Source organism: Tinamus guttatus, unplaced genomic scaffold (assembly GCF_059628265.1).
Source record: "Tinamus guttatus ecotype Peru unplaced genomic scaffold, ASM5962826v1 Tinamus_guttatus_pri_ptg000211l, whole genome shotgun sequence".
NCBI lineage: Eukaryota > Metazoa > Chordata > Aves > Tinamiformes > Tinamidae > Tinamus > Tinamus guttatus.
In genome coordinates, this window is record NW_028288745.1 from 773,054 (window position 1) to 845,142 (window position 72,089).

Consider the following 72,089-nt stretch of genomic DNA (forward strand, 5'->3'; position numbering starts at 1 on the left):
TGCTCAGCAGACTGTCGCAGAAGTAGTAGTTCTGCGTGGTGGTTTATAACAACTTCCAGAGATTTGCAGTTGTGCTATGAATGCATTCAATTATACTCAATATAACCTTCAAAATTACTTTTTACCATTACCTGGACAACTTTAGCGCAAAGGAAAGGGGCTTGCTCAGAGGTAGGATGCTAATGCCATGTAGCTGAGCACCTGATGCAGTCGAACAAGCCATTACATACAAAGTAAGAATTGCATCCAGAATTTATGGAATATCAAAGGCTTTTCTTTTCCAGGGAGGCCTAGGTGGTAGGTCCAGCCCTCAGGAGAAAAGCAGAAAGGTTTTGAAATGATGCCCTGAAAGTTAAATATTGAAACAACTGAAATTTTGAAATTTAAATTAAATACTCTATCCCCTCTGATCTGGGCTCTGAGACCACTCTGTCCCACGAGCTGACAAGCCCAAACATTTAAGCCAACCATAGATGTCATCACGGAGAGCACAGCAGTGCCCCACAGTGTGTATTTTAGGGTATGTATGTCCCTTATAGGGGCTTTTTAATGCACATTGAAACCAACCGTTAATTTATACTAAAACCCAGAACATTACAAATCTCAGTTTCTCATATCAAATACTCATTTGACAATCTGTTGTATTATTATATTGCATTTCATATTTATGTAGTGATAGAATTGTTCTGTGTTATTAAACACATGCTCCCAAATACAAGGGGAAGCCCAGCAATTTGTTTGCAGACTTTAGCATCACCTGGAGGAAAGTTTGTATTTTAATTTCTGTGTCATTGGCTTATATAGGTTTCTGAAGAGTCTCTCTTATGGTCACACAGAACAACTGGTTTCAGCAGTACACCTAATTTCATGCATTTCAGACAGAAATGAAATACTTTAATTGTCATTCTGCCTGCTACATCTCCAGCTGTTAAATTTTGATTCAATCTGTATGTAGCCGCATCAGGTCACTAATCATTGCTACAGATGGATCCCATTAAAATTTTGCTTGTTGTAAGTGAGAACAAGGTGCACGAGACGGGTGATCTTTTGATTTAGTTTTCAGAACAAGATCTTTGCTGATGATAGAGCAGATGGTCAACCTTGTTGAAACAGAGAACTGAAATAACTAGATAGATTTTGGCAGTTGTTTGCAATATTCATGCATAAGTAAACTTAAGCCTCATCCTTTATCGCCTCAATCTGGATTCTAGGTGTAAGGGATGTGCAATATGTCATTAAAATATGTCATGAAATATGCTATATACAAAGAAAGAAATTAAAAACAGAATGCATTAGTCAACTAAGTAATGCAAGTGTCATACACTTACACTTTGTAATGTAAGCGTCATGCATGGATCATAACCACTTCCAAGAGTGCTGCTGAGCTTAGCAAACAAAGTTGCTGTTTGTGGACATCAAAAGTGTCTCTAATATTTCCGCAGGGTTCAGTTCTGCAGCCTGCAGGAGGATAGTTCCCCATCCGCAAGGAGCACTGCCATGAAAACAGGATGGCTTTTGGTCTTTCTTTTTTGCAACAGATCCATAGGTAGATATAAGGATTGCTAAAACTGCATTTTTTTCATAACTCTGTTTTACAGCTTCATCATTACAGAGGAAGGTGTAAAAATGGTATTTTTCAAGATTGATTGCTCATCTGAGGAGCAAAAAAGGGGCTGGCAACACGCGTCCTCCAGCACCACTGCTCTGCACCACAAGTGGATGTTGGTAAGTATATTATACTACACATCCGTATATATATGTATGTAATATGCATATACATTATGTGCTACATTGTATAATAAAATGCACTTCAACCTTGTAGCTCATGTGGTTTGTATTTAGCTTAGTGTCATTAGATGACTACATCTCTAAAGCTTGGTATTTTTTAATAGAAAGGAGAAAAAAACATTCTGCCACATCTCCAAACCACCGGGAGAAATCATAGCCTCTGCCTTCCAGTGGGACAGTCAGTCATGGGTGATCTTCAAAATTATCTTGCATCTGTGGTTTAGGGGCACAAACCAGGTGCTTGTTAACGTTAAGTGGGCAATCATAGTAAGACAGCTCTCGTTGGTCAGTTATTTCATAGTTATCTTTCTAGAAAAAACCTTAACTACCTCCTCCCTTTCTTTCCACGGAATGGAGGGGGATAAAATCAACTTTCTGAAACACTGATGGAATGGTTTAGGACATTGAGCTATAGGCTTTATGTACGTATGTATTTGTTTATTTATTTTTTGACCATTTTGCCAGTGGGACAGGGCCAGCTCTGATGTAGGCACTATGGCAAAGATGCAGTATTTTGCATTTCTGGAACTGTTGCCAACACAGTAAGGAATAAATGTGCAATAAGGAACAAATGTTTGCAGAAAGAAGTGGGTGATAAAACTTGTTATAGCCACAAGGTGGCAATACTGCTTAAAATATAAAACTTGCTCAACTGAAGCAATAGTGTTATGACCATTCATAACAGCTAGAGTACATAACCCTTGTTTACAGCTACAATATAAAATGGATATTTTTCAAGGGAGATAATTACAAGTTGGTGGTATCCACAGGCTTTGTTTTAATTCTCCCTTTAACAAGAGCAGCAGAACAGGTTCTTGTTTAATCTCATGGCTCGAGCTCCTGCCAGGCTGGGCTGCTGCTGCCTTTCAGCAGAAAACCCCAAAGAGGCACGAATCATAGAATCATAGAATCATAGAATCATAGAATGCTTAGGGTTGGAAGGGACCTCTAGAGATCATCTAGTCCAACCCCCCTGCATACGCAGGGACACCTAAAGCACGTGGCACAGGACTGCATCCAAGCGGGTTTTGAAGATCTCCAGAGAAGGAGACTCCACAACCTCTCTGGGCAGCCTGTTCCAGTGCTCTGTCACCCTCACTGTTAAGAAATTTTTCCTTAAGTTCCTATGGAATTTTTGATGTTTCAGTTTCCGGCCATTTCCTCTAGTCCTATCAGTGGCCACCACTGAAAAGATACCATGACCGTCCTCTGCACTCCCTCCCTTGAGGTATTTATATACACTGATTAGATCCCCTCTCAGCCTTCTCTTCTCCAGGCTGAACAGGCCCAGCTCCCTCAGCCTCTCCTCATAGGGCAGATGTTCCAGGCCCCTGATCATCCTTGTGGCCCTGCGCTGGACTCTCTCCAGCAGCTCCACATCCCTCTTGTACTGTGGAGCCCAGAACTGGACACAGTACTCCAGATGCGGCCTCACCAGGGCTGAGTAGAGGGGCAGGATCACCTCCCTCGACCTGCTAGAGATGCTCTTCTTAATGCAGCCCAGGATCCCATTGGCCTTCTTGGCCACGAGGGCACACTGCTGCCTCATGGTCAACTTGTCGTCCACCATGACACCCAGGTCTTTCTCCGCAGAGCTGCTCTCCACAAGCTCAGTCCCCAGCCTGTACTGGTGTCTGGGGTTATTCCTGCCCAGGTGCAGGACCTTGCACTTGGCCTTGTTGAACTGCATGAGGTTTTTCACCGCCCAGTTGTCCAGTCTGTCCAGGTCCCTCTGGATGGCAGCACAGCCCTCTGGGGTATCGGCTACTCCTCCCAGTTTGGTATCATCAGCAAACTTGCTGAGGGAGCACTCTGTGCCTTCATCCAGGTCATTGATGAATAAATTGAACAGGACTGGACCAAGGACTGACCCCTGGGGGACCCCACTAGCCACAGGCCTCCAACTAGACTCTGCACCGCTGATCACCACTCTCTGGGCCCTGCCATCCAGCCAGTTCCTAATCCATCTCACTGTCCACTCATCTATCCCACACTTCCGGAGCTTGCCCAGGAGGATGTTGTGAGGGACGGTGTCAAAAGCCTTGGTGAAGTCGAGATAGACGACATCCACCGCTCTCCCCTCGTCTATCCAGCTGGTCATTCCATCATAGAAGGCTATCAGGTTAGTCAGGCAAGATTTTCCCTTGGTGAATCCATGCTGACTACTCTTGAGCACCTTCTTGTCCTCCATGTGCCTGGAGACAACGGCCAGTATGAGCCGTTCCATCACTTTTCCGGGGACGGAGGTGAGGCTGACTGGCCTGTAGTTGCCTGGGTCCTCCTTCTTGCCTTTTTTGAAGACTGGCGTGACATTGGCCTTCTTCCAGTCTTCCGGCACCTCCCCCGTTCTCCAGGATCTTTCAAAGATGATGGAGAGCGGCTTAGCTATGGCATCTGCCAGCTCCCGCAGCACTCTGGGGTGCATCCCATCAGGGCCCATGGATTTGTGGGTATCGAGGTTCCTTAGGTGCTCTCTGACCCAATCTTCCTCTACCCAGGGCAAGTCTTCCTCTCCACCCGCTTCTTCTCTTGCCTCTAGGGCCTGGGGCTCTAAAGGGCTGCCCTTGGTAAACACCGAAGCAAAGAAGGCATTGAGCAACTCTGCTTTTTCTGTGTTATTTGTAACCAAGGTGCCCATCCCGTCCTCCAGCGGACCCACGTTCTCCCTGATCTTCCTTTTGCTGTTAATGTATTTGAAGAATTTTTTTTTGTTATTTTTAACGTCCCTTGCCAGCTTGCCTTCCAGACGTGCCTTAGCTTTCCTTGTCGCATCTCTGCACTCCCTGACTACGTTCCTGTATTTCTCCCAGGGGGCCTGTCCTTTTTTCCACATTCTGTATACCGCTGCCTTCTGCTTGAGCATTGCCACAAGCTCCCGGCTCATCCACGCAGGTCGCCTGCCCCCTCTGCCTCCCTTCCTACACACAGGGATGCACTGCTGCTGGGCGTGGAGGAAGTGCCGCTTGAAAACTAACCAGCTCTCTTGGGCCCCCCTGCCTTCTAGAGCACTAGCCCATGGGATTCTACTGAGGAGGTCTCTGAAGAGGCTAAAGTTGGCCCTCCTGAAGTCCATCGTCGCAAGGCTACTTACAGCCCTGCCTCCTCCTCGTTGAATCCTGAACTCCACCAACTCATGGTCACTGCAGCCGAGGCTACCCCCCACCTTAACATCTCCTACTAGGCCCTCCCTATTTGATAGCACGAGGTCCAGTAGCCCACCTCTCCTCGTCGGCTCCTCCACAACCTGCGTCAAAAAGTTATCGTCGACGCTCTGCAGGAACCTCCAGGACTGCTTATGCCTGGCTGTGTTGTCCTCCCAGTTGATGTCGGGGTAGTTGAAGTCCCCCATGAGAACCAGGGCCTGTGACCGTGAGGCAACATCCAGCTGCCTATAGAAGGCCTCATCAACCTCCTCGTCTTGGTCAGGTGGCCTGTAGCAGACACCCACCACAGTGTCTCCCACATTAGCCTGCCCTCTAATCCTTACCCACAAGCTCTCAACTCGCTCATCCTCCACCCCCAGGTTGAGCTCCATGCATTCCAGTTGCTCTCTCACATAAAGAGCAACTCCACCACCTCGCCTTCCCAGCCTGTCCTTCCTAAAGAGCACATAGCCTTCCATGGCAGCGCTCCAGTCGTGCGAGCTATCCCACCACGTCTCTGTGATTCCGATGAGATCATGACGCTGGGACCGCACACAGATCTCCAGTTCATCCTGCTTATTCCCCATGCTTCGCGCATTGGTATACAGGCATTTCAGGGAAGCAACAGAGGCCACAGGTTTCCCAGGAGGGGTGAAAGAGGACCCTCCGTGATCATTTCCTATCCTCACTTCCCCACTACCATACTCCCGCTGGACGCCATCTGACCCGGGCTGTGCGGTACTGCTTGCCGTGTCAGTGTGCCACTCCCCTTCCCCCTTCTTGCCTAGTTTAAAGCCCTCCTAACCAGGTTGGCCAGCCTTTTTGCAAAGAGACGTGTGCCCCTCTTGCTAAGATGAGTACCATCGTTCCCCACTAGCTGTTGGTCATCAAACAGAGACCCATGGTCGTAGAAGCCGAAACCCTGTTGCCAGGTCCAGCGGCGCAGCCAGTTGTTTAGCTGCCATATTCGCCTTCTCCTCCTTGAGTCCATTCCCCTCGTTGGCAGAATGGAGGAGAACACCACCTGGGCACCCGTACCTTTGATGGCCATCCCTAGGGCTCTGAAGTCTTGCTTGACGTCCCTCATTTTCCCCATGGCATCATTAGCACCCACATGAATCAATAGTAGAGGATAATAGTCCGACTCCTGAACTATTCTTGGGAGTCTTTCTGTGATATCCTTTATTTTGGCCCCAGGCAAGCAGCACACCTCTCTGGATGAGGGGTCCGGTCTACATATCGGTGCCTCTGTGCCCTGCAGCGTGGAGTCACCCACGACGATCACCCGCCGCTTCTTCCGGGTGCTCCTTCTCACTTTAGGGGGAGCAGCCTTGCTGCTTGGATTAGACTGCCCCTCTGTAGAGATCCCCTTAGACAGGTCTTGGTTCAAGGCCTCCTCTATCTGATTCACATGTTCCAGGGCCTCGTACCTGTTGAACGTGGTCACCGGTGGAGGTGAGGTGGGCTGTGGAGGGGATCTTCTGCCACCTCGAGTGGGGACCCGTTTCCATTGTTGGTCGTCCCTGGAAACTGTTAAGTCCACCCCCTCTACCCTAGGGCAAGAGGGCACTGGACTTTCTGACTGAATTGGGGAGTTCTGAGGGTCGCTTTCCTGGGAAGACTGCAGGATGCAGCTCCACCAGTCGATTTCCCTTTCGCATTCCCTGATGGCCCTCAGCCTTTCTACCTCCTCCTTTAGCTCCGCCACCAGGCTGAGCAGGTCATCCACCTGCTCACACCTAAAATGAATGAACATACTGCAATCGGGGAACATATTGCACATGCATTTTCTCTTTCATGTCCTCCCTTTCTGGGCAGGAGGACTTTGAGGCCATTAAACATTGTCTGGCAGCTACCCTTGTTGATTAGCTATTGCATTAATAATTGCAGCCACTTTCAGGCAAGCAGAGAGGCAGAGCAGATGCAGGAAGCTGCTGCAGTGTTGCTTCATCTATATAAAATTTGCATTATGTGAAAAAGGTGTCATTCAGAGCGACCCAATCAAACGATGTTACATCCTCCAGGGCAAACATCATATTCTCAGTTCAGGGGCATGGCCTGGTGATGATATTAATTGGTTATTGGTATTGTCTTTCCTAGCAAAGTGAAGAATCCCCCCCAGTGCTTGTGCAGCAGCAGCTGGAGGGAGTTAGGTGGCAATCCCTGCCAGGGATGAGAGCAAGGGCCACCACACAGGGAGGCTGGCCGCAGGCACGGCGGCTCCTTGAGACGCATGCACAATGTATGCTTGCACAGCACTAAAAGGAAGGATGGAAAATTACCAGGAAATTCTGTTTCGGCAACATACCTGATGATTAAAAGAAAGAAAAATGTCTGCTGTCTCCACACTGCAAAACAGCAAGAGGAGCCCTCACTGCCTGCCTGAGGAAGGGGTTTGCCCTGCTGCGGGCTCAGCAAAACGTAGTTAACAGCGAGATCCTCAGCACAGCACACACGAGTTGTCTCAGAACAACCAGCAGCAAGTATCTCACTCTGTGAATTCCTGTTGGTCTCATCTGCCTCCAGTATTTTGGATTGCTCCAGCTCCTTCCTGCAATCAGACCACTTCTTGCGGAGCTGATGGCAAGTGGCACATGTGTCCACCTTGGGTGCCAGTCACACGCATAACTGTTCAAGGGTTGGGGACACACAGCTCAGCCATGATTTTTAGCCTAGATGATTACATATGTGTCAGCACTGTGTGTGTCATGAAAACAAAAACTCCTCATTGACCTCAATGTAGTTTAACTCAGGTTTCCCTGAGTAAGAGGTAACAGGTCTGGTGCACGCAAGTATCAGATTAGATTAGGGAATTCTGCCCTAAATGTCCATGGTTTAGGTTAGACATCCATTCTCATTTAAAGGAGCTTGTCCCATTTGGGAACTTTTGCCTTTACCAGTAATTTAGCAAAAAGTTGATCAGCGGGGCAAAAAGCCACGGACTCAATGGAGATCAGGAAGCTCAGACCACGGAAGGAATTACCAGAATTACCAGTGTTTTTCTCTGCAAATCCAGAAACACACAGTGGGCCAGATTTCACGTGTCTTCAGAATAGTAGGGAAAAAAGGAAAAGGAGGGAATGCACCAAAACCAAACAAAATCCTATTGGATGCTGTTGCTGTTAGTTTTTCTGCCCACACTACCATTTTACCCAGCTCTCCTAATATCAGATGCACTTTGCTGCAACTTCGGTGGCATGACAGGGTAGGAAGAAAGCATAAATAAATAATAAGGTGACCCGTAGCCTAATACGCTCCGTAGTTCAAAAATATTTTCAGGTCTATATTTTAAGATGACACGCCATTAAAATAAAAATTTAATAAAGCAGAAGCAACAAAAAAGGCAACACATTTCATGTGACGTGCCAGGCTGCCGCACCGTGCTGGGGATGGCAGAGGACAGAGGTGACACGGCCGGAGGGCGGCAGGAGCGCAGAGCTCTGCAGCGGAGCCGATACCTGTAACTTTGGCCTGTTTTAGAAATCAGTATCCAACGGGTACGTCTGGGCAAGCTGTGCATCAGGGAAGAGTTTCAGGATGCAGCCACTGCCTAATGCGGCTGTATCGTTTGGGGACACAGCCCAACACGTGTTTGCATGTGTGCACAGCATCTAATGTGGTCTGCAGAAATCCTGTAACTGTTACATTAAAATATATGCATAAAAATAACATACAGGGGAAGTGTTCTCAGTTTCCTGAGCTAAACACACAGTGTCAGAGCCTATAGAGACTTGGTTACAATTTTCCCTCTCATATGGCCTTTTGCCTGTATAATGTCCTCTGTTTTTTCCAATTTCTCCCTTTCAGAAAACTGGCAACACAGGAGATGGTGAATTTTCAAACCCTGCAGGGCATATGTAAAGGTAGGAGAAGGGGAATTGGGCCAGACCTTTAACCTCAGCACACTTGGCAAAGGCAGAAATTGTGTGATTTTGTCATTCCTATTAGAAATGTAATATGCCATTTTCTCATAATTTGATCATCTTTACATGATAAATGATTTAGTAAGCAGTTACATGTGTGGAAGCTCACATCTAACAGAAAGGCAAACCAAAGAGTGGGCACTTCTAAGCTCAGTCTTAATGATTCCTGGTAGGACCTTTATGGAAATAGAGGAATCTGCTATGACAGTTTTACTGCTCAATTTTAATAAAGCAAAAATTTCATTGCTTTGGGTTTATACTAAAGTCAAAAGCTTTAAACCTGTTTGGTATGCTTAAAGCATTCAGAGACCTTGACACTAGAGATTTTCCTTTCTCTCTTCTTCACCTCTCCCTCCACCTTTTGTAAGTGAAATCTGTTGCCTCCTTTCCTGAGAAAGTTCTTGTTCTAGAAATACACATTAATCATATAGTATTTTTTTTCCATGTTAGATGAGCTGACTAAACTCTTCCTAGCATTTGTTAAATGGGAGCAGAGGCATCCTTGCATCCTGCACTTATGAAATATTCTTTGGTCATATTTTAAGTGGAGAAAGGTGGTGATAAGAAAATCAGTCCAAATGAATAAGAAATAAAGAGTTTATATTTGTTTTTCTAAGCTCAGGCCTGTTGGTTCCTGAAGTGAAGAGTGGAGAGGGTACTCGAGAGGACATGGCAAGCCGGTGCAGTGTTGTTTCAAGCAGTGTAGAGATTATTTTAGAGTATTTCACTGACAGAATGGCAGTGTTATATCTATGTTATATATTCATATATAAAAGCATTTCAAATCACGTGAAAGAGTGTGCCCAACTGAAAATGAGATTGAAAGTTCTTCAGACTAACAAAAGCCTCCATTAATAATAGTCGCTGCCTCTAGTTTCCTCTGTAGTATAGTCCTGTTTCATAGGCAAGGCCAAACTACGATTCACTGAAGTCAGTTTATATTTTGAAAAGCATTTAGATGCATATGTAATCAAGGGACATTTGTTTTAATTTTTTTTTGGCTTTTCGTTTGGCTTTTTTTTCCTCTAAATTATTTTTTAACTTTATGTGCACTTCCATAGGTAAAAACGACAATTTGAAAAGCAAAACTCTTTGCAATTGAGACTTTTCTTGCACCTTAATTCTTCATATAGATTTAGACATGCAATTTATGCATTAAAATGCAAAACTGTTGGGTGGTGCTATCTTACCAGCAAGCAGCGTGTCGACGATAGGAGGGGAAAGGACATGGAGCCAGTTCATGGGCCAGACCTGATTCATTCCAAGCTAAGGATACCCCAAAACAACTGTGGGTGCCCAAAGTGCTGCTCCGAGTCTGGGATTTCGCCCCTGGATTTAGTCAGCAAGCTGCAAATCATTGTTTAAAACTACTCAGCAGCCTGAATTTAGAGAAAACCTGATGTTCTTGGTATGTGCACACATGCACACAGCATGCCCATGTATTTTTAACATTTCCATCTGTGCAGGCTGCCCTCGTGAGCTCGCATTGCCTGGTCTCTGAGATGCATCAGGCTTGAGCTATATGGAGGGACAGTATTACATGCTGTTCGGTTTTGCATACTTTACTGCAAAGTGTTAATCACAAAAACAGAGTTCAGTATCTGTATTTTTATTACGCTTTTGGAAAAGATGTAGTTTGCCTTCATCGACTTAGCTTAAAAAGCCATGCAGGTGTTAGGTACCCTGCTCATGCCTACATAAACTTTTTTTTTTTTTTTTCCCCTGAAAATAGAGTCAAAAAGAATATTTTGGAAGATATAAGAAATATGCACTCTGGTTGCCCAGAGAATAATTAAGTAACTGCCAGACCCAGCTCTGTTTTTTCCCTGTTTAAATTTGAAATGTTTTGACTAGGAAAGCTTGGATGTGAATTTTGATATGTGATCCTTCGCTCCCTTCCCAGGAAAACAGGGGTGTTATGTCTGACTGCTTTTAATCTCACTGCAAAAGAATTATTATGTGTCCAAATTCAAACAGACTCTGCAGACAATTCTCGCATTACTCTTGATTTACACCAATGACAATAAGATCAAAAATGTGCCCATTCCTGACATTCAAGAGTAATATTATCTTCATTTTCCAGTAACTACTAAGTCCCTATTACCATCAGAAATAATAAACAAATGAAGAGGTAAAAGTCCTTCAGTAGCTTACTGTATGACAGCAATGTTGTCCATAACACAATGAAAGACCATAAAAGTAATATAACCCAGTTCCTATTAAACTATTAAGGACATCCTACCTCCGTAATAATGCCAAAATTTAAGAGGGAGATATACAGGAAAATCAATAATGGGTTAAGTCGGTAGAGCCGTATTATTGGAGCTGAAAAAAATCCCATACTGTAAATCATGGCATATTATACAAGACCATCTGTTGGATCAGATTATTAGAAAGATCAGTAAATCAGTTTATTAAAAGCTTCCCATTATACTCCAGAGACAGCTGCTAAATAACCAGTTCGTATCGGCGAGGTGCAGGTCTGAGTTGGGGACACGTACGGGATAGGTAACGTTGTCTCAGTCTTGGACAAAGCTGCTCTTAGCAAAAACGGAAAGAATTTTTCCAGTTCTATGTCAGAGAATGGAAGACTTCTGCTTTTTATGCTTATATCCAGAAACATGTGTATTTTCCTGTGGACATTCTTCTGCTTTGGCAGGGCAGTTGCACAGCGGTCCCAGCCCTTCGGCCTCAGCTCGTCGTATCTTCAACAGCAAACGGCAACTCCTCCTCTCCCCCCAGAGCCCCCAAAGGCCAGCACAGAGCCAGTGCCCTAGGCTATGCACTAAGCAATTAATACGGTCCCCTGATAGCCAATTTGCTGTAGGCTTATTTATTTATTTATTTCCTAGAGGCAGTACACGGGGCTCTCCAGGAAGGATAGTCTGATGATAATATAAAACTCGGACCAACTCTCATGCATGGGAAGACTGAGCATCTCCTATTATTGCAGGTATTGGGAAACCTGACAATATGCAAAAGGCCGTGTTGCAAAAACAAACAAGGGTGCAGGAAAGATGACAACAGCCAATATTCCTCATCTGGATGGACTTAAATCTGCCGCCTCCAACTTGCTGAAAGCCTGAGGCCAATGGGACACAGGTGGGTCTGAGAAGGTTGGACACAGGCACGTCTTGCCTTCTCATCCACCTCGGGTGGCCTCTAGCAGGTAGTCCCACGTTCTTCTCTTTCCTTGGGATGGAAGATTGTTATGAATGTCAGCAAAAAAAAGCTCCCTACATGTTTACAGCAATTGCAGCATTACTGGCAATCCACACGTCTTGCTCCAGCCCACGTCCCCGAAACCTGCAGCGATGTCCCAACAGAGTCATCTTCTCTTTCCTGCTCCCTCCCCAGCAGGACAGGATACAGCATATTTTGGGATATCCCAGAATACCCATATTTGTGCTGCAGGATGCAAGTTTGTTTTCGCACACAATATTAAGTATGGAACACAGTCAGCAAATAGCTTAAGGCCTTATGCTCATGTAGGCTATGACTGGGCAACATTAGAACAAGGTGGCTAATGACATTATTGCTCAGAAATGCCTGTGGGTGAATTATCTTTAGCTGGAGCTTGAAGTCTTGTTGTCTTTGTCTCTACCTGACATGTGTTGACATCCTGAAGCCCTAATCTGAAATTTGGGAATGACTGTGTAATTGGCGAGCAGGGGGAAAAACTGCCCCAAGCATTCCTGGACAGCCCAAAACGGAGCAAAACATGAACTGGAGACCACACAAAGGCCAAGCAATTTTAAAACCTGTTGGAAGAGCATATTTGGATAATGAATAAAGCTGAGAGAAATCAGCATCTCCTAAAGAGGATTTCTCAAGCAGAAGAAAACTGTTGTTCACAAATTACCTGCTTATTAAAAAGTAAAGGATCTTCCCCATCCAGCTTTTCAGGGGCAACTTACTGCATATGTATATTAGCCCAAGTGTCTGTCTTTTGTGGGACATTCAACCCAGAATCAGATCAACATTAAAAAATACGTGAAGCTGTTCTCATGTTTAAATCACGTTCCTAGAAAATCTAAATGCAATCTAAAGCGAGGATGGAGACAGCAAAGCCAAAGGCAAATGTATCTTGGGACACTAACAGTTTCTAGCTTAGTACGGAGCAGTTCTTTTTGATGAGCAGCCGCAGAACTCCTGTGCTTTTGGGCCCTGACTTTCTGTGGAGTGCTCAAAATTAATGAAGTGGATCTGCTGACAAACATAAATAAAACACAGTCTGAAGAGCTTTTAAATAGGACGATACGTGGTATGAATATTTGCAAGGAATTAAAAATAATGTAAAAAAATCACATATTTTATTAATTCCCTGCAACTCTGACTGGTTGTCCCAAGCATAATTCTCCTTAATTATCACAGCTTCTGAGCAGGGCAGCCTGTCAATACAGTGATGATCACCTCTACTTAGCAAGGAGGTCACAAATTCATTTGCCATTCTGGGCAAGAATTTGCACAGCAGACATTTGCATTCATCTATTATTTCTGTTGTCTGCAAAGCCCACAAAAATCCTGCTTGCATCATCCAGTGCCACCTCTGAACTCGCACGTACTGCGACAGGCTGAGACAGAGCAGGAATTCACGAGGGATGCTGTAGACTATAGACTATATCTTAACTATAACAAACAAAGCAAATCAGAGGTTTGCTGCTTACCAAACAGCTTCCTTGTGGATTTGGGGGGTAGTCCAGGTTGTTGTTGCTTTACTTAGAAATTACATTATCACCTGGCACAAAAGATGAAATAGTTTTCATCTTGCTAATCTACCTAATTATTATCACCGTAGCAGAAGGGAAACTATCTGACAGAACAGCACTTCTCATGAAACAAACCCAGCTGTGCACGATGTTTGCTCAAAAATAAAATCCCCACCAAATATGGCATCAGGTCCAGCTATGTTTCCATTTGTCCCCTTGTAAGTTTATTTCATCTGGCTATGTGAGACATATGTGAATGTAGACTTTGGGGGCAAGTTGGTGATGCCTACAAGCTTAGCACATTCAAAAAATGCAATAATACGTTTGGACGGTTCAGTTTTTCTAAACCTGTACCAAATTTAGGACAATCTATTGCAAGAATAGGCATTTTTTCCAACAAGGTAAAATAGATTAGAAACGTGATTTTCTTTTGTATTTTTTATTCTAAACATACAATATTTAATTTTTAAACACACCTCAATCAATCTTCCCCATATCTTTGATTCAATCATTAAAAAAAATCTATATGATAGTTTATCTGCCAGGCTTTAAGTAAAGGCGCATAAAGAAAAGCATAAAAGTTACTGCTACCTTTTGCCCTCTATATGTCCACTAGTTTCCAGAATCCTGTGATATGTATATATATTCTTCATGAACTTAAGGTACATCTTCAGTCAGGTAAATCAAAGTTGGTTTTCTTCCCAACATGCCTTCTGTACACAGAAAACTTTGAAAACCACCCACTTATGACATGCAGGTTACCAAGACTCCCATTATTTCAGCTATGAATAAAAATCCACAGCTAAATTTGGAATGTAGCATAATAGGATATTAATTCAGCTTGAAACACCCATTGCACTGGCAAGAGATCTGCAAGAGTCTGGAATAATTACAATTATTGTAAGGCTGAAAACTTTCACTGTGCAAATCCCAGCTTGCAGGGACAGAAAACTCTGTTTCATCGCTTTCTGCTAATGGAAACTTGTCCTTTGTCTAAGCCTACCTATATATGAAAATGGAAAATAAGAAGGACCTTGTGACCTAAACGACTTCATCACCATTTCAGCTGGCAATCAGCTACCGAGTGAGCCTTCCTGGATGCTGCCATCAGCATCTTGATTTTTCCTCAGTGTTTTTTCCGCAACACTCAGGTGTTATAATAATGTACTAACGTCTTCGCTGTACCACATTCTGACCTAATGAAAGCCAATGGCTTTCTCTTTATCTGCGGTGTCCTCAGTAGGAGAGCATAAGAGATATTAACATCTCGACTGGGAGAACACCTGCTGATGTTACGTTCCATGTCAGCCTGAGAAAATATCACAAAACAGTCCCAAGCAATAGTCTTGATTTTTTCTTTATGGCTTTGTCCATGTTGAGGCTTCTCTATCTTCTGCAAATACTCTTAAAAAGACTTACTGTCAGGAACCACAACAGAAAGTGCAGAATTTAAATTAATTGCAGATTTGTAGTTCTGGGCACTTGTAAAGAAAGGAGCCTAAGGCATAGGGTCTAAGCAACAAGACACATTTGTCACATTTATCTGGCTACTCAGTCACTCAGCACAGTCACCATGAACCCACCATACGTATCATACATCTCCCAAATTATTTACATACTTTTCAGTAAATAATACCATATAATAGAAAAATGCGAACACTTCTGGATTTATTTCAGATAATTCCTAGCCCAGAAAGGCATTTGAATCTCACAACTGATTACAGAGTGTTGGTTCTACATTCAGCTGCAGTTATAAAGACGGCACTTCATGCTCTTTATATCAATTGTTCACATAATCGCTCTTCTCCCTTTTTATATCAAAATGTATTGGAGTTTATTTGAATAGGGGAAATCTTTATTATAGAGACATAGCTAATGCAAACATCAATTTTACTGCGTAAAGAGAGAGCAAATCGACACTGAACTTAAAAATGGAAATGTTGAAGGAAGAGGAGATTCTCACTGAATACTTTTATATGCACATTTGGAGCTTATTTCCTACTTCATCATCCTACAATATTATTTTAACTATTACATTTCTAAAGTGTCCAGAAGCCAAATATAATCATTTTGCAATGGCCACTCAGAGGTTACACACAAAAATACCCTTTCTATATATTCATATGCATCGCATAAACTATTGGAAAATACCTAGTCCCTTCAAGTCAAGATAAAGCTCTCAAGGCTTTCAGTAGATCCATGCTTCTGCTTCATGTATCTCTACCCACATCTTCTTAGGAAAATGACCATCTTGAGAAAAATCAGACAAGAAATAGGCTATACTGGAGGATATTCTTAAACTGAACCACCACTTAATTAGGTCTTTCCAGTTTACCAGCTATAAAACCTAAAGCGTCGAAAACACCAATGAAAAAAAAAGTCTTCAAAAAGTAAGCGAATTTCTTCTCATTACTGTAATAGCCTCTGTCAATCGGCTTCACCAGGAGGCACCTAACAACCCACACCACATCTTTAAGCCCGGTTAACGCAGAAAACAAAACTGTAGCTGCTGCTGCACAGCTGCTGAGCGGGTGAGACTGCGAGTGGAGCGAGGCACAAGGCCGGTCCCGGCGGCGTCTGAGGTGAACAACTGCAGAGAGGTAGAACACAAGGGAGGCAAGTCTATGGGCATAAACGACACGCAAGAAATAGGCCACAAAAGCAGGAAAATGCTTTCCACCCCCATTTTTTTTTTCCAAAGCTGAAGACACTGAACCTGAGCCAACACTTAAGTTTTAAGTATCATGGGCCACCTGTGGTCCAGTAGTCAAGAGTAGTGAAAGTGAAAAGCAGATACTTTTAGAGAAATATAAAATTATTCCTTCCTAGGAGGCAGGAATAGAAAGAGAAAAATATATATAAAAACTAATAGATAAACATAGCTTGAAAGCATTTCCAAACTTCAGAATTTCAGAGTGCTTTAAATTAACTTCAAAAGGTTGATCAAAATCTAGCAGCAATGAAGATAAGCACTTTTGCTTTAACTACAGCCAAGTTAAAAGAGACAGTGAGGACAAGAGACTGAAGATATACTAAATTTATTGTTTTGCATCTCTTTTTGTTGAGTTTGGAGTGAAGACAGAATGTGCCAGGAACCATATTTCTCCATGTGATAAAGCAGAAATTTGGAAAGGTTTCAGGTAAATCTGTGCATCTGTGCATTTGAGCTGAAAAGTGTATGAAGAAAATGATGATTCATTTTGCTTAGGAGCCTTTTCAAACTGCATTTGCTTTGCTACTTTCCAAAATACGTAATTTAAAAAAAAAGCATTCTGATGATGTTTAAATTGTATTTAATTTGCTTTTCCCAATTCTTTATTCTCAAGGTCATTTACACTCACAGACATAGACATACACATAAGTTCTGTTGCCTAAAGCTAATTTACTTTTGTTGATTATTCAGCAGTGGAAGTCATACACTCTCCCAGTGGTATCATTATCATGAATTAATAGCACTATTCTCTCTTATTTTTATTGGGAAAAATGACTTTCAACTATTATGTCTCAGCTGGAGCAATCATATGATATCTTAGGTTATCTCATTCATGCCACATCTCAAAAATAACTTGAATGCTAGCCTTAATTGGATGAATATTGCAGGATATAATAAGAGGACATAATGAAACACTTCATTTCTTTGGACGTCTCCCAATATGGGTTTAATTAAACTCCCTTTCTTGTTGTTTTTGTTAATTCCGACCAAGTTTTATGAATCAGTCTTGGAGCACAGCTGAAAAGGAGACGCTTCTCGGTCCCGGGCCTGTGTTTTTGGGGGTGGTACCAGAAATGCCAGTGCCTGGGGACAGACACGGATAGTTCCGTGTGACTTTTCCAGAGGCTGAGGGCTCCTTCCGAGCAGGATGCTGCAAGGGTGACCATGACCAAAGCTGCTCCGATACAACCGACAGCAGGGTAAAGGGAATGCCTGGCAGCTCATCGGCCAAATAAAATCCAGCATTTGCTTCTCACCTTCCTCTAGGGCTCTTCCTTTTATATGAACCCATCGCAAGTTTAAACACAGAGGAAAATTGCTCCCAAATCCAATAAAACTTGGAATCACAGTCACCAGCTACGCCAAGGGATTTCCACCCAATATATTTGCCAACAAATCAATAACAAGAGTAAATCCTTCTGCACTGTGGGCAATCAAATGCTCACTAACAGGTACTATCGCCTAAATTAATATAATCTCCCAAGAGCTCCGCATGTGTCAGAGTTAATACCAAAGGAAGCTTGCGCTTCACAGGTGATAAGCTGAAGGATATTTCTTAATAATGGTTTAAATAAAAGGAAATTATGTGGAGATCTTGAATTAAATGATGATGAATTGACTGGGCTCCTCCGAAGTCTCTTCCTTCTCCACATGTTGTGTTTTCTCATCCCGCAGAGCACGCTGGTCCCCCGAGATCCATCACAAAAAGCCTGAAATGAAGTCACTGTGCTCTTAGTCCAGAACTTGCCCAAACAAGTGGCAACTCCTTTCTTTTGATGCAATGGTTGCCTTATTACAAAATGTTTTCTTTTCTGCCTGTGGAAATAATTTGTTCCAGCATTTATTTCACAGCCAGTCAAATATGTGAACTTTCAGCTCTGCAGAGTGGACTAGCTATTGATATTTAGACCAAGAACTTGCTTATCATTAATCATTTCTTGGCTAGGTGGGTATTGCATAAGGAACAATGTGGCAATCCAGATCTCATCATCTGAAAGAGCCTGCTGGAACCCTGGCGTGATTTTGTTTTGCATTAAGGGGCACAGCTTTTGCTGATTTTTAAATCTGCATTTTTCACCAGCAAAACTTTCCACTGCAAGCCTTGCTACAGCACGCTGCCTAAAGCCCTTCTCAGGCTGAAATACCATGCGATTTGCCAGGAGAATCATAGAAGCACAGAATGGTTGGAAAGGGACCTCTAGAGATCATCTAGCCCAACCCCCCTGCTTCAGCAAGGACACCTAGAGCACGTGGCACAGGGTGGCATCCAGACGAGTTTGGAAGATCCACGGATCCATGATCCTTCTCCATGGAAGGAGACTTCACAACCTCTCTGGGCAGCCTATTCCAGGGCTCTGTCATCCTCACAGCGAAGTTCTTCCTCACATGGAGGTGGAACTTCCTGTGTTTCAATTTGTACCCACTAGCCCTTGTCCTGCCACTGGCCACCATCGAGAAGAGTTTGGCCCCATCCTCCCCTCAAGTATTTATACATGTTGATCAGATCCCCCCTCAATCTTCTCTTCTCCAGGCTAAACAGGCCCAGCTCGCTTAGTCTTTCTTCATACGACAAATGCTCCAGCCCCTCAATCATCTTTGTGGCTCTCTGCTGGACCCTCTATAGAAGTTCAATGTCCCTCTTGTCCTGGGGAGCCCAGAACTGCCCCCAATACTCCAGGTGCAGCCTCAGAGCTGAGCAGAGGGGCAGGATCCCCTCCCTTGCCCTGCTGGCAACGTTCCTCCTGGTCCAGCCAGGAGCCCATTGGCCTCCTTGGCCATGAGGGCACGCTGTTGCCTCGTGGGTAACCTGTTGTCAACCAGGACTCCCAAATCCCTCTCTGTGGAGCTGCTTTCCAGCAGGTCAACCCCTAACCTGGTGCCTAGGGTTATTCCTCTGGAGGTGCAGGACCCTGAACTTGTCCTTGTTGAACCTCATAAGGTTCCTCTCTGCCCATCTCTCCATCCTGTCCAGGTCCCTCTGGATGGCAGGGCAGCCCTCGGGAGTGTCGGCCACTCCTCCCAGTTTGGTGTCATCTGCAAATTTGCTGAGGGTGCTCTCTGTGCCCTCGTCCAAATAATTGATGAACAAGGTGAAGAGCACTGGGCCCAGTACTGACTGCTGGGGGACACCACTGGCCACAGGCCTCCAACTAAACTTGACAGCATTTATCACAACCACCTGAGCTCTGCCACCCAGCCAGTTCTCAATCCACTCCACTGTCCACTCATCTAACTCACACTTTCCGAGCTTCCCCATGAGGATGTTATGGGAAAGCCTTGCTGAAGTCAAGGCAGACTGACCCTTCTTCCACATTGTCTATACTGTCTTTCTCTCTCTAAGTTTTCCCAAAAGCTCCTTGCCCATCCATGCATCCCCCCCTTGCTTGACTTCTTTCTTGTAGGAATAACTGATGCTGGGCTTCAAGAAAGTGTTGCTTGAATATTAGACAACTTTCTCACGAGATCTGTCCCACCATATCTCAGTAACTGCAATGAGATCATGGCCCCGCAATCACACATGCATCTCCAATTACCTTTGTTTATTCCTCATGCTACGTGCACTTACGTAGCAGCATTTGAGTTGGGCTCTCGATGTGCCTCTATTTCTGGCTGGGGCAGCTGTAGCTTGACGGTGTGAGCCTTTGGTAGCTTTTCTGTTTTGCTGTTTTCCCTCTCTAGCCTTAGGGCATCCTTTGCTGCCTCTGGAGTTAGGCTGGTGTGAGTGGCATGGTGTGCCATCCCCTACCTTATCACCAGCTTCCCTGCTGATACCCCCGCCTTTCCTGCCGAATCTAGTTTAAAGCCTTATCAATGAGTCCTGCTAGCCCGTGACAAAGGACCCTCGTCCCTCTTTGGGAAAGATGAATCCCATCAGAAGTCAGTGTTCCTGGTGCTATGTAAAGCTTCCTATTGCCAAAAAACCCAAAGCTGTGGTGATGACACCAGCCACGGAGCCACATGTTACTGGACTGTGTTTGTCCCTTTCCATATTGCTGTCAGCACCAGGGAGAACAGAAGAGAAGCCGTAGTCCTCTCCCAACTAGATGTTGCTGTGCTGCAGTAATGAGTGAGGTCAGTATTTTGTAATTAGCAGAAGGAAACTCGAGATGCCAGACTGATGAGTCATGACTTCAGCGCGTGGGCGCTTGAAGGGTATTGGTGATATCCTGCAATAGCAAGTTGCTGCCTTTCACAAGGCGATTTGTGCTTTAACGCTGGCACTCTAAAATTGGTATGAGGTAGACGTGTTCCCCGAGCAGTGTGTTACCAGATTGAAAGGTGTTGCTGGGATTCAGACAGGGAAGGGGGTATGGAAAAGAGATGTTCCTTTGCAGTAACACCTTCCAAAGGCAGGAAAAAATCGAATTCTGGACGCAGGCTGCAAGAATAACAACATGAGGTTTTATACATATACATAGGCACATATACACAGAAATCAATACATACATATGTATGCATATAATATGCACGTGTATACACACACATACATGCACATGCATATCTCTATAGTATATACGTAATCTACATGTATATGTACTATATGTGTATATATATAAATGCATATATACATATACGCACATATATGTGTAAATACACACATACACACACACATATATATACTACACACACTAGCATATATATATATATGTTTATATACACACCTAGACATACCAGTGAGAACAAGTTGTTCCAGAGAGAAAAAGAAGTTGCTATTACAGTAGAAAGAGGAAAAATATCGGTCATGCTAACACCAAACAGACTGGGAGGAAGCAAAATGGCTAATACAGAAATGAGGAAGACTTGACATGCGATTCTGGTCCTATTTCAGGAATAGTCCATCGACAGTGACACACTTCAAGGCAACACACTGGTTTACCCACCCTGTTCAGACGGTCAAAATTCCAGCGCCTGGGTGCCTCACAAAAAGCCAGCCCAGAAATGCATGGAGAACCTCAATACATCCCTATGGGTACTTGTGAATGACGTGTGTTCTGGCGTTCATGCTAATTGCTTTATGGGACTAACCAAAGAAATCTTCTGAATATATTTTACAGCATAGTCCTGCAAGAGTTATCTATATGCCTAGCTTAAAAATATGAGCAGTCTCCTTTGCATCATTAGGATTCACATACTTAAAATTAGCCATATGAGTAACTTTTTTTTTTCTTTGTAGGCTAGGGCTTTTGGAGAAGTAATGAGACACCAGATGGCTGGATGACACTGAACTTTAAGATGAATAAAGAGTAATCGTGGAAATTATCATCTGGTAAATCACATTACAAACTCTAGGAAAATAATGGAAGTGAGATTAAATAGAAAGGAAAAAAAAGGAAAGCAAGCAGCTGACAGAAGAAACATGAGCAATAAACAGCAATGAGTGAAATTATGATCCTAGATATACGTGCTGGAGCACAGGGCAACTACAGGTCGCAAATTTGCAACAAAGAGCAATTTTGGATCTTGCACTCAGCATCCGACACAATACCTCAGAAACCATACTTGAAAAATTAATCTCAGCTGGTTTGGAAATGAGCACTAGCTCATGGATTTAAAATTGTCTGACAAGCTATAAACGAAGGGTAATGATAGATGGCGAGATATTGAGCTTGGGGGGAAAAAAGCAATGCAAATGTTTAAGCACCAGAGCAATTTGACTGATGAGGCACATTTATGAGAATTATGTAATGTAGCTGAATATTGACAGAGGGTGGTGTGATAACTATCACCGTGCTGAGAGAGGAGCCGAACAGACAGGGCCGAAAGATACAACTAGAAATAATGGAATATTACAAAAGCAAATTGAGCATGAAGGAAAATGTCCTAACTAGGAATCATTTTTAATTAGGAATAGTCTCCTAAAAGAAAAGTCTCATGGCCTGTACAGCACATTTAAGATTTTTAAATGCCAACAAACCTTGCAGATGAACTCGCTCCCTCTTACAGGTGGGGAAAATGGAACTCCATCCTTGTTGTGTCATGGCATTCCTGCTGTTTTCCTCTGTTATTAGATAGCTTGGTGGCTAGAATAAAAACACACAGTCAATTTTGGTATCTGCAGCATTAAATCGATTTCTATTCTAGAGACAGAAATTCTTCATCTGCCTATGTCCATGTTAGTGCTGGCCGTTACTGCTGTGCGAATGCGTGCAGGAACTCGGCTTTGCACTGGGGATTCAGGGTTTAATTCAGGAAAGCAGGACAAGCAGGGAAGGAGCGTGCATTGATCAGGTATGTCAGGATGCAACTAGCTCATTCACCCTTTCACACCTTCCTTAATCCACATTGATAAATAATTGCCCTGTGCACCCTCTGCCTTCCTGTTCTTTATCCATGCTTCATATTCCTGCGCAGCTGGCATAAAAACGCTCATGCTGGAGTAAAAACTACTGTTATTAAAGTGTCCACAGAGCTGTTGACCCAACCGTTGTGTTGCAAATGAGCTCAGCAAGACAGCTCTGACTTGTGGTGTCCCCGGCCTAGAAACCTCAGGGCTTCTCCGAACATTGCCCTGATTCGAGCCTACAAGTGCTGTCAAGGTGATGGGATCTGGTCAAAGCAGGAATCACAACTACTATTACTGTTTTAAAAACAGGGTGAAAACAAATCAATAAACTGACTGAAGCTATTTCAGAGAAAGAGGAAAAAATAGAAAGGAAGAAAGAAAAAAGAGGGGTGAAGATTTCACAAGATGGGTAGGCAACAACTACAATGCTGCCTCCAGCTATTTTTTTTTCATGAACCATGTTAAGTAATATTGGAGCACGGTTTATTGATTCATCCATTTTTCTATTTTGCCATTATAAGGAAGGTTCATACAGATTTAAAGTAAGACCAATAAGATCACAGATTCTCTTCCTGCTGCCACTCTAACTGAACCTGTTTTCTTATCATGCTCCAAAATCTGAGCAATTCCCAGCATCCAGTCAGTCCCGTTATCCGTGTATCCCTAACAACTTCCCTAGTTTCTGACTCTACTGCTGCTTTGCTGCTTGACAGGCAGCGTCGGACGCTGCTTAGATCTAAGGGGCTACACAGGGATGGAGCAGGCGAGCGGCCACGCGCGGCCTCCCGGCGGGATGTGTGACAACAACCTGTGCACCGGCGCTGCCAAACACCCCCGGGACTCGCCTGGTGAATTCAGCTTTCCTCCAGGCCACAGCAAAGCCCTATGCCATTTAAATATTGTTTTATGTTTCCCTTTTAGGGTGCCTTTCTTTGGTCTCTTCTCATCTGTGTTTCTAAAAAAATCGGGAGAATAAAAAGCAAGTCCTGAAAGGACCATCCCAACCTGCCAATGAAAGACTCAGTCTTGGAGGTGGACACACACATACCTTTTATCTCCGTAGGGGCTTGAAGAGGCAGCTGGAAAAAAAGATTTTTCTAGTTATTATTTGATCATTTAGGACAGGCAGTGATTGCTTTGTTTCCTTATCTTCCTAATTTGGCAGCCATTTCCAAGTAAAAGAGGTGCATGGGGGCTCACGAGTAGCTTGCAAACAGTCCTGCAGAAGAAAGGAAATTTAATTACATACCCATGCTGGGAAAGGTGGGTGTTCATTTTTACGGTGCCGATAACGCCAGGTACGATACAAACTGGGGGGGACGTCACCAAAAAAAGGGCAAAAAACTCCCCTCTCTACAAAGAAAGTGCTACAAATGACTCACAGAGACATGAGTCATACAGGAGGAGCGATATACAGCTTAGATCAGACCATCCAGGCCTGCGTGCAGGGTTTAAACCCGTCTCAGTTTCCACGACACACACAGCACAAGTGCGGGCACGCGCCCCGCTTGCCCAGCAAGGCACCGGCGAGCGCGGCGCCTTCGGCCCTCCGAGGCGCTCCGCGCAACGCGGCGCCACAGGATAGCGCCACCTCCACCGGGAACCATCCCGCTCCTCTCCCCCGCCGCCCAAGGGGCACCTCGTTAGGACGCTGAATCCGTGCCCTTCTGCCGGGAACTGCAAGGTCACGGTTACGCGGGGAATCGGCACCTCAGGGAGGAAAAATCTGGTCGCTTTGATCCCCAAATCCTGTGTCTCCGTTTCTTTAAATATGCTGATGGAGCAGGAATATAAGGCTTGTCAAAATAAATGCATTTATTTTATTGAGTAGTACAGCATAAAATCTGCATATCTTTTTGTGCAGTTATTCAGGAGGTGGTTCCTCCTGTGACGGCACTATTATCTATCTCATCCTAAGCACAACGGCAGAGGGAAGTTTTCCATGTGATAGGAGCTGTAACAGCCTCCTCTGGGTAACATATGTCCTCCCCTGTATCCAGATCTCCTCTCCGGAGCACATATGAAGACGTAGTTACTGCTGAGGGTGTGGGTGAATCACAGGGAACCCCGTCAGCCCGTGGATCAAGCACCAGCGTGCCTAAATACAGGGCTGCAAAGAAAACTGCCTGATTTGGGAAAGAAAGAAACTGGTGGAGGAATGCTCATTTTTGGGAAATAGCTTCTTAATTGGTGGATTCATTCTCTAATTTAGCTTTTGCTGAGCGTTACTCATTATCCCTATCTGGTCGCTTAAGCAAGCAGCAGCGTGGCTGCAAAGGAACGATACACCGCCCTGCTCATGGATTTACAATCACATACCCAAATAATAGCAATAGGTTTAATTAAAGGCCTCACATGGCTACACAACCATGGGGCCAGCTAAACGGCCACGGTTCTCATGCAGCTGCAGGGAGAACGTGTCTCTGAACCCTTGGGTGAAAGAGCTCTGTCTCCTAAACATGCAAACTGTGCTAATATTGCAAGCCGTGGCCTCTTGGGTTACTAGAAATAAGGTACCATCGCCTATCTGCAATGACAGGTGAGATATTTAATGTTCATTTGAAGAGCAGCAATCTCCCGGATTCACAGCCTTACCCCGTGCAGCTGATGTGTCCCATAAATAAATGCCTTCCAAGTTCCTCATGGCCCGTGCACAGGCTTTCCTTCCCCTCAGAACAGAAACGTGAATGCAGCAGAGGGCAGCAGAAAGGAGCTGGACCTCTGGGGCTGGTGGTGGCCGGGGGTCACGGGTCTCCTCTGCCTCCTGGGCTGTCGCTACCAATGATCACGCCAGTGATCTCAGGCCTCACAAGGTCAAGGCTAGAAACTGAACAAACACACCACGACACCAACATGTTCTTCAGCACCTCAACTCAAGCAGCTGCATCCTTGCACCTTGTATACATTTTTAATCAGATAGTATTAAAAGCTTCTAATGGCACAAGTAAATGCAAAAACTAAATTCTGCTTACATTTGTTGTAAACATGAGTAATAAACCAGTCCTTAAGGCAAGTTCAGTCCCATTTTTGTTTCAGACAAATGCTATAGCACATTATAAAAACAACAAAATGTGTGGTCAGCTTTTTTGTTTCTGTCAAGAAAATGACTACTGCTAATTACCAGTGTTCTTGGCAGGCTCAGCAAAGTCCAGGAAGGTATTTTCAAGAGCCATCCAATTTTCACACAGGGCAAATATTAGATCGCAAACAGCACCCATAGCTTGCCCAAAGAATCGACTTTAATTTTGAGGCACATACTGTTAGAGCATTCAATCTGAATTCCATCTGTTTTGAAATCCATGTGTTGTCTTTTGCTTTCTACCTAGATTGCAAGTTTTCTAAGGCATTAACTAAATGCAACCCAGCCAATACCACATCTCTTCTTATTGATGCAGTGCATGAATTATAATTACACTAATAGCACCTGTTCAAGAGAAAAAGTGAGACCAGTACCCAGCAACCAGTGTAGTAAAAGAACAAATATTACACTGATACTTTAAATTAACAATGATGTTCTGCTAGGGCAATATCAGAAAATCAGAGGCCTTGGGGAATTTAAAGCAACTCTAATGAATATGAAAGAAGGAAAACAGAGAATAAGACCTCAAACTGCAAACCAGGAAATGTTCATTCCAGTTGTGCCACTGAGATAGGTCATTTTAAATTCTCATGGTGTTAGTGACATCATCCTGGGATGCATCGTTTAATATTGTACCCTAAAATACCAGCTATTTCCACCGAGGGGAGACTGGAACTTTCAGGAGAAGCCTTTTCTCTTAAAGGCGAGCTCCAAAGGCCGCGCGTGACGCAAGGCGAAGGCTGCGCGTGCCCGAGGAGGCCGCGACGGGGCCTCTGCCCGCGCGCCGCGTCCACCGCGCGCAGGGACGCGGCACGGCGGCAAAGGTGGAACCCGGCAAGAGGTCCTGCTCCATTGCCATGGCAACCCCGCCCCGGCGAGGAGGAGAACAACAATAAAACATTGTTAGGAAAGAAAAAAGGGGGGAAAAATCTCAGCGCCGCCTGCCAGGGGGATTGCGGAAGACGCGCTTCGAGGAAGAGCTGGACATGTCCCCCACTTGGTGACTCTTTGCACCAGAGGCCTGGCCGCAGCTGTCCCGAGCGCCCGCGCTGGAGCATATTGTACTTGATCAATTATTTAGCTTGTTTAGCAGCTGAATCCTGAATTATAAGTGAAAGCTGTAGCTACAGATTAGGATCTTTAATGCCACCGCAGCCAGACGCAGTATTATTGTTGCGGTTCTCCTTGATGTCTTTTGACACCTGCCATCCTTTCGTACCAGAATCACCTTTCCTGCACTAGCCCCTCCAGGACGGGCAAGGAGGAGGAAGGGAGTAAGTGTGTGGTATGTGTAACACATACCCCCACAGCCCCGGAGCATCCAACCTAGCAGGGCTGTGTTTGCCAAACACAAGCCTTTAATTTCCAGCCAGGAGTTGCACACACTCTGTTTTGGAGCTGATTTGCATGGGCAACGGGTACTGTAATTCTATGCCATAGTGAGAAAAGCAATAAGACTGTCTTACCAAAGGGCACTTCTTAAACTAAGTATTACTTACTGTTTTAAACAGCATGTATTTGATAAGGCTCTTCCTGTTAAGTGAGAGGATACGGTGGCATCTACAGATCCTACTCCAGGTCTGAATTCCGGTGCACAGGGTGGCAGGCATCCCTGAAATGAGAAAACTAGGAGTTTAACTCATGAATAGACAAAGAACAGGGAAAAGTCCTCCAGATTTTTAAATGCAGAGGTACAGAGAGAGCAAGCAGCTTGTCCTGCGGACACCACTAGCGGAGTCCATCTGACCAAACCTGTCAGCTCCCAGGGGAGAGCAGGAGAGGTCTGTGCAACAGTTCATCTCACCCATCCTTCAGCAGGTAACTGCAATAACACTCGAGGTCCTTGCCAAAAAAAAAAAAAGAAGCCTTTTTATTTCCCTAATGATTTTATAAGAAGCACAGAGGGTCACATCAGTGATGAATGTCCAAGCAGGAGAAGCCTCGTGGTGAGCGAACAGAAGCTTCCTCCAGGATGGGACGTGAAGGTGAGAACAACGCTCTTCCCGGGCCGGAGCCGTGCACAACACTCCTCTCCACATCCACGACTCCATGGGGACATTATCCCATTCCCTGAGCCCAGGCTGTTCATCCCACGGACATGTGAGCTCCCAGCTTCCAGCTGCAGCTTCTCCCGGCTCTTCTGCACCAGCCCAGCGGCTGCTGTGCTTGAAGGGGCACTGAAATCTAACCCCTTCCTAACAGGATAGAAGTCTTGGTGCTGTCATAAATTCACACCTTTTTGACTCCAAAGGGAAGCTCCGGCCTCTGGTCTCTCCCACATTCATCAGGAGCCACGTCGGAGTTTAACACAATGCTGCATTAGCGCATGATGTAAAACGGAGCTACGGGCCCAGGCACCGGCAGTAAATTTTGTGCGCCCACAAGCAATAACTCAGCAGCTGGTGTGTGCCACCGCTATGCTGCAAAGAGCAGACACGGAGTTTCCTTTGAAACAGCAGCCGTTCAGAGGTAGGTTGGCTTTAAAAAAACATCCCGGAGACAACACGCTGTCTGGCACCAAAGAGAAGCACGTTTGGACGTTTCTGGAACAGCCCATCCGCGCGGAAGGGACATCTGTGCTCCGCGGCCAAGGTCACGCAGCCCTTGCGTAACGCGCTGGGGAGGACAGCGCCAGCCGGAGTGCCTGGAGCAGAATTAACAACGGAGCCGACTCTCCGCACGGAGGACACGCCAGCAACAGCTCTCCTCGTGCAACGTGGGCATCGCTCCTACCAACAGTAACGAGGGATAAGGCTCCTGCATTTGCCATCAATATTAATGAGTGGAGCACGTGCCACTAATGTTAATGGGGAACACACACGCGTGTAACTCCCATTAATGATCATTAGATATCCGCAGGAGAACCCTCATTAATGCTAATGAGCATTGCACATAGATGCAATTCCCCCCCCGAATTAGGCAGAGATCTATGTGCATGCATTGCCCATTAGTGTTAATGAGGGACACACGCGTGTGGCTGAGCCTGGCCGGGGTGTTAATGTGGTGTGTGCAGGAGCTAACACAAGAAGATGCTTTATCTTGGTAACTGTAGCTTGCCCTTTGTGTTTGGGTTCTAAGGCATCTTCAGGAAACGAGTTGCCTTCTATTAGCAATCTAGCTGGGGTGATGCTGTGGCCTCGTATCGGAGTGCTCAGCAAAACGAAGACAAACTGCTGAGATGCCTTTTCCAAGTGCTGCTCGGCCTCCCTCTGTCACGGATGAGCGTGTGGCAATTGGGTGCACGCGCCAGGGCGGTCAGGAGGATGAAGCCGGAGTGGGCTTCTCCCCCTGAGCATCAGCAGACGTGTTGGCATCAGCCTTGCCATTGCAGAGCGACATTACCACCGTTAAGCCTGCCTCTTTAGGGTTAAATCATCTGAATTTTGCGATATTTCCTTCATATTATGCAAAAGCCCATGGATATTCAGGCAGTGAGAAGGCTATGAGTAGAGGTGTTAAAATTAAAATCGATGTTGAAAGATAAATCTTTGCTAAACCCTTATTTAAAATTTTAAGCAGGACACATTGCACACACACACACACGGCCTGTGAAAATCTCCAAGCTTCTTTAGAGAACACAAATCTTACTCTTCCCTGACCTACTGTCACTTACGCCTTGCAAAGTAAGTGCAACAAAACTGCAGGGAGAATATCACACTGAGTTAGCCCTGTATATGCTGGTCCATCCAGAAATGTGTCTGGAAACTTTGGGGAAAGGTGCCAGATACCTCCATGGCCTGTGGTGGGGAGAGTCGGGCTGCACACTAAGCTCCCTGCATCCCAAATCTGAAGAATAAGGAGCTGAATTTGGTGCTTTGCATTAACAGCAGCCAAAGAACTAACAAAAGTCTGTCACAGAAGCACAACTTGGGGCTCAATTCTCCTTTCTGAGCATGTAACCTTTGCTTACACATCAGGGGTTAATCAAGTGCTCCTGAGTTTAATTAAGGGAGTCAAATATGAACCTCATCCTCCTCTTCCCGGTGTTAATAGAAATAAGGGAAAAAAGGCAGAAATAAAAAAGCAACATCTAATACATTTTGCATCATTAAAGTAAGGGAAGGAACAGAGATGGCAGTATAATATTACCAATAATATAGTCAACATACCTGAAGTAAGATCCAGGTCCAGCTTTTAACTGAAAATACAGAGCTGGTCTACTGAATAAGCACTGCAGGAAGCTGCAGAGTTCTTACCATTGCTAAGTTAACAAGAAGTTTTAAAATGGACCAGGTATGTATTTTCACTACAGGACAGAATTGCTTCAGAGGAAGCTATTGTGTCAATGCCTGTGAGCGATTTCCTTCTTTTCCCTTCTTGTTTCACTATTTAGCCTTGCTCTGACATATGCTGCTTGCATAATGGTACACAGTTCTTGCTGGACGCTGGTCACAAATTACAAGAATCTGCCTGGAAATTGACCCAGAACTCAAGAGGAGGCATCTCAGTGGCTGGGATTTTAGGCAACAGCCTCAGCAACTGCTTTAAGAGAAGCTGGGGCTAAGGGGAATAAAAGGTGGTGATAAGGGGGGCAAAATATAGAAAATAGAGCAAGGTGGGGAGAGCTGTAATGGCCTCATATGCCCCCATGGCTGACTGCAGCCTTCCCTTTATTTTCTGTTGCATTTTTCAACTCGGCTCCTCTTTCCTAAACTAGTAATAGACGGAGATCTTTTCATAATGCTCCATTTCATGACAGAGATTAAAAAAAAAAAAACTTCATCTGTGGCCACAATTAGGTTCAGTCACCATCTCATTTCATCCTGCGACTTCAAAGGGTGTGCAGAGAATAAAACTAATCACAAGTCTGATTCACCTGCTCTGGGAAATGCAATAAATTAAGACCATCCAAAGTATTGATTCCTACTAGCGGTTAACAGCGAGTTTGTTGTCTAATTATCCAGTGCCAAACTATTCCAAATTGACATTCACTAAAGCCTTGGGACAGCTAAATTAACAGGGGTTCTCACACCTCTCACTCAGGAGGTGCTGCCCTGGATTTTGCAGCTGTGAGGAGCACATCTGCACGTGAAACACCCTTTGCATCACCCCAGGAGCTCTGCCAAAAGCTTCTGTTAGGAGGAACCACAAAATTGTTGACGGTTAAAAAGAAAACCATGGAAACACTGAACTTTCCAGGACGCTCCGCGAACGCGGAGAGAGAATACGCGTTGAATGATTTTAATTTTACAGTGTGTATTTCAAACCGCTCTAATGAGACACAGCTTCCAGCAATCACCAGATCCATTGCACACAGTATGTAAAAGGATTTCTCATATGGAGAACCGCACTTCTGCTATCAAAAGGAAAACTAATTTTGAAAAGAATGCTCAAATAGTTTCTGAGATCACCTACCGCTTTCGCGGGGGCCGGTGCGAGTTTTCACTCAGAAATGATTTGTCAGTATCTCTAGGGTTTCTCTGTACAGGAGGAATGCTAAATTCTCTTTGTTCCCCCAGTAAAATAAAAAACTATCCAGGGTGTTTGATCAGCTATATAGCAAGGATGTAAATCATTAATGAGAATCTGTGTGCTTTTCATTTTAATACCCTGTTACGGAAAATAAAATGCTTCCCAACATTACTAATGCGATTATCTTTCTAGAAGAGAAATCAAAGACTTTGTGTTTTTCTTCCTGTGAAGTAAATATACAATTTGTCTAGTGCTAGAAAATCAACATTTTTATGGAAAAGGCATGCATTTGCGTACAATTATTTTACTGTTAAGTGAATTGTGAGAAAGAGAAAGCAGTAATGCTTCCATCCATGTGTTGGGTCCATTAGGCCTAGCGTTAAGCTTGCAAGGAAGCAGTAGATGCAAGACAGTTTGCTGGGGGTCTGGCATGGCATCGGTGCGCATCCATATGGTGACTGAGGAAAAGGTACCCCCTGCTCTTCATTTAGCAACTTAGATATTTAAAAAGCAGCTCAGGCTTCCAGACCTATTATTCACCTGGCTCAGCACCGCTTTATCTGGCTGTAACATTAAAAAAAAAAAAAAAAAAAAAAAAAGGCAAAAACCTCTTGAGCAGAGTGTATGCCAATGCTGTCATGGTCAGCCAGCAGCTCTTACCATCCACCGCCATCAGCTTCCAGGGAGAGGGACCCCGGAGAGCAGCGAGCCCTATTCAGCACCCCCAGTTAAGCAGAACATGATAATGTTCTACATTTCTATCAGGCTTTCATCCTCAAGCACCTCCTGGCAGCGCTGGGATCCCACTGAGAGGGGATTGTGTCACCTCCATGGAGCCACACGGAGCGTTCCGAGGGGAAGGAGCAGCCAGCTGGCACCCTGTGCTGCCCTGGCTGCGAGGACGACGTGGCAGCGCCCTCGGGACAAACCCATGCTATTTCAAATAAATTACATGAAAAAACCTCCTGGAGTTGCTGAATCTCCCTTGGGCAGAGGATATGCAGCTTTAGATCTAATCAGAGTAAAGCCATGTAATATAATGCACAGAACTCAATCAATTTAATTGAGAAAACAGCCAAGCCATCTTTTCCTATATACAAATCCACAGATCCTCAAGATTAAATATTTCAAAATCTGATGTTTGGACTGCTAAGCTCCCTTTTCCAGGGACTGAATGCTGAATTATTGCTGATGGGCTTTGCTACCTTCAGTGTCTAATTTCATTTTTATTTCATTCTTCCATTTCTTCCACCCTTCGTTTTTGCTTCTAACTCTCCATCCTACAAACCAGAAAGTGCTTTTTGCATAAAGGTCCTTTCAAAGTGATTTGGGTTCGGATGTGCAGGAAATGGGATCACGGCATCAGCTAATCAACAGCTCACTGCCCTGGACCATCTACCTGCTCAGCACTGCAGAGCAACAAGCAGGGATGGCAAAGTGGGCAAAGTGGATGCTGGCTGATGTGAGCGTCTGCACAGAAGGGTGTTTTTATTCATTAATCCTAGAGAAATTTCAAAAAGAGACTCAAGTATTTGGTACAATTAAATAGCTTTAGCATTTCTGCTAGTCTGGGGAAACTTCTGCAAGAGATGAGGCAACAGCAGAAGTGACCTGCAGGAGACCATCGAGCACAATTCTAATGCTCTGAGACGAGTCGTTTAAGGAAACCACCCTTGAAATAGGTTAAATGTGTTTTTATCCCCTCTGCTTTCTCTCTGTAAGCCTAAGGAACTGAAATCTCCCAGATTCACAAGTTCCACCCTCACTGCTCAAGCACTAGAGTGGTTTTAAAGATGGTAAAAATGCAAGATCACAAAATCCCATGTTGATCAAATCTTCCTAAATACTTATCTACACTTTTACCTGAAGGTGGCAACATTGAATAACATTCTGAGGAAAGACCTTTCACATACAGATGCCTTTAATTAAAGTTTTATATTTTTAAATGAATATTTTTCTCTCCCCCTTAGTTATTCACAATGCATTGAAATACGATGGGGTATCACACATTTGTTCCAAACAACCTTGAGTGCACATTACGCAAAAGCATTGGTAAATTAAAATGAAAGCAAAAGCACATGCAACGCACACATAAGCCAAGCCCTCCAGCTCCTCGATTTAAAGCAATTTAAAAATATTATAGATGCGATGTCCCTTTTTGCAATGTTACTAGCAACAGATGCTCTTATCTCTAAATCAAAATGAGCACTGTATCTTTCAAATTGGAGCTCACCTTATTTCGCCTGTGCCCGGTCAACGCGGGGCCATGGAGGTGATGTGCTGAAATCCAGTCACCGGTGCTGGCCGAGCCCGGTGCACTGCGAAGCCCTGGGATGGGCTCTGCATGGGCCGTGAGTCAGCAAACAGCCTGGCCTGAACGGCTTGGAGAAAAATACAGAAACAAAATAATTCTGAACATCCTATTTTTTTTTAAAAACCAAAGTTTTAAACTCTGTTCCCAGAATGGAAATCTCTTCACTATCAAAATTGAATCTACAAGTAGGCAGCTAACACGGGATTAAGAAGAGGATACTTCATCTTTCTTTAAATTTCTTCATTTTTTTTCATATTTAATTTTTCACCCATTTCCGCTGATTTTTCTCTTGACCTCTGGAAAATTCAGTGTTTTCTGCTATGTCCCCAATTACTGTCCTTGAGGCTGCTCGACAGGGTGACCGATTTCAAGGCAGCCGCTCACCCAGGAGGAGCCCGTCAACCTGCACCATCGGCAGAGGTGGAGTAGGTGGCCCCAGAGGGACTTCCAACGCCAACCCAAGCACATGGGTCAGATGGCTCCTCTTTATGGTGATGGGACCACACGGAGCATCCTGCTGGCTCCTGTGCTGCTCTACTGGCCTTGAGCTCTGCACGGCCTCATCCGGCCAGCGACGCTAGAAGATCCCTTGCAAGCAGTTGCCCTCCCTGGCTCTGGAGGGAACCTGACATAAATAAAACACAAACAAGAGCTCCGGTTGGAGCAGTTAGACAGACACCATTAGTTCAGCCAGAAAAAGTGCTGCTGATGAGTCACTGACAAAAAAACCTCTAGGTTTCATCACCACTGATGGAGGCTGGGACAGAGCAGGGTTCCTGCTGCCCGACACCACAGCCACACTCCTGCTCCCGAAGGGCAGCAACATTTCTGCCAGGGTTTCACAGGCTTTTGGGGGCAAGCTCTGAACTACTTTTTAATGGCCAATTCCCCTCAGTGATTTTGAATGCACTTAGTCATTAAAGCAACCTCGCTACCTTTGGCATTTCTATTATTGGAGAAGGAGCAGCAGCTCAGTGAATCACTGACTAGCACAGCTATCAAAGTGGGGGAAAACATGATTACTTCCTAGCACGTTCCCTGGGAAATTGGACAGGCTGGATAGAGAATTAACAAAGTTGTAAGGCAAACCACACCATCACAAGGTAACAGCAGAAAAACTAGATGAACACCCTCCCAGCTCGGACCTCCAGCTCTGGCTCCACGCTCTGAAGGTAATCATAAAGGAAAGGAAGGGCAGCGTGACACCAGAGCATTCACAAAAGCCTGCTCTGGTGGGGCTTCATTTGCACGCCTGGATCTCAAGGACAGAGAAGGCAGAAGTTGTCCCCAGCTCGGCACACCAAGGAGCAGAGCAAACGGTGCCGGGCCCCCAGTTCCCAGCGCTAGTGCAGGGATGGATCTGTCGCAGCCTCATCTAGTTCTCCATGTGGCTCTGGCTTCCCCAAAGACGGTCTTCAAGGGCATCCTGTTGGCCACCAAGGGCCAATGCAGAGGTAAAGTCAATTGGGATGGACTTGTGTGGACCACCCTTTTTCTGACTGCTGGGGAGATCGCCCCCACGATCACCCCACGGGACCTCCTAGACCACAACGTGGCTTTATGGGCCAGTCTCCTGGCATATCCCCCTTCCTTCCAGGACAGCCCATGGAGCTAAAGCCTCCCAGAGGTAACTACAGATTTCACACACAACAGTTGGGCAGCCCCGTGGTCCAATTATTTGTGCTCTAATTAAGATGCTGTTGTCACTCTCCTGGACTGTGTCTATTTTGTTCTCAATAAAGGCACTTTTGATGAACATGAATTAAAGCTGGTGATACTTACTTGGTGAGAACAAAAGTCTTCACACCTAGCAAAATGAAGACTGGGTAAATCAGCAAGAATCTGTCAGGCTCAACGCTGGCGGGAACAACTTGCCCTTTTGGCAAGGTCTCTTTTAATAAGGGGAACCTTAGTAAACCTTGGGTTTCTTGGTGAAATCGCATCTTAACCTGCCTTTGGGACAACGCCTTCATCTGCTTAATGAGACACATATTTCACACATGTAGCGATGGCTAATAATTTTTTTTTTTTTAAAAAGAAGATTTTACACAGAGAAAATGATTTGCTGTGTGGGTTTTCTCAACTGTTCTTTTGGGCCTTGGGAATGGTTTTATTTTCTTAGCCAGTAGGTCATCTCTATTATCGCGGATAAAATATACGGGACCATTTATAGGGCTATCTCTGAAAATATTTCCTGCATTTTCTAATTTCTCTTTCCCAAACAACCCACTCCAGGAAAGCAGGAAAAAAAATCAACTTCAGGTTGAAGACACCTCTAATAATATGAAGAAATCCTATGACAGGTTGCTCTATAAGATTCATTTGCTAAATTTTAATGCATGCCACAGCAGGATGGCATGAGTCTAATTGGATTTGAAAGCTGTGTGAATCTCCTGTAATAAAAGGCATATTTGCCAGGGCAGCTACAGGAAAACATTATTCCTATTAGATATTTAGGGGAAAGCAGAATGAACAAATGAAAAAAATATTAATATCCTTCCATATGACTGTGGAATACAGCACAACTTCAAATCACAGCTCCAAAAGCCAGGATTTACATTAAGTTTATTTAAGTTGTCTCCTACCAACAACCTCATATTGATATGATACCTGGGGAGAAGCTTTAAGGGAGATTAGTAAAATAATCCTTTCATGCCAGGAGTTGCATTTCTCCACTTAAACAGCTATTGCCAGCAAGGAAAATGCAGGCAAAACTGACAGCAAAGTGGATATCAATAGGGGTCGGAATCTTGAGCGTTTGCTGGAGTCAGCCTAAATTATCTGCTAATAGAGAGCAGTCACACACTCTTGTCTTTCAGTGGAAATGCATGATGTATATCACATCAGTACCACCTGCTAATGAAGTTCTGCTAACGCAGACGCCCATCACATGATTCGAACCACTTTTTTTTTTTTTTTTCCTGAGGAAAAGTCATCTGAAAGTTAGCATTCAAATTTTCCTTTTATTTCCAGCTTAATGCATTTGGAGACACACAAAAGACTTCCACGAGCACTGTCTGAATCTTGTGAGGGGCATAAAAGCTTTCTCATAGTGCTTAATAAAGCCAAGCTTTCCTCAGCTCCATGGGCAATGACAGATCAAGGAGATTTTTGTTGTTAAAAAGACTGCCTCCAGTTATCTTTCTTTCTTTAAAGGACAAGATATGGATAAGAGGTGAGCACAACTGTTACAGTCAAATATGTAAATACCACTATTTGACCTGGACACCCTGTAGAATAGAAATATGCATTCTCCTTAAAAGATAACATAAACAAGTAGATTTAAACAGAAATCACAGTCTTGATGGGGTTTTTGTTTCTTCATTTTTCCTTATTCCCTGGAGAGTAAAACCAGAATAACTCCATTTTCCTAAACAGTATTTCTCCATTTTATTTTTTGTGTATGATCGTACTTCAGGCACAGTCTCATGAATAATGCAGCTGATCTCTCAAGATAACCACAGGTAATGTTCTTATTACCCAGTCATATTTTATATTACCCTTACTGTAAAATAAGCGACCAAGCAAAGAAAGCAAAATATTACACCGCTTAGGATCTGCCCACTCAGAATGGATCTACAGCCTTGCTGGGAAGAAATGGGAGAAGACCTTGTGGATAAAACTACTTGTTTCAGCCTAAGGGAAGGTTTCTCTTTAGCCAAGCCTAACCCAACCACTGGGAGATTTATGGGCCGAAACATCAGTTACGTTTTTTCTGTGCGAGTTTCCCCATAACTACCATTTTGGCAGAGATTCCTCTTCCACAGCATAGATTTGCTGCTCTTCCCAATTTAAACCCTTCCAGATACTACTGCCAGATCATCTTCAGGTCTGCATCACAGACCTGCAGCCCCTTTTCCTGGAGGGCAGCAACAGCCAGCAGGGATAGGAACGTTTATTCCATTATTGTTCTTTGGCATCTTCCTCTACAGCTGTGAATGCAATGACTTCTCCTATGTCTTTGTACCAAAACCAACAATCAATCTTTGTTGCATTCAAAACACCAATGAAGAGTTCTTCCATGGGACCTTCTCTCTCAATAGGTCTCTCAGGTTTTGAGTTCTTGCAAAACGAAAGGAGTGCAGAGACTCCTTTGGGGTGAAGTTGCATGCCACAACTTCCAGTAGCAGCCACGTACCCTGAGAGCAGCACTTACCTTGCCCACCTGGGTGAAGCTGGGGTGACTTGGAGGCAAACGACAGCTGTAATTCTTTCACGTGTTGTGACAAAATATCTTCTTTTCTCTTTTAGCGTGGACTCCACATTGCCCAGCGCCTTTAGCTACATGGTGCTTTAGCTACAGTGGTGGCCACACCGAGAGAAGAGCAGCTTCTATCTGCATCAGCCCCAGACTGAAGGGCTAAATTCCTGCTGCAGCTCAGAAAAAAAATCACCCTTTTTTCTCCAGTTAATGTCAATCCTGAGATGCCCATAGCAATGCACTTTCCAAGTGGAAAAACGATCATTTGTTGGAAGCATGTGCAATAGCTTCACACAGCTTCATTTGACTCTATAAGACACAACACAGTGAGAAAGCAGGTCAGTTAACTCTCCTTTTTACACATCCACAAATCCAAGGGGGGAAAGAATAAGAGTAATAGCAAACTAGAGACCTGACTATGATCTAACTCTACTACTTTTATCCTGAGGTAAGTTACTCCACTGCAGTGCACTTTCATTTGGGTCAATATGAGAATGGAATCGGGCCAAATGGATTTACATCACTGTGAGCTTTTGGAGTTACTATGAAAAACACTCCCTGTCTCCTGTGCCCCTGTGTAATACAAGCTAAGGCTAAGCCTGTGAAGTTATTTCCTTTTTTTTTTTTTTTTTTTTTTTTTTTTAAAGTCTGCTAGTGCAATGCTAGGGAGACTTAAGTACCTGGAAAAGAGACACTGAGATTGATGGTTGCATCCATCACTGTGTTCCCCATCAAATATAATCTCTACCATTACTGTAACATTAACCTCAGCTGCCTTTCAGAAGTTGCTGTAATTTTCAACTAGTGCCAGATGCTAAAATACTGGGTGCGAGTACAGATGGAACCACATCCTTGAATGCCCTCTGCTAACCACAAAATCACCCTATCTACCTGAAAATGTATTATTCCTCGGCTAGTAGCTCAACTCTCCAGCAGTTCAGCTGGTTCAATACAGGTTCAAGGGCATGGATGTATATCAGTAAGGCAAAACCTCTCCAAAATTCCCCCATCCTCCCGAGTTACTAGGATCTCACAGCAAGCAGCTCAAATGTTCGGTGCTTCCTTTTCTGGCCCAGATAGTATCCGTTGTTATCACTGTGCTTGGAGGTGGCTCAGCACCTCAGAAGACTAATTGTTAATCAACATTTCATCTCTCACTCTGAAATCAACAACCTGATGCATCTTTCTGTTAAATAAAACTATATTCCACAGAGATCTTTGAGAATATTGTGCTGATACATCTAAATAACAAAACAGTTTAAGGCAAGATAGCCATTTTTCCAGCTGGCTAACCCCAACTAATAAAAAACATAATTGTATTTTCTCTACTTCATTTTTGTTCACCACTCAGACTCCTTTAGTTTGCATATATAAAAAGAGACCTCCCATAGCAGCCACCATCTCTAGGTGATCAAATGGAAAACACTGGCAAAAAAATAAAATTCCTGTGCATTGTACCTTAAACTCTTAATAGTAGACAAGGTGAAATAGATGGAAAAAACAAAATGTATTGCAATTGTAAAGATGACTTGGATTCACAAAAGATCTGAGAATTTTTGTTATAACTGCTCAGAAGCCATGTCAGCCCGAGGAAATAGCCAGTGACAGATGGCATCCAGTCTGATTTCTTGGTGTTTTTAGTTCATCTGAATTAGACTAATTATCTCAAAGCTGCAATTAACTGACAGGCTCATGCTTTACTCCTCCTTCCTGTCTTTCCATCTTTCTTGTATTCTTTACACTTAAAAAAAAATCTTTCTTGATCTTATTCTCCTCATAAAGGAGGGAGAAAACATATTTTTCTTCCACTTATGCCCAAAATAACTTATTTTTCCCATATTTATGATGATTTTGATATAATTCTGGAAAGACAATTTTCTGTCTGTGCTGAAATATCAACAGGGTAATTAAAATAGCATTGCATGTGAAGAACAAAGGGGAATATAACAGCCAAATACAATCAAATAGTCTCTAGTTAAAATTAAAGACTGTATAGAAGATATGTTATATTGCCTTTCAGATGCTTATATTTTGTGGCTCTGCTTGGGTGAGGTTTAGTTTTACGTCTTTGAGTGGCAAGACTTGGGCCACCACCAGTGTAGAAATAAGAAAATGTGAAAATCAGGTTTTGACATGCAGATTCCAGAGACTTCCATACATCCTTACCTCGGCCCACGTTCAGGATCACCCAGGAATGCTGGTGACAGCCCTGGGGACTGCAGCCAGATCCATGAGCCCTGCCTGCCAAGAGCCACAGCACCAGTTTTCCTCCCTTTATGGTGACAAATAATGAGACAATATCCCATATATCATGTGATTCTTCAATAATCTGGCAAATAAAAAAGTTTAATGGCAACTTTCAAATAAATTTTCATAGAGAAAGTTGAATCTCTTATGTATATTAATTCAATGATGTCCATTTGATTTTTTAATGAACATCTTATAATGAACGAATCTGTGCTGAGCCCTTTTTAGTTTTTGAGACTTTTCAAATTAAACAAAGAACCCTGATTTGTACAATTCATAGTTAGCTATATTACTTGCTCTTGTTATCATTTTTCTCTTTATTTTACTTGGTGATAACACATTTTATTATCTCATTTTAGCCTTCTACTGATGAGCTTTATTGTTATGGCACTCGAAAGCCATGGATTTCAGAGTCAGTTTGAAGATAAGACAAATAGTTTGGGACTAAGTGGAATTCGCCCAATACTGAGCGTCAGTGGCTTTCATCAGACATTTAATTAGCATTATAACAAGCAGGAATACAACATTAAACAAATTATGAGGATACTTGATGACTTTTCTGACAAAAAAGATTTAAAATAATGTTCAAAGGAACAGGATACAGAAAGCAACTCACAGTGGCAGTTGCTAGTCTCAAAACCAAAACGGGGCTTTAACTTCTATTATAATTATTTGGAAATTACAATTCATCAAAGAAACAAACATTCCCTAATTGGTACAGCTTGCTTTATTTTTGAATTAACAAAGCCTGGAAGGTCTCATTTTATGTCAACTTTGAAGCAGACGGTGTAGAGAAACTTGGACTCAGAAGTCCTAGACCTGTGGCAAACCCTTTCAGTGTGGTGGACCAACAGACTCGCTGGGAAAAGGGCCCAAACGGGTCTGGAGGGTCTGTGAAACAGGATTCAAATATAAACCCGTGCAGAGCTTCCACCGCGTGAGCATAGTCAAGGGATTACAATCTGCATGGATCTAAATGGAGGCAGTACAGAATTAAGCACCAAATATAGATTATGATGCAATTATTCACAGTTAAAAATTATTCCAAATTGTGATTTTGCAGAGGTGACATAAACCTGCCCCTTACTCATACCTTGGCATTATCATCACAGAGTTAGTATGCAGTGTTGTAGCTCTCACGTCATTGGTACTGGGCTAGAAATTGCATAGCTTTTTGAACAAAAAAAAATGCATCAGGTTCTCCCTAGTCAAACACACTGACAAATGCAGGGGGTCTCCACCGCTACCTACCATTCTGTGGTGGGAGATGAGTAGTCCTAATACTGAGAAAGAAGAATAAATGTAAATAAAAATAGATAATTTGACAGAGGCTAATACATAAATCATGTTGAATGCCATTAAATCCAGATGCTTGAATAAAAAAAAAAAAGAAAAAAAAAGAAAAGAAAGCTCCTATTGTATTGTATTCGGGCAACGTCCACTCTACAATACAGTCCCATTTGCTGTAACATCCTATGTTTTCTTTCACTGATCCATTCTGTCATTCAACTAACAGAGTTCAAAATCTTTTTCTCACCATTAGTAGTGAACCCTTGCATATCTGGGAGATCACCATCTTTATATATCAAAATACTCTACTGTCTGCCTTTGCTGTCATTAAGATTGAAGGGACACTGCTACCACCTAATAAACGCAGAATAGATTTAGAAAGGAGATTCAGAAGAGCAAGAAGGAGGAAGTAAAAATGTTCTACATCATTAGAAGAGAGTTTTGAGACTCAACACAGAGGATTAAAGGGTTACTTCCATCCTGGAAGACTTTGAGAATGAAGGACCCGGCTAACTTAGTGCTATTTAATTTTCTGAAACAGTCTTATTTCTCTGTTTTTCTTTATAAAATTACATGGCTATCTGAATAATGCATTTTAAATAATGAATCCATTATCAATAAGGTTGGAATAAACTCAAGGGTGAGGAGTATACTCCAGTATAGCTTAATGAAATCTCATTTTGCTGTAATCTAGTTCATATATTTATCATTTGTCTAGGAGATGCAGCACTTACGAATTTTCTTTTTGTCTAGAAAATGCTATTTATATTATACATACTCTTCTCTGGGAAGCAAAGTGTATTTTATGGAAATGATCAGAATAGTTTTGATTAAAATATAATTATTATGCTCCAGTGTGGCAGCAAAGTATTCAACAGCTGCAGACAGCATCTGAATTTTCTGATCGAAGGCGGCGAAGATTTTTATTTACTTCAAATATCAGCAAAAATGACAAAGAATAGTATAACATAATGTAATGTAATACAATATCAAAATAAATTAGGTTCACTTTCCCATCTTATTTGGTACTGATACATGCAGATTGTTATGCATTCAAACTGCTAAGGGATTCTTTTGATAAAAAATCTTATTGTAGCCAGTGCAGTGCCTGCTTTGACATCTTCTTTGCATACCTTATCAATGTCACCCTTCTCATCAACACATCTTCCTGCTCACGCTTTCATTAGCCTGATGTACCTGGAACTTAACAGCTCATAGCTAGGAAATGGGGGGAGAACTGACCCACTTGAAAGCAAATTTCACATTTTGAAGGTTTCAGAGACAGTCCACGGCTCTTAAAAAGAAGAGAAGCGCGAGGTCCCCGCGCTCATTACGCACCACGGGGGAAGGAGCATCACCCAGCGTGGCACAGGGCGCCTCCGGCTGCACAAGGACGCGGGAACCTGCAATAGGAGCGAGTGACAATTAACAACTTGCTGGATTTGGGCTTTGGAAATTGACTCCTAGGTTTGGCTTGTCAAAGTAGATGATCTAGTTGTTTTGATCTAGTTGTTTTTATTAAAGAAGAAAGTAGCTGTACAGAAGGCTTGAGGGTCAGGGAGATAACTTGCTTCTGTAAATTACATAAAGGTGGGACGTGGCCCTGAGAGCGCATGTAATTCAATTTCTGAGTAGTTTTGCTAACAAGTATTACAACATCTTCTCCATCTTTCCATTTTTCAAGGACTAGTAAAGCTCAACCATCTGCTTTGAACTTCCAGGTCATCTAATTCAGTTCTCATAAAGAAGCATAAAGTGCACCTAGGTATCATACCAATGCCAATCACTAAAGCAGATTTGAATGCAATTTTTTTTTTCAGCATAATGTAATAGAATTTTGTTATGATAATGAGATTTACAAGGAATTGTCCCTGTCATAACTCTGGGTAGCAAAGATTATAAGTCTATTTAACCTACGTTATCATCATGCAAATTCATATAAAGCAATAGTCAAAATTAATTTTCTTGCCAAATGAAAGAGCAAAAAGACTCACTTTGCTTGGTTATATCTTACACATCAAGGTACCAAGACATTCTAGAAATAGCTAGCATATTATTTCTTCCTACATCACCATGAGCAATGAATAGACTGAATCAATGGCACTGGATACGCGCGTATGCAGCTGTTTTCCAGTGAACAATGTCTACTGGTTAACATTAAACAACGCAAAGATACACAGTCAGAAAACTTCCCTTTCTGCAGTGGTGAAGATCCAGCGAGTTCAGGGAAGTTGCCTTATATTCATTTCTCTATGAGAGGAGAACCAGAGCCAAAATTAATCAAGAATGAAAATCACATTAGTGTGCTGGGACAAAACCGATCCTTGCGCAAGCTGTCTTAATTGCGAAGTTCATGCAGCAGGGTGAAACTTAATGCTAGTGATTTTCCCTGATTTAAATTTCACTTAATTGGGCTGCGAGCAAAATTATACTGCTGCTCTCAGCCTCACTCTCTCTTCAAACGCGTCTTGAAAGCAGCTCCAAAACACACTAATGGCCTGAGCTATGCGCTCTGCAGGTCAATAATCTTCAAGAATCAAAAGCGAAGGAAAATGCTGAATTAGATATCCTTCCCCCAAGACCGTCTTGCTTCCAAGTGCCCAAAGTACCTACCAAGGGTTATCTCAAATGCCTCAGCTCATCTTGCTTACAAGGACAGAGCATGAAGAGAGGAGCAGATTCAAAAGATGCAAAAAGAGGGAGAGCAGGAACGTGATCTGATTACGGAAGCAGCACACAAAATCCATCTAGCCCAGGATAATATGCTCTACTGCCTCCAATGCTGCTAAACTGAAATTTGAAAACTAACTTCACAGCACGCTCAGTGTAATTTAATTTTGGAAACAAAAAAAGCATGGAAAGGTCCAAGGGAGGGACTTGGACAGCAAAGGGCACAAGCTCTTTGCCAGGCAAAGATGGAAAAAATGCTTTTGGCTGCTGCCTGGATGTCCACAACCAGGTGAATATCTAGTAAGACGTTATGACTGTGAGCTTTATTAAGAAAACAGTGTGCTTTTAGTTCAGATTTCTTTCCATTGAAGGCACAAATAACTTATTATCTGCACAAGCTCTTTCAATTCATAGCTGCAGTCTTTCTCCTTCTTAGCAGCAATCTGAAGAAAGTCAGAATTTTAACACCGGGGTTTGATGCCTGTATCATTACAAACTTAAATCATGAGAATCCTTGACATCCTCAAAATGTCACTCCCTATTAGCCTCAGGGAATATCGGCTCTGTAGCAGATCTGCTGCAAAGCTACTTTTCAACAAGTAAAAAAATAAGCAACAGAACGCTTTCTTGTATACAGTTTCATTAATGCTTCCTTTCATATGGATGCCCTCCTAAAATGTACTGCTTACCCAGCAAAGCGACAGCTCAGCCCATCGGTATTCACCATCGGCAATATTGCTATTGTACACAAAAAAAAACAAGGAAAAAGAAAAAAAAACAGGAAAAAAGGGGAGAGAGAGACTGTTGTGAACTCTGAGAGATCAATTATGTGCTCTTATCAACTGCGGGGCTACAGCAATCCATCCTTCCAGCCTCCTAATTTATGAAGGTCATAACTTACTACTAGATATAAATCACCTCCATATTTTCTAAATCTGCCCCCTGTTTTTTCTCTGTCTCTGCTCACACATACCTAAATATTTCCATATTGCTAACAAGACAAAGACATCACTATTGCTACTCTTTCCTTAGTGTCTCTTTTTGTACACTAGGAAATATTCAACACTTAGATAACATAAACACTTACGGCTTTTGTATGCCATGCTTGTAAGTACATCTGCTGAAGCAATTTCAGAACAAGAGATGACACTACTATGTTTTAAAACAGTCTCGGATGAGGTTTTGAAATCTAAAATAACAAAAAAAAACCCACATAATATATTGCTTTAGTGCACCAGGAGCAATTTCCCTACTAATGGAGGAATATTTAGAAACAAAAAGAACTTTTCCATATACAACACTTGGTTTATTTGAGAAAGCCATATTTGCTTTGTGAATAGTGTAGAATTGCAGAGCAGGGGAGAATAAAGAGCAAACTTACATTTTTGGAAGTCATAAAAACTTCAATAAAATCATCTCATAATTGCCCACGTATACATCTTGATGCTACTCTAACTACTGGAGAAATGAGAGGTCTTGAGCTGAGTTTTAATCTAAAACGGCTTCCTAAGACAACCCAACTAATTTGGTCCAGGTCAGATCCTGAGTCAATCACGTGTTCCCAAAAAACCACTGGGGATGTGAGCCCACCAGCAGGACATGGTGCCCTTTCTCCTCCCTCTTCCCCAAGCTACCAGAGGCAGAACCTTCTCATTTAGTGACTGCTGGAAAACACAAAGGTATATATATATATATATTTTTTTCTCTCTTTTGCTCGTTAGCCCTGCCCAGGAGCAGGAGGTAGCACTGAGAGTAAGCAGTAAGTAAGCAGTAAGTCTGTCCTTACCTTCTCTCCACCTTTACTTTCTGCTGCACCACTTCTTGGGGTCCATCTTTGTGGGACAAAAAGCATCAGAAACTTCGATAACATTAGAATGTGACATGTAAGTTAAACAAAATGAAAAAAAAAAGAAAAAAAAAACAGAAAAAAAAATCCCAAACCTGCCCTACTTTTAGCTATAGCCATCTCAAGGGCTTCTCGTAACAAGAGGATACACAAAATTTTCAGATGGAAATGTGATTTTCAAGTTGACAATTTACCTTTAATTAAATGGGAGTCCAAGGAAAGAATATATCACTGAGAAATAAATAGGTTATAAAGGAAGGAAACCACTAGTGTGGGTAACCAAGGAAATTAAGGGAGAGAACAGGAAACAGCAAAGCCTATACAAGACATCTATTACAAAACATCAAGGTCAATGCCAGAAGTGGTGACATGGACAGGGAAAGTAATAGAGTTTACAGAGATGATGAAGGGAGAAAAGCTCAATCACACAAGCAAAACCGCACATTCTTTCTGTTGTGCATTCTGGCCTGTCCAGGATTGAGAAAGGAGATGCGTGTGTGTTAAAATATTAGATCAGACAAAAAACATTAAATGTGGCATAGCATTTAGTAAGGATCAGATATCAAGTGCAAAGTATCAGCAGCTACAGAAATTACTTATTTTCAAAATTCACAATAAAGTTACAGGCCTTTTGCCTCTTTTGTTAGGCTTTGTGCTAGATTGCCACTCAAGAAAAGCAGAGGGCAGTTCCTGAAGCACCAAGTGTGGAAATCTGGGAGTAAGGAAGAACTCAGATGGGCACCCTGGATCAGCAGAGGTGAGAGCAGCATCCTCTGGGATTTGTTGCTGTTACTCGCTCAGCTCGGCCCAATGAAATCAGCCACCAGAAGACCCCGAGCAGACAGGAATGAAGGACACTTGCTGTTCCCAAGGGCTCACCCTTCACGTCTCGGGAAGATACGCACGTTGTGCACCATATTTAATAACAGCTAGTGTGGATTAATGCAGTCGCTGGAGACGTGTCACCGGTGCTGTCATTAAGAACACCGGCTGTACAGACAACAGGCACACACACAGCTACACACATGCTCACTGGAATGAGGATTTTCTTTCTGACTCACTGCTAGAATGACCACACCAATTTTTAACAACTATATTGCCTCAATTTAAGGACTCTTTCAGTCTGCCTTTCATCTTTTCTCCCTCTTCCAACTTTCAGCTTCTACTTTTAGCTATCAAATTGCAGTCTCAGCTTCCAGCTCCTGCATTTGACCCTACAATTTAACGAGAACTCCCCTTTGAGATAAAAATGAAACACTAAAACCGACAAGTTCTGAGTCAGCCCATTTTTTTTTCTTTCCTCTATCCTAAGGAAAAAATTTCAAAAGAACAGCCATATCCTTATTCCTGTGATTATAACAATCATTTTCTAAGAAGGATAACATTATCATATCCACAATTCACCATTTGTAGCAAATTTAAACCAAAGAAAAGCAAGAAAAAAAAAATAAAAGAGTTTCTATTTTTTACTTCAAGAGAATTAAAGAAAGCTCTTCATACAAGGTCTATATACTCATGCTCTAGTTGCATTTGTCTCCAAGTGCCAGATTCCCTAAGGATTTGGGAACAGGGCTGGGCGATGCTGCAGCAAAAAAGGGAACTGACATGTTTGACTTTTGAGGAGAGTTTAGAAGAATAATATGTATTTGCAGGAGCTTAACTAAGCAGAAACTAAGTGGATATATGACCCCAGTCTACAAATATTTGAAGGGTAGAGGATGAACTAGGAAAGGAATTGTCATAGACATTAAAGAAACTGTGAAAAATGGATGACTACCTGGACACGGCGAGTTCTTCTAGCTTGTGAAGGATAAACTTGTATAAACGCTAAAACATTTATAATAAGGCATAACTTTAGGAAGGTAGCCTGAGAGACTATTTGATTATCATAGAAAAACACTGAAACATTAAATAGCTTTTTTTTTTTTTTTCAAATGTATTCTTCAAGTTCAAAGTTGTACAGGAACTTCTCCATCAATTATCTTTTTCTATTTTTTTTTCCTGTTCAAATGAGAACTACCACGTGACCATTTTAAACTCTGCTGGTCACTACTTCCTCATGCAAAAAAAAATTACTGTTTAACTAGAACAAATAATACACTAATTTTGGATCCTCTGAACCTGTCTCACTTCGCTGGGATATATTTTGACAATACAAGGAGCAAGAAGCGCAAATACAGCGAGTTCTGCATGGAGGGGTCAGTGAGCAGTGGTGATAGAGTGAGTCTTTCAAATTTATAGGAAAAAATATTTATTTCTTACTATCCCTTGAGCAAAACAGGGCCTTCTTTTTTCCACTGCAGGCCCAGACATTCATAGCTGCTCTGCTGGGTATTAACATTTATTATGTCATTAACATTTGTTATTACATATATAAAAAGCAAATGTATGTAAGGATGAACTCCTTGTAGAAAAGCATCATACTCTGCACTCCCTTATTATTTCTTGTTTGGGATGCGCTATTTTAAATATAACACATGCTGCTGGTGGCATTGTGAAATGCTGGTATGTCCCTACCACGCACGGCGCACGCGCGCCATTCTAAGCAAGTGTTCATGAAATAACTTGCACTAAATTACCCAGATGTAATATTTTGCAAACTGCCAATGAAAATTATGATGAGTATTCCTAATTAGTCGATCGTCAAGCTATAATCATCTCAGGATAAATTGAGCTACGGATGTTACAGAAAAGCAATGAGGTGCCAGTGCCAGGGATGTTCTGGTGCTCTTTTTCCTACACGGTGCAGCCGGATGAGAAGGGCAGAGGACGGTTGGTTGCCCCTAACCTCTGCTTGCTTGCAGTATGCAAATATGAGTTTCCTAAGGCCCAGAGCAAAAACCATTTCATGACCATATGGGGTTCTCAGCAGTGAAGAATCACACATCGCTGTCAATTTTGACCCCACTTGTCTTCATCAAGCTATTTTTTGGACGAAGACTTTTATGACTGCCTTCAATAACAACAAAAAAATGATGTACTGATTTAATGATTGCTCTGGGAACTTACACTGGCCTGGTCTCCTGAAAAGAACTAATTAAGCAAGATCATCTCCCTGCTCATGACACTTCAGTCACTGACAACACTGTGCTAAAAATCTTATAAAATAAATGGACTTAAATTAGACTAATAGCCCTAAAAGAAAAAAAAAAAAGAAAAAAAGAAAAAAAAACAGATTCATAATTAGCTAACCAAATACTGCAAGTCTGCATGCATAATAATGCAAAGGATCCAGTGATACTCTGTGGCGACATCCAGTAGCCAATTTAGAAGAAATTAAAAATGCATACCCTAAGACATATGGAAATCACTGCATTGGTGTCTTTAAATCTGTTTTAAAAAGGAGCCGTGTTCAGAACCTACATAAAATGTGGACATTCTAATAACGCTTTTTAAGTTTTGATATCTGGAGCAACTTAAGGCCTTGTTTATATGGGTTCTACTTAATCAAGTTCTCTGTTTATACACGAATCATGACAATTTCTGTTTGCATTTCACAGGCATGGCCCTCAAAGCCTTGCTTAAGATTTTAGCTCTAAAGTAATTATGCTTTATAATACATCAGGGCCCTCAAGTTTGAATGAGGTCAGCATGGCAGATTAGCACATACCAGATTCACTTCACAAATGCTTTGGACTTCCTCCACTCTGGCATAAAGTGAAGAAAATTTCCAGTGATGATGAATCTGGAATTTTAATAGAGTGCAATTAATCTTTTGTCGCTCTTTTTCCTAAATGTGGATCTAACATATCTGCCTTCCATCCTAATTATAAGACTGGCTCTAACAGTGTAATTTGTCATGCAAAACAGCTGTTTCTGGATCTTCTGCTATACTGAAATCAAGGAACTGAAGTGGATACATTAGGATGTTGAAGTATAATAAATTATGATCTAAACCTTTTTTTTTTTTTTTTTTTTTTTTTTTTTTTTTTTAAATATGGGCCCCAGAGAGATGAAGGCATAGTAGAAGAGACATTGCAAAAGTTCTTTTAAATACTGCCATTACTGCCTGCTCTCTTTGGTTTTCTGAATATTGATGGCTCTACAGGGCAAGCATATAGTAAGCATAAGCATATAATAAGTTTTGCTATGAGAATGCTGGTAGCTCACCTCATCCCACCTGAGCTCCAACCAGGGAGAGTAGAATCGGGTCTATGTCTCACCTGAAGCTCTAATCCCCCCAGATATAACAGTCTTCTTATCTTCTTCCTTGAAGCCTGCTGCCCCTGTTAAGAGAAAAAAGAAAAAGAGCCAAGAGATGCAGAGTCTGGAACATGAGTGTATCCAAAACTCGAACGTATCCAGAACTGCAATACAATTCTGTGGTGGCACCATGTGGTGTGCCCTTTTTTTTTTTTTGGCTCCTATTGAGTTTTAATTAAAATGAAATATTTAATATGAAAGTAAGCTCCTTCCACCTATGGATAAGGGCTTTAAATAAAATATGAAACGCTGAAATGAAATGTAGACACATGAACTGGTTTGTCATCTCAAAATGTTTTATTCATTTCACCATCAGCAGTCTCACAGAGTAGAAATCAACTTTTTCAGCTGATACACATCATTTGGCACACTTCATTTGAGTAGTGGAAAAAAAAAATCAAACTAAGAATTAGCGATGGTCCAACATCTATCAACTCAGTGCTCATAGCTATCCAAAAAAATAATTCCTTATCCAGATTGACTGAATATACAGGAAGCCTTAACTTGGTCAAGCCCACTCTTCTACAGGGTGGGTTTTTTTTTTTTTTTGAATCTACTATCTTTAATGGTAGAAAAAATATTTTAAACATACAATTAACTCAGATATTCTTGCTATTACTAATATAACAATCTGGTATACAGATACAGTTTCTGTTATGTTTTTGTCTCCACCAAAAACATGATCTCAGACTGGACCTCAGCTTTGGGGAGGAAAAGTAGATGGTTAAGAGGAGAAAATATAAAAACAGAATAAGAGTAAAACTCAGCTCTTCCTAACAAGCAGTGCTGCCACAGCACAGCAGGAGTAAAGGAAGCAATTATGCTGGACTACAAATAAAGGAACAATCTGAAAAGCTACCAAAGAGGAAGCAGTGAAAGCCAATGCAGGTTGGTGGCTACGTCCCAAAGTGAGTTGCTGGTTGAGCTGGAGCAACTGGGCCAAAAAGTTATCTTAGGTTTGGAGGTCAGAGTATTGCTATCTGGTTTTAAAAAAAAAATCCCTTCAACATCAACATTGGGAGAGAAGGCTGAGCAGCTATCTGCAGGATTGCTCGTGTTGGAAAGCTGCAAAACTGCCAGTGTTCAACACCAAATGGGAAAAGAAGACACATGGACACACTACATAAACATCCACAGATCTGACTCCATCTGTCAGGAGCAGGACACCACTGAAAACAAAACCTTCCCTCCTCTTCCACAGCAGCCAAGCAAGTGGAAGTTAAGGTTTTTTAAGCAGAATTAACAAGCACCCAAGAGCTTCCCAAAGACTTACAGCTGATTCTGCAAGAAGAATTGTGGAGCATCACTCAGTCACTACCAGTAAAAGACTCGCCTTCGCAATCACATCAAACTCCCTCTTCTCTTTGGACGTTTTTATGGTTGGATTTCTATTTATCTGGTTATTTAATTATCCCCCTATTTGAGATTTACCTTGTTTCTAAAACAACCAGCCTCCCAGGCGGAGGCTCCCATACACTGCGGATCACCATTTCGGAGCCTCGCGCTCCACCTCACGCCAAGAACCTGAGGAGTCAGCAAAATCAATAGGCCTGAGTTAATCACTGTCACACTGGGAAAGACCCCATCTTTCCACGCTCCTGGTTTTATTTATTGGATATTTTTCTTGGCTAAATATTTATATCCACCACAGCTGGCAGAGCTCAAACCTGTCAGGACACTGACTGCACTTCACACCTCTCCATGCAGGAAATCAATATTACTGATTCATCAAAAGCATCGTTCCTCAAATCTAGCTCTTGCGTACAGCTCTGTCATTGACTAAATAAATTTGTTGTCCCATCCTTTAGACAGCTGTCTCTTGTGTTTGGCACAGTAGATGACTATTTCCCAGTTCCCACCATTTTCATAGTTTTTACCTGGTAAAACAAGAAAATCTGAGGACATCTATTTGAATGCTTCTGTTATAAAAATATGTCTTACTATAAAAATATGGCTTAATCCTGGCAAAGAACAAGACTATAAACAATAGCTTCAACCATTTTTAGTGAAAAATATATTAAATAAAATTTACTCGTAGCTGGTGAGAAGAAACAGTAGTGTGCATTGCATGAAGGTAATAAAAACGAAAATAATTTCACATTCACTGAGTTATACCAGTGGCTGACCATTAAAATGTTAACATGATGATAATCAATCTTAAATCAATTACTGTGTAATTGCTGAGTCAATAGAAGCGTAGTTAAATATTGATAAGGGTCTAAAAGCTGTATCAGGACTTATTGACAACCAGAGAGATGAATGGAGGCCGTGCAAGAGGAGAGCCTGCCTTGCACGGGTTTGATGGAAACCAGCACGAGGTTGAGTTTATGTTCTTATTACTACTGTTAGACGTGTCGATCGATACCGGCTGCCTCTGCTCTGTCAGCATGGAGCACTGGAGATGTCGAGGTGTTATTTCCAGTCTTTTCATCTTTATAAGGATGTGGAAATGACCAAGTAACATTCAGCGCAGCAGAGGGCAAAAGACTTCATGATTCAAAGATTAAAATACATTTATATAGTTATAAAATGATATGAATGAAAACCATATTTATATCCAGCCAGGACACTGCAGTTTCTGTTTTCATTCCCAGGTGGTAGCAAAGGTAGCCACAGTAGCCTGCAGCGGCCACGGTTATAAATTATGAATTAAGACTTCTTTTATTTTGATAGATACGAGCGAAGTGGCTCCAAAGATTTACAGCATCTCCACAATTAGATAAAGGAAAAACATGTTTTAATTATACGTGGCTTTAGTTTTGTTACGATGCTTATCAGAGTGGAGCAGTCACCCCTATGCTGTTCTTGAACTTGGGAAATCTCTCTTTGTCTCCACAATATTAAGTTGTTTCTGTTCCAGTTTGCCTAATAAAGTCATTACGTTGAAGCAAATACTCTTTACCATTCCTTTCGTACCTACAAGTGGGTGAATAATTGGTGTCTAGGTACCAACATGCTTTGAATGCAACATGCTCTATTTTATCTGTAGCCAGCAGCAAAACATACAGGAATGGAGAACAGAACTATTTGTTGTTGGATTTGGGTCAGATAAGATACATTATTATAGTAAGCTCCAGGTAGCATGAGCTGTTCAGGTTATGGAAGGAATGTCATTATAACTTTGTTTCCTTCATGCTGATAACTTTTTGAAACATTCTCCTTTTCCTGCTGAAATTTTCCTACTTTGTGGCAGCCCGGGGGCAAATTGTTTTCAGCAAGTTCCAGCTAAAACCATCCAGCCATTTCTTTTTACAGAAAGATGAAATGCAACCTCCCTTCTAATCCCCCTAATAAATATGAGGGCAGAGTTTTGCTCTTGTAGCAACGGTCGGATGAATCTTGCAGGTCTGTGGGCTAGTCTGTACCTGCCCCACATGGTTGGCACTTGGACACACACACTTTGAGGCTGGACACTTACTGCAGAGCCTTGACAAACCCTGTGGATCCTGCCCACCCAAAGCTCCTCTCAGGTCACCACGTCTACTCAACACCAACTCAACCATCAGGGGTCCCGCATTGCCTCAGGAGCCTCCAGGGCTTTGGTTGTCACCACGCTGCTCAGCAAGCAAAGGGGTGAGTGGTTCTCAATAGCAGTGGATGTTCAGCTCCCCATTGCTTAAATGAACTTTGACAAGAAGCGTGAGGAAGGAAAAAATTTGCCTGCAAACAGATCAGTGGTTTGGTGTGGAAAATTAAATTCAACCATGCTGGTCACTGCTTAGCAAATGTGTCTTGATTTACAGCCTGCTAATCTTGTTGAATGTGCTTCTGATGAGAGAAAAAAGATACCCCTTTACAGCTTCTGTATTAGTTGCATCATTTCACGGGGAAGTCAAAATTTGTTGGGAATATAGGTTATTTCAGGACTGACGTATCTGGCATGCCTCCTAGGACAGAGGCCAACACTCAACAGACCCTTTTGAAGAAAAGAGATTTTTTTCCTTTGCTGTTTAATTTATATAGCTACATGGTTGCAAGATAACCACAAAGTGGCAACCTAAGTTCAAGAATATAAATCACAGGTGGATGCAGACAGGATCCTCCAACCCTGATGGCCTTGGTGAACAAGCATCCATGACCCTGCAATAGCATCGTGCTCTCTCTGCTCCTTGGTGAGAGATGCACCCCTGCACATCTAGGACTCCTGCGTCTTATTTGAGTTTGGGATACAGATATGATCATTTTCTGTTGCAGTGAAATCACTGTGTACCATCACTGATGAAAAAGCAACTTTAATAGAGAGGAGATGCTATTATTCCTAAAATACATATTTCTTACGTATTCTTACGTAAAAGAGTCAAAGACTGTTTTTTTTAGGACTTTTCTGTCAAATACTTCTGATATAAGAGAGCTGAAACTGCATCAGGCTACCGGCTGCTTTTATCAACTGTGTTTGGACATCAACATGTTATGTGATACATTACTATATTTTAGGAACCATTACAAAAATCTCAAACAATAAATTCATGTCCCTGCTAATGACATCCTCATTTAATTATCAAAAAAAGTTCTATAATATCTACAACAGAGGAAGCAGAAAGGAATTTAACAGACCTCAATTTTTCCACTTTTCCTTCTATAACAGTGAGTGATGCACTTTGAAAGGCTAAAACCTAAACGGTACTGTCCTTACTCAGGCAATCTAACAAATAGCAGTAAAGACATAAAATGTCTTCAGGTATTTTTAAAAATAGGTTGAATTCAGCCTCCCAAAGAAACAGTAGTTGTATTTTATAGATTAAAAAGGACGGTTTAAGCTGCTTACCAAGGCTAACAAAGCAGAGTGTGCCAGGCTCAGAGGTGGGACGGTGACGTCCTGATCTCCGTTATGCTCTTGGTGTGTTGTGGACTTGCATGAAGTCCCAGACAGCCTGGCATGGTGGTGGGTGCCTGGTACGAGGGGAGGGGAGGAGGTGTGGGAACTTGGTCAGCTCTCCCGTCTACCTGTCTTTCCCATCCTGAGTTGGACAGAGTCAACGTGGGGAGGACAAGCTTTGGCTCAAGGCTCCAGGCAGGAGGAGATGCCCAAAATCTGGCTGCCAAGGTTGGGCACCATTGCGTGTTGCTTCTTTTGAAGATCATGGGAAGATCTGGAGATACAGGTCTTCAAAATGGGCTTGCAGGGTTAAATCCAAAACCTATGCGGTGGACATTGTTTATTTCATCATTCTTTATGTATATTTAAGTGAACTGACTGAGAGCATTAAAGCACATGAGCATAAAAGCACTGAACAGATCACCTTCAAATCTGACTTCTTCTCTCACTCTTCATTAACATAAGCGTCACATATTGTACAAAAAACTTCTTTTCCAAATAGAACTTTTAATACATTCTTACTATTAAAATATGCCATATGTAATGTGGTACATACAACTTAAGCCATATCACGCACAGAACAACCAACCTCCTAAAATATTCTGATTTTTGAATGCCTGATGTTACAGGGTTAGCGCTGCATTAATGTAGCATTTTGGAGCTCATACTGTTTGTATTTATTATTAAATTTCTAAAAGAGAGCCTGTACTCCCTTCAGAAGTGTGAAGTATTCTATATATATCCTGATACTCTCGCTAGGCCTTTGCTTTTCAAAGGCTGACTGCAAAGCCAGAGGAGGCGTGACGCTCCTTTGCAAGCCCAACAGGGAGCCTGTTCAATATTTATGACCTTCAGATGTAAAAATGCTCTTTACCAGCTCCTGCTTTGCATTCTGCTCAGCTGAAGTCACATCATAGGTCAACTAAAAAGACTATCACCAGCGCAAGATAAATGAGCAGCTATCGGTATACAGGAAAGGCTGTAAGTAACACAGCTGTCTGACTGTCTAAGGTATGGGATCTGCTTTTACAGAAAAAGACAGAGTCTTTTGGAAATGACTAACATGAGGTGATTTAAGTTTTTATTTATCTTGCTTGTGGCCACAGTGTTTTGCACAAAATCTCTCTGACAGTAACAAAGTGACAGAGGAGATGCTTCAATTGTGTTATTTTTAACGGCAATAAGTGACGATGAGTCTAATGTTGCATTGAGGAATAGGGCTCAGACCATCTGCCAGACACCTCTGTCTTCTTGTGTTGGTGTCCCTGTTTCACTAGGCCTCTGCCCGTACACTGTCCAAATTTAGCTAATGCAAACCACTGTTTTGATTTAAAAAAAATTAAAAAAGGCAAGGTCTGCAGTGAAATTGCCCTTTCTATCAGTCTTGGAAATAACCATACCACAGGTTTTGAATCACTAGGTCAAGTTTTTCCATGATGTGAACACTGCCTAGCACCCTTCCAGCAGCAAAGAGGCACCATAACGCGCAGGGACGGAGGCACAACACTGGCACCGCTACAGCATCAGGCCCAACTTCCTGCTGAAACATGCCTAACTGGGGGAATGCCTGTACAAAACCACCAAGGACTACCACAAAAACAAACAAAATCCAAAAAACATTCAAATACCTTCCAGTCTCCAGCTGAAACAATTAGCAAGTACCAGACTCCAAAAGGAGGCTGGAGACATGGGTCTCTCTCAGTTCTGCCCAGCAAGTGCATTAAGAAAGCAATCAGCATGTTTGTTTAGGCAGAAATTTTTCTATTTTCAGTTGAAAGAATTATTTCCCACAGTTAGGGCATAAATTCCTGCTTGCATTAATCAGAGTGCATATTGGGGCATCTCAAAGAAAGACAAGTTTAAAACAATGCTGGGTTCAACTGGACACTACTTCTTTTTGCCATATATACTACCTAATAACATTTGTAAAGATTTTAGATCCATCCCTTAGCCTTCTTTTCAAGTCACAGGTTAAGTAAGCTCAAAGATTTTACAGTGTAAGCGCTGGCCATGGGGAAATCAATGCACCCCCTCCTGGGCAGAAAACATTTGTCACAAGTGTTGGCTATTGGAGAAGAGCTCTGGCATATACATCCAACTCGATACAAGTAACAACAGGAGAGGCTGCGAGAGCTCAAAACATGACAATATGACAGGAAAGATTTTAAACATCCCAGCAATGTCCCATTCTAGACAATCTCTGTTAACTGAAAATGAAAATTCAGATTATTACCTCATCATTGCTCTAGTAATTCTTTTTAACAGGATAAATCTGCTTCAGGTCTCTGCAGAAAACGAAATCTGTCATCTTTTTATTCATCACACATTCTCTCACAGGCGTATTCAATCATTTATTTCAAGCCTTAATCATTTAAGGCTATAAAACTGATTCAAAATAGAGGTCAGCATGCAGGTATATTCTGACTTCACCTGGGGAATGCTAATGCACTCTGCTGCTCCCTGCTTTCCACAGTGGAGTCAGACTTAAACAAATGCATCCACAGGAAAAGCTAAGTGACAAAATATAGCTGCAGTTTAAACAGGAAAGCTTAAAGAAAAGTTCATGTCAGGAGGTGTTTTAGTACCAGCATCAACAGTAGCTGCTGTTTAAAACCCGGCACGGCAGTATCAGCTACGTATACTGGAAGGACCCTAGGTGGTCTAAGGCTTTTAAAGGCTCTTCTGGTTATTTTCTCTAATAGTATGCTAGCTATGCCAAAAGCACGAAGAGAACTGGCACACCGCATGCCCCGGTGCTCTGTATTTTCTCTCTAAAAAGCACTGTATTTATTTCATTGAGCTGTTTTCAGTATTGATAGCAGGAAATTTTTCAGGTAGCAATTGCAGGCAAGCCTTCCCCTGGGTGCTCTGGGCACTGACTAAGGGCATGAAAATGGAGGTGGACTTTATTCCACAGCGACCACTTTCCCCATGCATTGCCATGCTCATGACATGAAGATCGTGGTAGAGAAGATCACAGATGTGTACAGAGAAGAGCACAGACACCGCCTGCCTCTGCTGCAACCCCCTGGAGATTAGAACTTGACTTTGTTGGCCCTTTCAAGACTTAACATCCACATGGGGCACTTCTCTGGGAATTTGCAAGGCATATATGTATATACATTAATTAGCCTGTGAGGCAGCATTGCTACTCTGAAGAACTGAAGCCGTAAGAGAGGCAAGGTGTGATGGAGGTGGCACTATCTGTTAAAACACTAGCAGTGACACAGAAACAACCTTCAACGCACTTAACTCCTCCATTTTAAATATATATATTTAAATATACAGCACACACAAATTCTCAAAACACACAGATTTTCTTTTCATATCAACCACTGCAGGACATGAAAGCTACAGTATTAGGATGAACAGAAAAACAAGCATTATTGTTAAATCTTTGCTTGAGAATGACAGCTGCCCAAACCTTCCAATTTCGTTGTGCCTTCCAACAGAAAACTTGACTTACTCTGGAAACATGGGGAAAGTTTCTGCTCATTGAGGGTGACTGACAACCTCAGCCTTTATATTTACCCCATACATGTGTGTATATATCTATATCTATGTATATATGAAATACTTAAACACTTGCAATGTTTCATGCAGATCTACTACAGTGCCTATACTAGCTCTTTTATAGCAAGGTAATTGCATGCAACCTTTGCCATATAGAATAAGATATCTTTATATGCATGGCATATTATGGAATTTGCTAAGATCTTCCTGTAGGTCATTTGGTAATGATCTACATTTTTGATCCGGAAGACCGAAGTGCTATTGCTCAATAACACATTTGAAGATTTTTTTTTAAATAAAATAAACCATTTGCACACTAGTGCCCTACTGATGTGTTTGAAGTCTCATGATTTTCATTTGCTCTTGATGAACCTTACTAAACTGTGGAAAGTATCAAAGTGCATGCGGAGGACCTTGACTCCAGCTCAGATACATAAGGTACACCTTATAAAAAGAGGCTGTTCTTTATACAAGCTATTTGTGAAAAAATCCTGGAGATGAAGAGTTCGAAGGGACCTGAAGAAACCATCTAGTCTCTCCTCTTACTCAGAGACAGAATCAAACACTTATCAAGCCTGCTACCTCTTGTATGCCTACAGTGACAGAAATACCTGCTTCTTACAAATTGAATTGCTTTCTCTTGGACTATCATTCATTGATGGGGGGAACATCTGAACATCATTGTCTGCAGTAGTTGTTATAAAAAAGAAGTGTAGTCGGTCCTTTATTTCCCATATTAAATGAACATTTTTCTTTTAAAATTTGTTCATGTTTTCTAAATCTCTTGTCTTTCCTGTCTCTGCATCTTGAGGTGTAGATACTCGACTCAAACTGGATGCTCTGCTCCAGCCAGTCTCATCTGTGCTGAACCAAGCAGAATAACTACTCCTCACACAGACTCCTTTTGCTTGAGGGTCTCAGTCCTCTCCTGGTATTTTGTAGGATCGTCTCAAAACTAACTCTCATTTTGTTTAAGCATGTTGCTCTGGTATCTTTTTATGGTATGTAAGTCTGAAGACTAGTTTATATTTAAAAGGAAGGAACTAATGCTCTGTAGATAATAGATGTTAGACAAAACACAGAAAAATACAACTCTCTTGTCCCTTGAGACAGGAAAGGCTGACCCAGTCACTCGGGAATTCTGTGCTAAGTTTTCTTTATTTTCTTGACCTTAACACCTTTGATTTCCCTGAGCTGTTCTTTCCTTACCTTTGAAATATCTTTCTAATCCTTGTTAGCTTTAAATGTATTAAACACCTAGTCACATTAAAGCATTTTGTGAATTGGCAGCAAAAGAGCATTAAACATTCAGCATTTTCTGTATCATCCATTATTTGCTGCCTCTTAAGTAACAGGCATCTATTTCCCTAAGCCTCTCCTCTACTTTTAGTGAAATTATTCTCTTTGATTCATGAACAGTATATTACAGCAGAGAACATTTAGACAAAAGCAACCCAAGAGGAGCTGCTGCACTTTTTTCCTTGAAACTTTGCCTGACTTGCAGGCATTAGATAATCTTATCTAACATACCATTACATAGGGCTCAGGTGACATTTCTTCATGGGTCTCAAAGACAGCCAAATATTGAAGTAGGTTTAGAAAGGCAGGCATTAAAAACAGTGGAAATTTCTATCTTGCCACAGAGAAAGGGAAAGACATCATGAATTACTCCTGATTTTCAGCTGAGACAGGAATTCAGTGCATCATTACTACTAAGAAAGAATAGCAAAAAGGAAGAGTTTCTGAAAGCATATATTTAGACCTAGTTTTTGTGAGAAAAGAAAATCTAATTTAAATGTGCTAGTTTAGATCCAGCCCTGGGTCGCAGACTGCTAACACTCACTGAAATTTTCACCAGCACTTTTTGCTATGTTAAACAGCAGCCTAATGCAATAAAAACCAGCAGGAATTACTCTACATTTCTCGACAACCCCTTTTAGGAGCTTCCCGGGTTGTGCCCGAAACTTTGGCAAGAGAAACCCTTCCCTTGTCCTCCCAGTTCCCTCGGATCTCCGTGCACTCCTCGTACTGCATCGTCACGCTAACACGAGTAGAGACATCATGGGTGCGAGGACGTCGAGTTCACTTGTCTGTGCTCACGATTACAGGAGTCAAGCTGCTTTCGAGTCACATTCAGAAATGTTGAAAATGTGTGTCTTTTGATAGCCTGCCAGCAGTATACAGATACATAACCAGTATGGCTACAGCACATCATAAAATTTTATTTCCTGTAGATTTGTCTGCCACAGAACATTTACTTGCTGTCAAAAAGGTAAAAAATATGCTAACAGCCCTGGGTTTTCTCTACATGCACTGCAATTTCTGAAAATCATCCCTACGGCTACTATTTTTTCATAATCCTTCTTGCAATATTTGATGTACTCCGCTTCCGAGGTGCAGGGGAAATTTATCTTTAGAAAGGGAATATTTTCATATCGGTCTCTAGGGAACAGCGGCTTCCGGAGCTATGATTTAATTTGGGCCTCCTCTGCGACACTCATGCGCAAGTCCATCATGTGGCACCGATGGTCTCATCTTTATTGGAAAGATCTTCATGGGAGCTGCATTTACAGGGGTTATTAGATCTAGATATTGCTGCAGTCAAGCTCATTTCAGCCCATACCCATTTAATGGGTTCTGTTGCTTGGCTCTGGCCAAACATATAGGGGCTAAAACTGCCTCTGGTGTTCACCATCGTGGGGTTAAAATCTCCCCTGGGACTGGCGAGCTCTCCTTCCAGCCAAATACCATCAGCAAATGCCTGGCAGGAAATGTTCTTCCATCTCTAGACATTTCTACGCATAAAAAGGAAATCCTCAGTGAAAAAAGCTTGAAATGACAAAAATCTCAAAGATGCCACCTAACTGAAAAACTAGAATAACTGCTTGGAAAAAAAATCAGAAGCATTCACTCTAATTATTTCAAAATATTGTTTAAAATTGAGCAGTAAAAATGTTAACGCTCTCATAACTTCGAATTCTGCAATAGAAGCTTGTTTTAAACTTAACTCTTTTGGTACACGTTAGAATTATTTTGATGAATTAAAAAAAAATTCTTAAAACTCTTCAGATTAGACCATTTTCTGATGGAGAAAAAAAAAGATCCAAAAGAGTCGAGTGGATGCGCTTAATGCAGAAAAGGAAGCAATATTAACACTCAGTTTGGTGCTCCCCTCCTTGCAAAAGCACCATAACATGCATCTAATCCCTGCTACAAAGCAGGGTTTAAACTCAGGCCTTGGAAAGCTACATTTGAGCTGAAAACAAGCTTAGTATCTGGGGTTTGCCGCTAGTCATAATATTTGTGTTTTTATTGTCACTGCGTCTCTTTACAAATTTCTAAGTATGTGCAGAAGAAATACTTCCAGTTCCCTGTGGAGTTTTTCAGTACAATAGACATTTATGACAAGTAAATTGCCAAGAAAACATTTGCAATGCATATAATTTTCATGTTAAATCAGACCTTTAAAATAGATTTTTTTTTAAAGACTTTCACAATTTTTACAGCAAAGGCTTGAGAAAAGAGCATTTCCCTTCTGAGAAATAAAGCAATATGATAATTGCAGGGCTGCTGTGAACCATTTGGCAAAAGATGCTCACCATCTTTGCGATTATCCCTACGGTAGGCTTTACTTTTTCTCATAAACTTTGAAGCAGCTATTAGGTGAATAATAAAGAATAAGCCTGGAGAAAGATCCATATTTTTGCCAAGAAGCCAAAGGAATATCGACATGTTACTGTTTTCCTCTCGGGAGCTAATGGAAATGAAGAAATAAAAGATTAACCGAAAAAGAAAATGATTGGGTCTTCTTCCTTATGAATAAAAGATGAGCCTTAACCTGGACAGCAACTAGGAGCCAAGGACTTTTTTAGAGCATCAGCCCATTTCTTGCTTAATAACGTGCTGTCCTTCTACTGCTCCAGCTGGCAAGTTGTGAGGTAAAAGGAAAGGAAAATCCCGAGCTGTGGAGGGCAGAGCCACCGAAATGGCCTTGGCTCTTTGGAAACTCCATCCCATTCCCAAGCGTTGGGTGGGTGCAAGGCCGGACGGGTGGAAATCTGGACAACCACGGGCTGCGGTGAGCAGGAAGGAGCATGGTCTGAATTACACAGGAATGAGAGCTGCATTTCATGAACCAGGAATTAAGAGCAACCCAACAGCTATTAGCACGGGAAAGAGTGGGTTCTGCACGTGCATTGTGAGCTCCAGGATTAACCAAATAATATCCTATACAGGTGCACCAGCTATATACCCCTTAAATACTCATTCTCTATAGTACTGCCATGTCTGAAATAGGAATCACTACATGGTCACTACAGCCAAAGAAAAAAAAATCTCTAAATCGGTCTTTAGCAGAATAAACCCATATACACAAAGTTAACTTTCTATCCCAAATTGTAGCAAAGATTGACTGTTGATTCCAATCCACATTGCGGGTTATGAGGAAAAATACTGACTTTTCAAAGCCTTCAAGCTCCAAGTAGTTCCAAAAAAATAGTTTACTGTATTCACTGTTGTGTGTTACTGAAGGCTCCCCAATGAATACACTGAAAACATTTCTCTCTACCACATTTAATAGTCTGACCATAAACCAAACAAAAACTCAGTAAATCACATCCCTGACATGCCAATGCAAAGAATTTTGGAGCCGTTTCAAACTATAATTTGTACTGTGCTGTAGGATTTCTTGGAATTGCTTTGTAAACATTTTCCACAATGTATTTTAATCTCAGGATTTCACAGAGCAATCCCTTAGACTTTGTGGCTGTTGTCACCTCTTCTCTGGTTTTATAAATCCAGTAAATTATATTCATCACATTTTGGGTTCCAGCTTAGGCTGAAGACATACTCTATAAAATGAAAATGTATTGTAAAACAAGAGATGGATTTACATGACACCAGGTATTAATCATAGATTAGGACAACAGTGGGCTCTGGCAGCTACAATTACATTTTAGAGGGCTCTCTGCAATAACTCTTGCTAGGTATTAGTGGTTTTGCACTTAATTCTTAAACCACATATACAAAATCTAATAGGATAAAATATCTAGTGGAATTTCTAGTGCAAATGAAATGACACTACCCTCTCCTGTGATTGCATTTATAGTCTTATTAACCACTTAAAGCAGTCACATTGACAAGAAAATTGTATGCTCTTGCAATGAACAGGTAATACTAGACAAGAGTAAAGGTGCACCTCTGCACATCTTGTCCTACGTGAAAAAGTCAAATTACCATCACTGGGAGACCATGCAAAATCAAAATTAAGTTCTGCAGTATAGGAGTTCTGTATTGACTATGTTTGCATGGATAAATGACATGATTGCACAATACCTTTAGTATGTATGGCTTGACTCCTATCCCTCTCGATCATCATAAAAATAGGATGTTACTCTTCCTGAAGATGCTAGAAAACAATATTGTAAGCCCGGTCAGCATAGCTAACAGAGACTCCACCAGTCTAATCCAAAATTAATGTGCCATAGCCATGCCCAATATTCAAAGGATATGTGATATATAGCAAGAAAAATACTATCCTATATCCAGCTACTATAATTATTATTTTTTAATTTTATTTTACTGACAGAAAATGATATGGCAACTCTGGCAACTCCTTATAATGGCTTGTTCATCTAATCAGATGCCTTTGATACTCGCATACGTGTCAACCTAGTAATCAATTTCTAGCCAATTTCTAGGAGAAAATGCATTCTTATTACTCATAATACAGCACTTCCTCATCGACAGAGCTGCTGAAGGATGTGCAAACGTCAAGAGAGTAACAGAGATACACAGGTTTGCATGACATAAGCAAGATAGTTCTGATGACTAAGAAAAGATTCATTTCAGCGAGAAGTTAGGTCAGATATTCAGAATAGCAGCTTAAAGCTTCTTTCCCGCTTAGAAACAAGATATGAACACAAGATGAGCTTTAGAGGTTTCTCTCATTTTTAGCTTTCAATAATTCTGTTTTTTTTTTTTTTTTCTCTAGGAGACTTGGATCAGAAAACCAGGTACTTGCAGGATGCTGCACCAGTTGATGAGCTGATTAAACCAGTAACTGAGCTTAGTAGTCAGAATCCAAGAAAAACGACAGCTTATTTTTATTGTTATTTTTAACGTGTTGGACAGTGGGGTAGATGGCATTAGCATATCCAGCTGTACTCTCTGCATGAAGGTGGCATCCTTCTGCAGCCTCATCATCAGGGCCAGATGTTCTGACAAGTGTGTCACAATTAATCAACTTTATCTTCCAGCAAGACTAAGCAAAAAAGTTTGGGGCTAAACCTTAGCAGGAACATTTTGTAGCATAGGTAAACGTGGTACTATTTAACTCTGCACAGAGGCAGCAAGTCTTGCAGCAAAATCTGACTAATCGCCTCTTGTTTTTGACAACAGACCTTATAGACTACCAGGTAAAAAAAATTACATTAAAAAAAAAAAAGGTATAATCCCTTTTTTTCCCCCAAGACCTCTCCATAACAGGCAAAAAGGCCCACTGATACCCTTGCTCGTTCAGCCCAGCCAGCACGCAGTAACACCAGCCAGGAAGCAAAACAAGGTGCAGCAAAATAAATACAACTAATTTAGGCAAAGAATCAAAACAGCAACTCAATTCCAGCATCAAATGCCATATATCAAATATTCTCACCAACTGTTCCCCATTCAATGATAAATCATTTCATCCTTAAAGGCAGAAAAACAGTACAACGGAGTACCAATACATAAACTCATATCTTGCAAGCTGAATAAAGGCTCTTTTAATTGGTGCCAAGAAGATCTTGCTCCCAAAAAAGGCCAAAGACACAGTGAAGTAGGTCCTGTGACTCTGTATATAAACATTTCAAAATGACAGAGAGAGAGAGATTCTGTTGAGAGGAGGGAGCACATGTTCAGGAACCCCTTTTTTCACACCAAGAATCGGCTGCACTTCCTTTGCCTTTTGGGATTGCTCCAGTTCTTCCCCTAACCCAATGGAGAGCAGTGCACTCGCCCAGCACCACGGCAAGGATTATAAGATCATCCCCGGTATTAGCCCAGGTTTACAAACACACGCACATTCCCCAAGCACCTCTGAGCAATCCACTATTGTTAGGTTTGGTCTGCACTGAGTACATTCCACACTGCTATAACAAAGAACTGCAGTTTCATGTATAATATTCCAATTTTTATATATTTTTTGAGGGGATTCACAAAGCTAGCCCGGCCCTTGTACTAGCTCAAGCCTGGTTTGCCTAGTGCTAGTGTTCCTCTATTTTCTACAGAAATACTGAAATATTCCTGGGACCAGTCTGATTTCTGTACCTGGGAATTTTCAATAGGTTTGGGTAAGCATTTGAAGACCACAAGCCAAACTCTGTTTTTTTCCCCCTGGGTACTTCGTTAGTGTGAAGATGAATTGCCTGGTCCAGGTAACAAACCTGAACCCAACACTGTTCTTCCCAAAAGACTTTTTAGAAGGAACAGCAGGGACTGGACTTCCAAAATTGCAAAGCACTGTAGCTACAGCTGAAGTCAGTGCAAGCTCTGGGGGTTCAGGCTTAATTCTGAGAGAGAAAAAATATATCCCCCATTCAGCCACCACAAACGTGAGGGATCGGTAGTTTAATCATTGCATTTACAGAAGGTAACGGGTTTATGTTTTTTTTTTTTTTTTCTTTCTTAGTGCATAGTTTTTATCATCTACCTGGTCGGTATAGAGCTGATAATAATATAAAGGCTTTAAATAAAGGCTTAAAGGCTTCCAAAATGGTGAATTTCAAATGAATTTGAATGGGATGTATTTAAAAGGCTTTTGCCTATAATAACCCTTTCATGGTGAAACGATGAGAGCAAAAAAACGCGACGATGAGACAAGGCTTTGAAAGAAGCAGATGTTGAAAAGAGGAACAGTTGATATTAAAGCCCTTGTGCAGAACAAAGCCACGGATGGGGCCAGCCTATAGCCTTGGTCCTGGCACCGCGACAGGCCCGGCTCGTCGCCTTGCTTTGAGGTGTTGGCTACGGCCCCGCGCTCCGAGGCTTCGTTCCTTGTTCTGCAGAGGTTCTCCACAGCTTCTTTCTGACAAAGCTTCCTCAGAAGTTCATGCATTGTAGAAGAGCAAAACATGCCCTGATGTGCCCATGATCAAGTGCGTGCTTTAAAAGCCGCTGGAGACGACCATCTGCGGACAAAGATTCTTCTGCGCATCTATGCCATGCACGTTCATGCATTGCAGAGTCTGGTGCCACTGTCTTCCTAGCACTTGGCATTACAAAAATTGTACATTTGCATGAATGATGACTGAATACAACAGTTCTGGCGTTGTCAGAAAGTGCTGTTATTGCAAGATATGCAAAGTACAGCTTCCAGCAGAGATCAACTTGGCATGATTCTCAAAAGCCTGGCCAGAAAGACTCTCTTTCAAGTTATTCATCAGATCCCCTCTTCCTTAAGCAACATGGCTTGAGCACAACAATTGTAAGAACCCAGACCTTAAGAAGTTACAGAGACAACGACAGATTGAAGAAACTTTATGAGCTATGCACTTTCCTTTCTAGTATACTGGGATAAAACCATCGATTCCTCTCACTGTGCTGTGATCACGCTGGATGGTAGGCCTTCAAGAGGGCACAAAGCCCCACTGCTGCACCTTGAGCTCTGGGCAGACACCGAAGAAAACAGGGCTCCACAATAACACAGGCTATTACAAATAGATTATAGCCACAAGATAGATGCTGATAGTTCAATAATTTTCTTCTGGTGTATGACTTGAGGCAATCCCACAGAAATAGCATCCTCCTTGCTTTCAAAAGTTTGAATAGAAATAAGTAAGATGCACTGAGAAGTGGATCAATGATGCTGTCTGGTTTTGCTTCACTGAATTTAATAAACAATTTAAAAGAATAATCCTAAAAAAAAGGGGGAGGGGGCTGTTCGTGTTTTGTAACCTCAGGTTCCTCAAATGACATCCCAACTGGACATTGCTCTTCTCCAGAAAACACCTCTTGGCCACTCATGGCATGAACTTGATGACTTGCTGAAGACACTTGGCCTCACCAACGAGGAATACTCTCAGACAGTGCTGTGTGCAGTTTATTGACTGAAGGAAGCAGATGAGAATCAATGATAAAAACGTCTCTGATGGCAAATGAGTAAGAATCTGATCTGCTCATTGAACTTAGTGACCTTTTTTACTGATTTCAAGTGGACACTGGCCTAGTCACACAACCCCAATCACTATCAAGCAAGAAAGGTAGCATGTTCACAATTCACCAAGCCACCAGTTGCATACAACTCTGTTCCTTCTGGAAACTTGTGTGTTTAATAACAAATATTGAATGAAAAGATATTTTCCAATTTTCCTGGTCACCAATCAGGAGTGTTTAAAAAATGAATTATTTAAAGCAGTGATGTTTTCACACTCTACGAGCCCAACCCTTTTACATTTTTCTTTCACCACTGGTATTAATTTAGAGTTGTATTTTCAGCTCCAATAAATCTATTTATGTGAATGCTCGACATGAGCCAGCCACCACTTTTTCTTTAATCTTTTACTGTTTGCATCTGGAATGATTTGGTTGACAGCGTGTACTTAATTCACATTTTTACCTCATGTGTATCAGTTCCTCCTCCTCTTAAAAATAGTTTCTTTGTTACAATACATCAAAATGTGATATGTTACTCTGATAAATCATTACTGGTTCCTAGCAATTCAGCTGTATAAAAGTACTTTTGTCATCTTCAATATCCTTGATGCTGTAATTCAGTTTCAAAGAAACATAATCACATATAAAGATAGCTTGCTTTGGCAGTGTAACATTAGGGGAATACAGCTTCAATATCCTAGCTGAGGAGTCTCACAAGTCATCTACCTAATTCTCCCTCTATCCTGGAGAGACTAACCCCTTCCTATGAGGATACAACATACTATCCCCTCCGATAAGGCTGTTCTTTTGAAGCAGAAATACCTCTTTTACATTTGGCTTCTCCCTCTTTCACGTTTACATGCTCCTTGGAGGCAAGCAAGCAAATTACACAGGAAAATTTATGTGATAAGCCTGTCATTTCTTATGCAAATATTATGTTCTGCTTCAGGGTGTATCCTTAAGCTGCATCAGATATTTACTGTGTGGTTTTTGAGAGTGTTTCTTCTCCTATAGCAAAATGGTAATGTCTTGGGGAAAGGAAATTATACCAACATTTGTGCTGAAACAATCTGCAGGCATTTTAAAAGGCATTATTACCAGAAGTGGCGAAGAATACTCAACAGGGTTTTGCTGCCTAGGAATTGTCTATCCATTTAAATTCATACCGGGTCACTGAAAATTAAAGGGAAGAAAGAAACCAAGTTTGCTCTTGGGATTACATTAGTTATTTCACCCTGTGGCAATATAATTGTTTAACCTGTTCTGTTCCATTTCTCATCTTTTTCTTACTAAATATTGTTTATTTTGTCCAGTTAGCAAGTAATAATTTTCTTTGGAGCACACGACAACTTAAGAAATATGGAAAATGACCCCAATTTGTTTACTAGACTCATAATTAGTGTAATTAATCTCAATGTTCTCAATTTATAATGGTCTGATTTTCAGTTCCTGAAGTCAAATGTTACATCCCTATTTTGGAAAACCCGCTTATGAGTCTCGTCTACCTCAAAGCATAAAACCCATCTCAAGAACCATTCAAAAAGGCAAAAGGTCTTAACTGTAAGGGCCCTTTTTTCCCTAGGAAATAAATGGCCACCTGCATGCCCTGGGAGTCAACTCTGGGATGAATAACCCTGGGAACCAAAACCTGCTTCTGCTACAAGTGCAAAACACATCTTTCATTTCCCTCTCTTAGCACAAATAAATACGCTGCACATTTTTTAAAAAATAACAGTAACAACAACAACAAAAACTACAAAAAGAAAATATTCCACCACAAATCTAAAGAGAAGGTAAGAAAGTAAAGAATCCGTGACAGGCTTGGTTGCTTAATGCACAACTGGGTTATGCTCAGATCCTGAGGTAATAAACACAACACAAAAATTCCTCCAGAACAGCATAGCTGCATTGACATGCAAAACATGATGCCTAAAGCATTAGGTGTTCCCTGGAGGGACATAATACAGCTGTGATGAGAAGGGCTGAAGAAAAGAAGAAAAAGCGTTTAGAATAACTAGCCAGAAGTCAGAGCGAGTGACACTTGGCACTGAAAGAGAATAAAGACAAAGAGGGAGAAAAAGACAGTGGACAGCTGAGAGCAGCAGAGTTCAACTGATCCAGATATCCCACGAGAGCCAAGACAGGTCATGCGGTACATTAAGATATGCATGAAGAATATCAACGAGTCTAGTGTCGAGGAAAGAATACCCTGTATTTTCCCGTAGTTATGAAAATAAGAGCACATTTTGGATTTCATGCAGAGATGGTTTAAATTCTTTTTTCCCCCGGAGAGGGGCAATTCCAGTTCTAATTTGCTTCTATTTTACTTCTAGTCTCTATGTGTAAAGATGTGTACAACGATTTCAGGTGAAAAAGATGAATGATACACTCCGCAGAGTAGATGATTTTTGGCATTTTGGGTGCTAACCTTAATGTACTGCCAGCAGCAGCCCTCAGGTACAAGGATGGTCATCTGGCTGATGGGATGGTAGGAAGAGCCCACCAGTGTTGGGACAGTTTGGACCCAGGGAGTTTGCAATAACTGCACCTGCAAAACGTCACCCTTGGTTGTGCCTTCAAACATCATTTTGTTTCACCAAAACACTACTAAGGAGGCATTTTTTTAATTCTAGCCACATTTTTCCACAGAGAATTAAGATATCAGGAGTTTGCACCCATATGGGAAACTCACCAAGTAGCTTAAGTTGCAGTCAGCTCCGCTTCCAGTGTTAGAGAGAGATAACTTGAAAGACAAGGGGGTATTTTGATTACTTTCTTCTTGAAATATCTACTTGTGTTTCCATTTTCAACTATGACTAACTTCCTACATTTGAATAGTTCATTTAAACGTGGGAAATAGTACAGTTCAGGGACAACAGACCTCAAGACATATTTCCAGAGTCACACGTGTGGTATTTTCATGTAAGCTGTTTCTTTTCTAAAAGATCCAGCTCTTCAATTAAAAGAGCATCACAAAAATAAAATATCAGGAGACATAAATTAAAAGCACAGCATTAACTTTCTTAATTTCAAGAACCCCAAAGTTACAGTGAGCTCAGATTCAGGGTTTTGGTTCAGTTCCCTACATAGTTAAGCCATTTGAAAACCATTTACACCATCCAGATCTGTGTTTAATCTGCAAATCCTGAACATCACTGCAGGCCAGATATTCAGGGTCCAGATCTTGCTATGTGTCTACCTCAGATAAATACAGCCAAGGAGCATGGATTGGTTTAGCAGATCTGTCAAAGCAAGTGATTTCTTTTATATACTGAATACAAGAGGTGCACTTATTAATAAATAAAAAGGATCAGGTTGTTATTGCCTGGTTACCTGGGGTAACTGATTTTACAGTGCATTTGTGTTGAGATTCAGACATCTTCCCAACTAGCCAATTCTTCTTTCTGTACGTAGCATGTTTGGGAAGGAGGATGCTTCCTGAAAGCTGGAGTGATCTGCAGCAACGCCGAGTGTCGCAGTGACACCCACACACTCCTGTGACCATGTTCCAAGGACACATGTGGCAAGCCTCACCTAGTTCTCTCTCAAGAGGGACACTGGAATACTCGATCATACATTTTTCCTTATAAAAGCCTCTCTATTTTATATAACGAAAGCAAAACAGCAGGCGTAAGCATCTCCTTTTCTGTTTAAGAAGACAGATACATGCTGTTTTTCATACTAATTTTGCTTTTGATTTCTCTAAATGATTGTTCTGCTGTAGTCAAATATAATTTAATAGATATGATACCTATTAAAAAGCACCTTCATCTTCTTTATTACTCCATTCTGCTCTGTACGTGTGCATAGTCCAGTACTCTTTGGAAGACTGTGTCCCACACAGCTACTGCATAAATGATACAAGGAGAGTTATTACTCGTGCTCATCCAGATAAGAAAATTAATGAACTTGCCATCTTAGGTAAAGGTGATCTGAAAACATATTAATTTTTATCCTGGGCCAGTTCTGTGCACACACAGGGGACAGGATGGCTGGTCTCAGCTTTAGAGGTGCGACCGAACTGACGTAAGATACATCACTAGAGCACGGTCCAGCAATGATAATTTTTTCATATTCTTTGACCTGCTCAAAATATTGTACATTCCAGAATTTATCAGTTCAGGTTATTGCCAAAAATCAAAACATTTCTGATATTTATTGAAAGCTTTTAGCTCAGAAAACTATTTTTACCCAGTCAAAACAAGGAGTTGCCTGTACAGTTCTTCAGGCAGCCCCATGGAAGTTGGGCAACCCAACAACAGCTGTGCATATTTTTTTTATCTACTGAATTTCAAGATGGACCTTTTTATTTATTTATATTTTTTTGCTCTAGCTGTATTTCTATTTGATAGTTTAGTGCCTGTAAGCATGCAGGAAAAAATACACACACTGTTGAATTTAAGTTGCACTTCTGCTGGAAACGGCCCCTGCAACTGTCCCCTATTTTATGTCTAAATAGCAGCATCTTCCAACCCTCATTACTGCATTTTTGGAAAGCTGATAATTTAAAAGAGTCAATGTGTGGTACAGTACTAACAAAATACGCTTACATTTATCACGATCCCCCTAAAGTGTACAGTCTCCAAACTGGATGAGAAAGGATTAGCTAAGGGAGCTTAAATACATTTCTACCAATCATTTCACAATTTCATAATTGTAGCAGCTTCATTCAGGAGGGCAAAGAAATATGCAAACATGACCAGAGAACATATGCAATTAGATTGCAACAAAAAGGTAATGGTAGTACACAAGAAACGATTAAAAAAAAACCCTTACTCAAACAACTCAGACTAAAAAAGGGTCAATTCCC